At 44.4% G+C, this 69,114-nt stretch overlaps 5 protein-coding genes and 1 pseudogene across 9 annotated transcripts; 5 read left to right on the plus strand and 1 right to left on the minus strand.

The window, feature by feature from the left end:
• Window positions 1-9,024: 9,024 nt before the first annotated feature.
• On the plus strand, window positions 9,025-15,027 carry LOC108927189 (aspartate aminotransferase, mitochondrial-like). Its single transcript, XM_029258386.1, has 10 exons — window positions 9,025-9,301; window positions 10,901-11,057; window positions 11,347-11,475; window positions 11,644-11,703; window positions 11,803-11,964; window positions 12,231-12,335; window positions 12,503-12,653; window positions 13,504-13,669; window positions 13,746-13,896; window positions 13,995-15,027. Exons 1-10 carry the CDS (start codon window positions 9,198-9,200, stop codon window positions 14,115-14,117), a joined length of 1,308 nt encoding a protein of 435 aa, XP_029114219.1. The 5' UTR covers window positions 9,025-9,197; the 3' UTR covers window positions 14,118-15,027.
• A 129-nt stretch (window positions 15,028-15,156) lies between these two features.
• Window positions 15,157-24,654, plus strand: slc38a7 (solute carrier family 38 member 7). The gene is made up of 11 exons (XM_018758172.1): window positions 15,157-15,670; window positions 17,591-18,226; window positions 19,737-19,935; window positions 20,185-20,329; window positions 20,554-20,652; window positions 21,175-21,232; window positions 21,312-21,426; window positions 21,671-21,818; window positions 21,940-22,139; window positions 22,540-22,594; window positions 22,740-24,654. Exons 2-11 carry the CDS (start codon window positions 17,987-17,989, stop codon window positions 22,852-22,854), a joined length of 1,374 nt encoding a protein of 457 aa, XP_018613688.1. The 5' UTR covers window positions 15,157-15,670; window positions 17,591-17,986; the 3' UTR covers window positions 22,855-24,654.
• A 3,333-nt stretch (window positions 24,655-27,987) lies between these two features.
• LOC108937937 (lysosomal protective protein-like) lies at window positions 27,988-31,741 on the plus strand. The gene is made up of 11 exons (XM_018758173.1): window positions 27,988-28,154; window positions 28,431-28,542; window positions 29,255-29,389; window positions 29,603-29,761; window positions 29,908-29,999; window positions 30,094-30,178; window positions 30,346-30,495; window positions 30,631-30,758; window positions 30,845-31,007; window positions 31,310-31,399; window positions 31,661-31,741. Exons 1-11 carry the CDS (start codon window positions 27,988-27,990, stop codon window positions 31,739-31,741), a joined length of 1,362 nt encoding a protein of 453 aa, XP_018613689.1.
• Window positions 31,742-31,900: 159 nt separating this feature from the next.
• On the minus strand, window positions 31,901-39,607 carry LOC108937935 (lysosomal protective protein). Of its 4 annotated transcripts, none has more exons than XM_018758170.2 (11): window positions 39,534-39,607; window positions 38,915-39,026; window positions 38,542-38,679; window positions 37,982-38,140; window positions 37,664-37,755; window positions 34,849-34,933; window positions 34,608-34,760; window positions 33,767-33,924; window positions 33,459-33,621; window positions 33,217-33,327; window positions 31,901-32,788 (listed from the first exon to the last, which is right to left on the minus strand). In XM_018758170.2, exons 2-11 carry the CDS (start codon window positions 39,017-39,019, stop codon window positions 32,705-32,707), a joined length of 1,248 nt encoding a protein of 415 aa, XP_018613686.1. In that variant the 5' UTR covers window positions 39,020-39,026; window positions 39,534-39,607; the 3' UTR covers window positions 31,901-32,704. The 4 variants fall into 4 exon arrangements, with proteins under 4 accessions (XP_018613686.1, XP_018613684.1, XP_018613685.1 ...); XM_018758168.2 differs by having other exon boundaries at window positions 33,217-33,303; window positions 39,243-39,584; XM_018758169.2 differs by having other exon boundaries at window positions 31,901-32,312; window positions 39,243-39,584.
• LOC108937847 (CCR4-NOT transcription complex subunit 1-like) lies at window positions 39,431-60,348 on the plus strand (annotated as a pseudogene).
• A 4,098-nt stretch (window positions 60,349-64,446) lies between these two features.
• On the plus strand, window positions 64,447-67,740 carry LOC108937901 (transcription factor E2F4-like). Of its 2 annotated transcripts, XM_018758117.2 has the most exons (8): window positions 64,447-64,634; window positions 65,511-65,620; window positions 65,740-66,088; window positions 66,430-66,673; window positions 66,845-67,006; window positions 67,096-67,143; window positions 67,262-67,306; window positions 67,474-67,740. In XM_018758117.2, exons 1-8 carry the CDS (start codon window positions 64,521-64,523, stop codon window positions 67,587-67,589), a joined length of 1,188 nt encoding a protein of 395 aa, XP_018613633.1. In that variant the 5' UTR covers window positions 64,447-64,520; the 3' UTR covers window positions 67,590-67,740. The 2 variants fall into 2 exon arrangements, 1 of the variants encoding a protein (XP_018613633.1); XR_003797920.1 differs by lacking the exons at window positions 66,430-66,673; window positions 66,845-67,006; window positions 67,096-67,143; window positions 67,262-67,306; window positions 67,474-67,740 and adding exons at window positions 66,162-66,226; window positions 66,358-66,423.
• Window positions 67,741-69,114: the final 1,374 nt, after the last annotated feature.

Consider the following 69,114-nt stretch of genomic DNA (forward strand, 5'->3'; position numbering starts at 1 on the left):
TTGGTACAGCATATCACAGTCAGTTTTGATTTTTTTTCTGGCTACCCCAATGAAATCACTGGGTCTTACCTGGACACACCTGAAAAAAAGTTCTGGCGACGCCTGAGTAGTAGGCAAGTCCTGCCAAAAAATTGCATTCCTAACAGGATTTTTTAAAAAAATTCTGAAGGTACATATATCCTGCTTCCTGCTTTTATTGGTTCAGAAATGTTTTGGATATATACAGTATATATCCAAAATATTTCTGACCCAATATATAGTAAAAAACAGGTACGCGCCGCTTAACGACGACGGAAATACCGTACGTTCTGTGAAACCAGTCGCAGTACGACTTCGTCGCTGAGCGAACACCATAAAACCGGTTTAACGCCGCTTAATGACGTTTCGATTAACAACTGACCCTGCGACAGTGGTCCCATAGCGGAGCTGAAAAGCGCAAGTTGTGTTACTCGCGTGTTTGTGGTGTAAACAAAGTTTACTCTAAAACAGTATGCTCTGTGTTACGCCTACAGCAGAGTCATAAATTTTGTGTTTACCGCGTCTCTTGACTGCATCGACGTCTATACCATCTAGGTTTGTATAAGAACACTTTTTTTATGTTTGCATAACGACGAAATCGCATATGACACATTTCTCAGAACGGCATCCCCGTCAAGTGACTCTAGTCAAGTGACTATTTTTATGGGACCGTCGACGACGTATGCGGTCAGTCCCTCCCCCGAAACGTCTTAAAGCAGCGCCTACCAGTTTTTATATACTAATATAGTAAGTATCCAGCGGCATGGTGACACAGTAAGTAGTGTTGCTTTGCTGTCTCATAGCACCTGGATAGTGCGAGAGGATAGTGCTTCCATCTGTTCAGTCTGTGTGGAGTTTGCGTTTTCTCCCCGATCTGTAAGAGTTTACTCCCACAGTCCAAAGACATTCTGTTCAGGTTCACTACAGTGTGAGTCATTGAGAGTGTGTGTTCCACTACTAATGTATGTATGAGTAAGCCTTTGTAAGTAGTGTATCTAGCAGTGTAAGTCATCTTGGTAAATAAGGTATGTGAGCTGATAACACTACATAGAGTTCAGTGGAAATTGCTTTGAGAAAAGTGCCTCCTAAATATGTGAATGTGTGTGTCTATATATATATTCTCGCAATTTGTGTCTCCTCCACCAGTCAACTTTTACCTATTGCACTGAACACAAAAGCACTGCGTGCAAAGGCCTCTATTCCCCGGAAATTCAGGGATCACAAGCAGCTCATTCACAGTGTGGCGATAATTTAGCTGGGAGTGGAGCTCTGACAGTCTGGATATTTGAAGATATGGTGAATTCAGTGGCATAAGGAGCACTGAAGCTATCTCCTTCTGGTTAACTTGTAATGGAAGTGAAAATAATCATGCAAAGGTTGGAAAAATTTAAAAATAATCAAACAATTAGAATCAGAACGAGCTTTATTGCCAAGTATGTTCACACATACAAGGAATTTGTCTTGGTGACAGAAACTTCCACAGCACAGACAGAATGACAGTGACAAGACACATATGAGAAGATAGAATATGTGAATGAAGGATAAAAAATATATAAAAATATAAAGTACACAATATACAAAAAATAGTCACTAGGCATATGTATGTACAGGTATGTTCTATACAAATGCAATTATGTTAGTCAAGCAAAAAATATGATATAGGAAACACAGTTCTGTCTTTTTAAATGAATGGAATGTGATTCTTAGCCTTTCAATAATCATAAACATTGTCACCTCTGTTGATGAAAATCTGCATATTTTTTCAACATCAGCTAGGTTTTTGTGCCTTTAAAATCACCTCTATGAATAAACAATTATAGCACATTCCTCTGTAGAATGAACACAAGAAATAAACAACAACAATGGCTCAGCTCAGCTGATGGTGCTGTATTTCATAGACAGTGCTGGTCTGGAACATTGGACATGTTTCTACCTGTCTTTCCTGTGGATGCAGTCAAGTGGCAGCATGTGGCTCCTGTCAAAATCCTGCATTTCCTGCAGGTTCAGCTCCACCCAGAAAAACGGGGAGTTGTGCTTACAGCTGTCAGTCTGAAGGCCCTTTGAGTCTCTACTCTTGTTGCAGTACCCTTGAGCAACACACATACCCTGAATAGATACAGTAAAAAGTATACTGCTCTATAAATGGTAAATTCTGGTAAGGTTATTCTAACATTGGTAGTTGCCTTTAACAAGGGTGTGAGATAGATAAATGTAACTATACAGCTGTGTCATCTTTTACCACAGTCGGTTTGTTCGAAACACTGATGGATTCGTTGAGTCAAAGATGCCATTTTTTACCGGAACACAACTGCGCTGCTCAGGCTGAACAGTTGAAAAATGTCCTGTTTCCGTGTGTTTGCTATTCTCTCCATGAGCTGTGGGGCCATGAACCGGCAGCTGATGAAAACCCTAACCCTAACCATGTTATATAAGAGCCTCGGAGGACCAAGGGGCTGTTGGCACCTATCACCTGTGCAGCACAGTGCCACACACCCCACACACTCACCCTGCACACACACTTAGTCCCTGCTTTACACACATGCACGAAACAGCACACATTAAACACAGGGCAGCGCAGCTCTTTACTCTGCATGTTTTTCGGGTGGGGGGGGGTCTCTTTCCTCTCTCCCTGCAACCTTTGCGTGACGATGCTTTTAACTTTGCTCTTAATAATTCAACAAATTCCCCTCCGTAAATAGGAGGCTGGAGGATGTCCTCATGTATTAGTCAGAAACAACTTAAATCTTTTATTAAAATGCAGTTTTGATAAGAAAAATATAGTGTTTCATGCAGAACACAGAGATATATTGATTTATACATGTTTGCTGGAGGCCTGTTTCCAGGAATCCAAGGTCAACTGTATGAAGACAACGCTACATGGACAGTGGGAGAGAAGGTCAGTGTTATTTGCCAACAGATGTACAGACATTGTCCTGCAGCTCTGTGTGCTCTACTGTATGTCTGTTTTACTGTACTGTACTGTTTAATAAATGACAAAAACTAAAAATATAACTTTATCAACTCTTTCAGCCTGTCTTTTGTTAGATCTTGAAACTTTGAGTAAAGACTGTGAGCTGCTCTGATGAATGAAAGGGACGAACACCACATTTACTCATTCATCTGACACTTTTCTCAAAGGTTAGTTTTAGAGGGTTTGTATGCTGAACCACTTAACACTAATTCACCCATTTATACATCAGGGTAATTTTACCATATCCATTCAGTGTAAGTACCTTGATCAAGGGCACTATAGCAGGAGGTGGGATTCAAACCCAGGATCTTTAAATGCAAGGTGGAAGCTGGAGTAACTGCACCATCTGCTGCCCTAGGAACTCATCTATTCATCTATTAGTGCTGATTCCTCCATATTACATACCCAAAGGAGCAGGAAAGAGACAACAAAACACACAAAAGGACACAAACACAACTGCTCAGTGACAGACTGAAGAAAGTTGAACCACACACAGTGGAAGTAGCTGTGAACGGTGATACACACACAAGCATACAAAAAATTCAGTTAAAACAATGTCACAGAGCTATTCTAAAGTACTCCTGAAAGGAGACATATGAAATAACTCAAACATGATGCTGCACACACAGTACTGAACATGAGATAAAAATTACTAAACCACCACCTCCAGGTGGTCACAGTCTGTCATGGAAACATCAGCACTTATAGTAAGGGTGAGATCAGAGCTCCAGGTGATACCATCCACCCCTTGAGTTTTTCTGCAGAGTTACAATATGTATCTATGTGTGTAATACTTCATGTGAAAGATGGCAGAACATTTGCGACATGTTATTTTTATTATTACATGTTATTTTTATTTTATGATAGTAGCAAAGTGGTTAGAGCTGGTTACCAAAGTGGTAGGTAACAAACTAGATTTGCTTGAGTGGCATGTCTGCAGCTATGTCTCCTTTTCTTAATGTAATACATAAATTGTACTTTTGCTGAGATGTACGTCGCTTTGGACAAAAGCATCTGCTAAATGAATAAATGTAAATGTAAATGTAGAGCTTACTGCCTTTGGGGTGAAAAGCAATAGGCTGAAAACCCACTTACAGCTGTAGTACCTGTCACACCCACGCCAGAGGACCACATCTGCTGCGGCTCAAGGGAAGAGCTACATAAGGACTGTTTCGATGCAATGGTTCGTGGAACCTCGTTGAGCAACCGCAAAAGCCTCAAGAACCACAACTGTGCCCCCTTGACTTCCTGTGTCCCTTCGCCGTGCTTACCCTTTACACCCCTTGTTTCGCTCTCTCGGCTTCTGACCTCCTGCCTCGTTTCTCTGACCTTGTCTTTGGATCTTCCCGGTTATTGACGTACCCACCTCGGCGACCCCATTGCTAGGACCACGACTCTGCCTGCCTTTGCATCACCTGCACTAAATAAATGGCTCCAGCACTTGGGTCTGACTGCCCAATTCCTTGTGGTTGCCATGACAGTACCTTTAAACAAGGTACTTATCCTAAATTTGCTTCTGTAAAATTACCAAGCTGTATACATGAATAAATACACACACACATTGTCTGAAACCGCTTGTCCTGAGCAGGGTCGCAGTGAGCCGGAGCCTAACCTGGCAGCACAGGGCATCAGGCTGGAGGGGGAGGGGACACACCCTGGACAGGACGCCAGTCCATCGCAAGGTGCCCCATGCGGGACTTGAACCCCAGACCCAGCGGAGAGCAGGACCCAGCCAAGCCTGCTGCACCACCGCGCACCCTAACTGAATAAATAATTGTAAGTAACTTAATATTGCAAGGCATTTTGGAGAAACGCATCAGCCAAATGAATAAATGTAATGTAACATCCCTCCATGGAGCTACTACAGTATACAGCTCCCTGCAAGCACAGGTCTCTTTCTGTAGAAGCTTGGCTAGGAAAGCCAGCAGTGCATCCAGCACTGGAATCAATGGAGAGACAAGCAGTAAAGCCAGTAGAGACGCCAGCAGAGAGACCACTGGAGAGACAAACAATGATCAGACATTGTCATGTTAGTTTCCTGCTCTGAATGGCAAGGAGAACAGGAGCTTGGAGGTAAAAGGAAAGAGAAACCCGGCAGAAAGAGGAGTCGCACTTCAGGACCATTTCAGCTCCTATTGTCAGTACAATAGCACCTCTATGTGGCTGTAGAGGTGGCTATCACTGCAGTTTCAGAATGGGTGTTCACTCAAGCTTCACTGCCTGATCCTGTTCATCCTACTGTATTACTACAGTAAGAATGGGTGAAACACCTGTAACTTTATTGTACTTATTTAGGAGATATTTTGCTATAAAGCAACTTCCAACAAACTCTATGCAGTGTCATCAGCCCACACACTTAATTCACCAAAGTGACACAATGTACTGTACACTATTTACAATGAGTCACTCATCCATACATCAGTAGAAACACTCTCTCAGAGATTCACACACTATGGGTGAACCTGAACAGCATGTATTTGGACTGTGGGAAGAAACAGGAGCACCTGGAGGAAACCCACACAGACACAGGGAGAACATGCAGACTCCACACAGAATGAGCAGGGATCAAACCCACATCCTCAAGCACCACCCAGATGCTGTGAGAGAGCAGCGTTACCCTGTAAATTCCCTGGAACGAAACTAATATAATCAGGCATAGATCTAGTTCTGGCATTTGGGTCTCCACAGATCAGTATACTTTCTGGGCCTGGAAGTGGATGGTTTTGCTTGATTTTTTTATGTTGTAGCTATTTAGGACAGAGAAAATCTCTATGTTAGGGGGGTGCGGTGGCGCAGTGGGTTGGACTGCAGTCCTGCTCTTCGGTGGGTCTGGGGTTCAAGTCCCGCTTGGGGTGCCTTGCGGCGGACTGGCGTCCTGTCCTGGGTGTGTCCCCTTCCCCCTCCGGCCTTACGCCCTGTGTTGCCGGGTAGGCTCCGGTTCCCCGTGACCCCGTAAGGGACAAGCGGTTCTGAAAGTGTGTGTGTGTGTGAAAATCTCTATGTTGTAATATGATAATTTGCTTAGGAGGATGTAGAGCACATATGTAAATATGCTTTTCATCAACTGGTAATTTGACTTTTGATTTTAAGCATATGTCACCTGATTTTACATTTGACATATATGTTTGGATTTCTGATTTGTAACATAAGATTATACTTTCAGAGTCTCTTACACGTGTGATTGTGAGGAGGTTCCTATTTGGAATTATGATTTCACTGTTGCTTCTGGAGATGGGGGTGCGGTGGTGGAATGGGTTGGACCAGGTCCTGTTCTCCAGTGGGTCTAGGGTTTGAGTCCCGCTTGGGGTGCCAGATTAGTGTCCCGTCCTGGGTGTGTCTCCTCCCTTCTGTCCTGAGTTGCTGGGTTAGACTCCGGTTCCCCGTGACCCTGTGGGGGACAAGTGGTTCAGAAAGTGTGTGTGTGTGTGTGTGTGTGTTGCTTCTGGGACAAAGAGTGACTGCATCTGTTCTGCATTATATTCCCTGAAACATTACTAAGTTAACATTTTCTGTGTTTGTATGGAATTCTAGGGCTTTGGTTTTCTGACTGAAAAGGGAGGAATTAAATCCCTGGATGATCCACACTGAACTTGTAAATAGTCTCATGTCTATAGAAAACAAATGATATAATATCAGCTTTGAAAAACGACAAGTCTAGAGGGTGTGTGTGTGTGTCTGTGTGTGTGTGTGTGTGTGCGCTTGTGCAACAAATTTAAGGTAAACAGTCTTCTGCAGATGAGAATGAACAAGTCTTTATGTCTCACAGGTCTCAACTATTGCTGTTGGCTGGTTGTCCATTTGGTGTTGAGACATAACTGGGCTGTTTTGCTCTGAATTGGGACAGTTTTGGTGTGTTAGGCTGCTGCCGTCCACCTGCGGTTGAAGTGTTCAACTGGAGCTGCTGTAGATCTGGGGAGATATAGCCTGTAATTGGACAGCTAGTGTAGTGGTTGCAGTTGCTGCCTTTGGACCCAAAGGTTGCAGCTTTGAATCTCACTTTCAACTATAGTAACCTTGAGCAAGGTACTTACCCTAAAATTGCTCCACTAAAAAAATTATCCAGCTATACAAATGGGTAAGGAATTGTAGGTAGATTAACATTGTAAGTTGCTCTGGAAAAAAGCATCAACTAAAAAAACATAAATGGTCACATAATGGGGCATCCACTAGTAATGACTGGACAATCTATGATGGTTCTTCTGCAAGACTATTTCATATCCTGTAGATGTGCTTAGTGGCATGAGATAGGATGATCTTGGATGATGAGGGGTTGGGGGATGTCTGCTGCTCCTTGGTGGTCACATTTGTTTAGTTTTCTGTGAAAATGTTGATAGTATCATTGTGGAGGTGAAAGTAAACCATGGACCCTGTGGAGGTTTAGGGTTGGGTGGTGCGCCAGGTGAACATTTGGCATGAGAGCACATGCATGACAGACTTCTGGAATAATTTCCTGGATGGTATAAGGCTGAATATCAGCTCTCTATAGAATAATGGAGAGTACAACTGTGGATGATGGGAAGGTCACTGTAGAGGATATGGGTTTACAGAGGTTTATGTGAAGACTGACTCTGCTGTTGGACTTGTGGGGGTCTTGGTGGAGGTCACCTGCTGCTGGTCTGTATAAGGGGTTGCTGGCAGATGTTGAATGTTAGGCTCTCTATCTGCTTCCTTAGTGTCTCTACCTCTTTGTCCTTAAGCTGGAGCTCCTCCTTTACCCTCTGAGCTCCTTCAGATGGTCCTTGTTCTCATGCAGCTCTTGTACCTCAAAAGCTCTTCTTTCCAAGATGCATGTTGGCGATCAGCATGGTCTTGGGATGCTGAATGGAACCATCTTTTCAGCTTCCACCAATTCCACTTTCTGTATGGAGAAAGGTCTTTCTTCTCTCGTTGTCTGTCATTTTCGCATTGTTAATGATACAACCTTTATTCAGCCACTACGCCGGCATTGTACTTGCTTATTTGTGTATCTTAGAATATTAAAAATAAAAAAATTGGTGGGAGAGTATCAGGATTTGTCTATCCTGTGTTTTATGCACCTACTCAAAAGATGAACCTCGGTGCAGCAAGTGGTAGGTAACAAACTAGGTTTACTTGAGACTTGTGTCTGCAGCTATGTCTCTTTCTCTTAATGTAATGCATAAATTGTACCTTTGCTGAGATGTATGTCGCTTTGGACAAAAGGGTCTGCTAAATGCATAAATGTAAATGTAAATGTAATATTTTGCAGGGTTTCACATTCTTTTCTTTACTTCGATTGATCCTCTTGTCTTCATTGCTAGTAGCTGCCCACTGTCATGTTTTATTAGCATTTTTCCTTACAAATATGTATTAAAGGTTTCTTGTTTTGGGTGGTGCATCTTGTATATTTCATTTGCTTTATGTGGAATTTCAAAAGTTTTCTTCCTGTTTTTTTATTATTAAACAATTCAAACACACACTAGAAGAACATTAATGCAAAACAAACAAACATAGCCGGGAGAAATAAATAAAGTAACTAAATAAATAACTAAACACAAAAAATACAAAACACTCCAATAACCAGTGACATTACATCAGCACCTTAAAAATATTACAATAATGTACAGTCTTAATAGCCTTCTTATTATTACACTCCTCAATAAAGTTTATACACACACACAGTCAGAAACTGCTTGTCCCAAGCAGGGTCACGACAAACCGGAGCCTATCAATAGTGTTTATGTACTGCTTAAATTGTTTAAGAAAAATTGAAAATATAGGCTTTTTATTAGCAAATTTGGACCTGTGTATATGATATTTGGCTAAAATAAATGATTACTGAATTAACATACACCTGCTTCTCTGTACTTCTATCAAAATGTAAGAATCCAAACAGCACATATTTATAGCGCAAAGCAAAATCCTTACAGAGTTTATCAATAATAAATTTAGAGACATCTCATCACAGCTTTTTGGTATAAAGACAGTGTCAAAAGAGGTACGAATTAACTCTTCTTTCTCCCTCGGTCTCTATCTGCGCATGCGCACCGCAGGCCCGCTGTGCTTGTCGGCGGTTTGTCGCTGAGTGTCGCTGTGAGCAGAAGTGCACAGTTTTTAAAGCCCTTGCGGTGTCTCCTTCTCCTTTTTCGCTGCTCGGACGTGCGTTTCCTCCCCCTCTCTCCGTTCGGCTGTTTCGTTTTCCCTGGTTCCTGCCATTACTCCCGGAGCTCTAGTTTCATCTTGTCCAGCGATGGCTCTGCTCAAGTCCGTCAGATTCTTGTGTCCCACAGGAATGTGGGGTGTGGGCTCGCACTGCCCACCCGTGGGCCTCCGAGTCCTTCCCAGCCGAGCCAGGTACGCGAGCGAACCGAAGAAGGCACGTCCGCGCCACACTCACTCAGCTGAGCTTGTGGACTTGTCTTTATTAACAACATAGAACATCTTACATATTTGACTGGAAATACTGGGGTCCCTGCAACCGCTGAGGACGGCGAGAAGATGCAGTCAATCTTCAAGGATTGGCCTTTTGCATTTTGATTTAGAAAGAAAGCTTGGACTTCACCGGCACCCATAAGGCGTAACGTGTGACTTCATCGTAAAAGAGGCTGTGGTCCTGACACTGAGTTCTCATTGGTCGGTTTCTCAGGCGCGTACGTTGGTGTCAAACAGCGTGTCCTTTTGCGCATCGTGGAGGACATGCTGCCATTTCTAAAATTAAAAAAATATACACAGCAAACCCCTGGCTTGCTGTAAGCATGTTATTTGTACAGGTTTAAGGTTCGTTTCTGACTGCCTTGTCCTGCTGTATGAGCTGCAAATAACTGAGGAAGCGCCCCCTTGCAGAGTGTTTTTCATGATTAACTTTAAGTTCTAAGACTTCCTCATCCAGAGAGCCACGTACGGTAATCTGAATGAGAGGGGGAAGGAAGGCCTTTGGTAACATTTCACTATATTAAGTATGGTGTGTGCAGGCTTTCCAGTAAAAAATCTCAGGACTGAGATGAGATAAAAATTTGGTTTAACTAATACTTGTATGGTACTATGACAGGTAGCAGTAGTGTATTTATTTGGAAGTTCCACCTTGTGTATGAAGGACCCAGGTTCAAATCACTTCTTCTGTACTGTTGATTAAGGGATTTGTCCTTATTGATACAGTAAAAATTACTGAGCCATTTTAAATGAAGTGAAGTCCCTTTGGAGAAAAGTTTCAGCTAAATAAATGAAATCTAAATGGTAGCAGGATGGTGATTGTTCTGTAGAACTGTGGTCAGCAGTCCACTTTTTTTCTCCTTTGTATGCTGTTTAAGCTAGGCATCATCTTCGACAGAAACTTCCAACGAAGAACAGTTTGGGCTTCATGTTGAAGTCATATAAGAGATCAAAGTGCTGAAAACAACCCAATGCTGTTTATAAGCCTCTTGCAATCAGAATCGATGTTGCTGAATAGAGAGCTGTGCTGTTCCTCTTGTACGGGACAGAAGACCAGATTGTCACACGACCCCCTAAGAATGTTACATCAGTGTGCAATAGGGTGGTTTTAGAACTAATTCGAGAGTTGAAAAACTTTCCCTACAAGGTGAAATCTGATCAGTGATTATTGTGCACAAAAGACCAGTTAATTACTTCATTGTTAAGGGTTTCAGAATTCTGGACTTGTATGGACTTTCAACCTTTGTGCTGTATGTCCAGATTCTGACAAACGTTGATTGAAGCTATTGATTTGTGGCAAGGCCCTTGAACCCTGTTGTATAACCGTTAAAACTATATGTATACGTATTTTTCCCTGCCACACCTCCTCCTTCATTATGGAATTTGGTAAACCAAGTCGGTGTTGAATAGAAATGCATGTTTCATGTGTGACTGTTTTGGTTATGGTTGACCTTTTGAATCCCCCATAATGACCTTTGGAATGCCCCACATTCTACCTTTTAATGTTTCTTCTCCAACTTTCAGCTCATGGTGGACTGAAGTGCAGATGGGTCCCCCTGACCCTATCCTTGGTGTCACAGAGGCTTACAAACGTGACACAAACCCCAAGAAAATGAATCTGGGTGTCGGTGCATACCGTAATGACCAGGGAAAGCCCTATGTGCTCAGCTGTGTCCGCAAGGTGGGTTCCTACCTCCTGTTCCTGTGGCAACCAGCGTCTTTTCACAGCTGCCCCCTTCTGTGTGCTTTGTTTGTGGTGCTTTCTTTTCATTTAAGTTAGTATGTTATACTATGAAAAGTCAACTTTAGTTTGCTTTTGTCCAGTCACAAATCAGTGATTGATTACCTGTAATTTTAGCATTTTTCAGTTCAATCTGCACAGCCAGGAAGAACAGTTTTCTGTTTGTAAGAGTTTGTGTTACTGGCATTTACCATGTGTTTGTATTTGTTCACTTTTCCTTCTACCCCAGGCTGAAGCTCTGATTGCTAGCAGGAACCTGGACAAGGAGTACCTTCCCATCGGAGGGCTGGCAGAATTCAACAAAGCCTGTGCAGAGCTAGCACTGGGACCCAGCAACGAGGTGCTCAAGAGCGGCAGGGTAAGCATCTATCTTCATCAATTCCTGTCCAAAAGAAGTAAGCTGCTTTCAGTGTTTTCCTTTCTTTTATTTTGTTACACTTGCTGGTAATATTTTTAACTAGACTTTGTCATTGTAACAGTTGTGAGTGCAGTTTTTCTTGTGTGTTGTCTTGTTTTTCAACCCCAGAGCATCACAGTCCAGACTATCTCAGGAACTGGGTCACTGAGAGTTGGGGCAAACTTTCTGGTATGTCCTTTCCTGCCATTGTTGCGTTCCTGTAAGGGAAGGTTCCCAGCGTACTGATGATTGGTGCTTTCAATGTCAATTCCCTACTCCTTCCCCTAGTCCCGTTTCCATACTGTGGCCCGAGATGTATTCCTGCCTAAGCCCTCCTGGGGGAACCACACCCCCATCTTCAGGGATGCAGGTTTCCAACTGAAGGGCTACTGCTACTATGACCCCAAGACCTGTGGGTTTGACTTCAGGGGAGCTCTGGATGACATTTTGGTAAGATGGGTTAGTGGGGAAATTGGTATGAAAGGAGACTGATGAGGTTTTGTTAGTGGGGGTGTGGCTTGTGGAGTTGGGATCACAGCACCAAACTCATTAGTCTTGAGACTAATGAAGTTCAAATTGAATGTGAAGAGTCTATAGTTCAGCCCTTAAACAGGATGGTTTAATCCATATAGGGTGTATGCTGCCAGCTCTGATGATATTGATAAAGTACATTGTATTATAATATCTGATCTCATGTTGTGCTTTTGTCATCTTAGAAAATCCCTGAGAAGAGCATCATTGTGCTGCATGCTTGTGCCCACAATCCCACAGGAGTGGACCCCAGACAGGAGCAGTGGAGGGAGATTTCAGAGGTGATCAAGGTGAGCTCCTGCTGTAGTTAATGGGACAGGAACTCAACTCGCTGCTGATTAAACTGTTGTGACTTCCCTGTGATTTACTCTTGTCAATGTTTTGTAAACTACTATGAATTACTTACCTTCTGGTTGTGGGCAGCTTGTGTCAATGTCTTTTGTCTTTACTGTCTTAGAAAAGGAACCTGCTAGTTTTCTTCGACATGGCCTACCAGGGCTTCGCCAGCGGAGACATCGACAATGATGCCTGGGCCGTACGCTACTTCATTGAGCAGGGCCACAACATTGTTCTGTCGCAGTCTTTTGCCAAGAACATGGGTCTTTATGGTGAGTCTGCAGTTTTGGGTGCTCAATAGGTGGGCTGAGGTCGCTCAATGACCAGGCTGATAAAAGCTGAATGAACCCACACTTTGAGGGTTGCCTGCTGTATAGATAGACACTAGCTCTAACAGGATTAATTACTCAAATGATGCTGTTAAAATGGGAGTAGAACCCTAGACAGTGTGGTGAATTGAGGACTCCTTTGTTTAACCTACACCCTTCTACCTTGAAGATTGTAGATTGGACTGCACTGACTGTACAGGCACCAGTCTGTGGTTTCTAAGGTTAAACTCAATCAGAATGAGTTGTCTTACTTCTAATCAAGTAGAACTGTATTCTACTGCAGGCACTTATAATAACTTAAGTATATAGTGATCCAGGTGTAGAGGACAGTCAACCTGTATGTTTTACTGAGCAGTTTGGCTTATGCTCCCTGCTGATGACTGAGCAGTTTGCTTCTTCACCTCATCACCTTATATCTGGTGGCACAGTGAGTAGTGCTGCTGTCTCACAGCGCCTGGATGGTGCGAGAGGACGTGGGTTTGATCCCCACTCAGTCTGTATGGAGTTTGCATGTTCTCCTTGTGTCTGTGTGAGTTTCCTCCCACAGTCCAAAGGCATGCTGTTCAGGTTCCCCATAGTGTGTGAGTGAGAGAGTGTGTTCCACTGATGTATGGATGGGTGACCCATTGTAAGTAGTGTATCTAGCAGTGTAAGTCACCTTGGTGAATAAGGTGTGTTGGCTGATAACACTACATAGAGCTTGCTGGAAGTTGCTTTGGAGAAAAGCGTTTGCTAAATAAATACATGTAAATCTGAAAACTGTCATCTTGATGGTCATCCATGTTTTCCCCAGGTGAGCGCGTGGGGGGCTTTACAGTGGTGTGCAAGGATACTGAGGAGGCCAAGCGTGTGGAATCGCAGCTGAAGATCCTGATTAGGCCTATCTACTCTAACCCCCCCATCAATGGCGCCCGCATTGCTGCCACTATTCTCAACACACCAGACCTGCGCAAGGAGTGGTGAGTAACTAGCAGGGCTGTCTTGTCTGTCTATTTATTCATCCCAGGTCATTGATGTATGCATGCATGCATGCAGGCTTGAGGAAGTTAATGGCATGGCCAGTCGGATCATCAGGATGAGGGAACAGCTGGTGGCCAACCTGAAGAAGGAGGGCTCCACCCATAACTGGCAGCATGTCACTGACCAGATCGGCATGTTCTGCTTCACAGGGCTCAAACCAGAGCAGGTACTGTTACTGTTGCCTGCAACATGGCTCTATAAATCAGTCTGATCTTTAACTTGGAAATTTGTGAAAGAGTTTTTAATATGTGTGTGTATGTCAAGGTGGAGCGTCTGACTAAGGAATTCTCCATCTACATGACGAAGGATGGCCGCATCTCTGTGGCTGGGGTCACCTCGGGCAATGTGGCCTACCTGGCACAAGCCATTCATGCCGTCACCAAGTAACATGGGTGAACAGAGGCCACCAACTGCGCTGGAGAGAAAGAAAGAAAAAGCAGTCCTTTATGTATTTGTTTGAACCCACCCCACCTCTGGGATAGAGGCTGAAAATGGCTAACACAGCAATTATGTCTTTAATGATGGGCAGCATTGTGAGTACTTGGTAGGACCCATCATTCCTTTCTCATTAATGGTTAATTTCCTCTTATCTGTACATCAGCCAGATAAATTAGAACTGGTCAAATATTAAGCATGTCCCAGCTGTGAAAACATGAAGTAGATCAGAGGTGTGAAAATGTTAATTGGAATAAGTATCAGCTAATTTCCAAGTAGAAAAATTGGCTGCCTTTAGTTTGTCCTGCTGTTTTACCAATACAGTCAACGAGCCCCTAAATCTACCAGTGACTCACCAACTCCTCCTACTGTCTCTGGCAGGAATCTCCACCCAGACTCAGCCAGTCTCTTTACATGCATTTTACATTACATTCACATTTTCTCTATGAAGTGTGGGATGGGCTCCTGGGAGGGTCTGGAGCATGAGCTTGAAGATGAGTAGTGCAATTTTGATCATTATCTCAAAAGTATTTAACAGCTCTGTCCCTGACTGGAGCACTTTCTTTACACTTACAGTGAAGAGCTGCTGAAATGGAGCAAATTGCTGGATTGTGTGATGGTCCCTTCTGTGCCCAGGTGTGCAAGGCTGTGCTTTTTAAAGCTTTTTTTTTTTTTTTTTTTTTAAAAAAAAAAAGGTGCACATGTAGGGTACTTAAACCCTGCCCCATATCTTGTCATTGTATGGGATCCAGCTGATGTGCTGTATCTGACATCTGTAGTAAAAGCAGAGAAGCTGTTGAATGTCCTCCAGGCTGTCAGTGGTTTCAATGGTTATTGTGAATAAAACTGAGCTATAAACCTGCTTTTGTTTATGGATTAAGTTGTCCATTTATTGACATTTCTCTGAAGCAGCGTAACATTTTTTTTTTGTGTTCCCAAGTATTTGTATTACATTTAGCTAGTTCTTTTTTCCTTAAGCTATTTACAATTATTTACCTATTTATACAGTTGCGTAATTCTCACTGCAACAATTTACGTTAAGTATCTTGCTCAGAGGTACTACAGCTGAAGGTGAGATTCGAATCTGCGACCTTTAGGCCTTAACCAGTACTCAACTGCTCCTTTTTGTAGTGCTGTACCACTTAAAACAGCCTGGTCATTTTGACTAGTACCGAGGACAAGCTCTCTGACACGGGGAAGTTAAGCGGGTCACAAAGTTTTATCAAAAGCTGGGGTTCGAACTAAAATCCCCAACGGGAAGGCTAAAGCATACGTGTATTAAGGTGAATGCAGCTCGTTCTGAGGATTCAGCGGTTTTATGCCAGTATTCACTGTTCCGGGGACACAACTGCACTCTAATCTCACTTCAGCCATTAACAGTTCCTTCCTGGTAGAACGAAACTGGTCACGTGATCGTGGTCATGTGGCTGTTTGGAGATCACGCGGGGGCCCTCCATCGCTTCATAGGAAGGGAAAGGTGCAGTTCTGGGGTCCGGCGGAGCACGGTGAGGAGCTGTGTGTGTGTGTGTGTGTGTGTGTGTGTGTGTGTGTGTGTGTGTGTGTGTGTGTGTGTGTGTGTGTGTGTGTGTGTGTGTGTCTCGTAGCGGGGCTGCCTGTAGAACAGAGCCGGCTCTCGGTCACGTCGGTGTTCGTTAGTATCCCGATTTACAATTCACAGTATGAATCATCATACCATACCGGTCAACTTTACAGTAGTTTTCGACTCGAGTATTTGTTCTGATTCTCTGCCTGCTGCAGTGGCTTGCGCTTCTTCAGTTGTTGCGCTTTGCCGTCTCGCGCCAGACCAGAGTCTGAAGTTTACGGTTCCGATTTGATTTGCTACCCGCCATCTCACCCGGGTCTCTCCCTCCCACCCGCCTGTTCATCTGGCCCTCTTAGGTTTGTGGTAGTGTCTCTAGTGCAGATTGGTACGTTTAAAAAATAGATGTGAAAAGATGCAAGTGGGATGGAGGGCGCGTGTGGATATTGCCTTGCACTCGTTGAACCTGGGTTCGAATCCCACGTCATTCGTAGACCCTTGAATAACTAAAAATAGAAGTAAGATACAGTAACAAATTACCCTCCTGTATAAATGGGTAAACCAGTGTAAGTATCTTAACATTGTATGCCACTTTGGATAAATAGATGTAAGTGTATTGGATGCTGCTGACCACACTTTCCTGGGTCAGGAATGTGGTCCTCTCATGTGAAAATTCCCTACTGGGAAATAGCAGGTTTCTAGACTTTCTGATTGTGTAACTGCAGCACATTGCTGACTGTGTGTGTGTGTGTGTGTGTGTGTGTGTCTTGAGGCTGGGGTATCAACAAAGCAATGACTCAACTATGTGCTTTGCTGCTGCTCCCCTGTCACTTTTTCATGCTTGTTATGGCAATTTTCCCTCTCTGGTGTTTGTCATGAAGCTTTGTGGTTTATGGTGGAGTTGTGACTCTTCCTGAAGACACTGGTTTTACTCTCTTTTCCAGGTACAACCCTAACCATACTGCCCATCACGCTTTCAGGTTCCCACCACTTTGTTCTACCTTACAGGAACTTCATTTTCATCCCGGTAGCCTGTCTGCATGGTGTTGCTTTGAGGAATGCAGTGAAGTTTATAACCTCATCACTTCCTATACCCCAGTGGGAGCACTATACTCCTCCATCTGTAGCTGCTTGGTGGTCGCACTCACAATGGGTCCAAACTCAAAAATCTGGCACTTCTCAGTGTTGTCCCCAATATCGTGGAGTGGGCTCCTTCTGCACCTCAGAGGGGCTACATTCAAAAAGGTCTCAAATCAAACTGTTTCAGAGCTACTTCTCTCCTGATCTCCTAACAGCTACATAAATGAGTCCAACACCATCTGCTATGATTATCTATGAATTTGCTATTTGAATGTTGCTGCAATTAGCAGCTACTTGAAGGATATGAACCAGCAACATGGTGGTATCAGAGAGATGAGCTGTGCTTTCATAGTTCTCCTCTGTCTGTAGCTAAAGTTCATTTGCTGATGGTGCTTTTTTTTTTTTTTTTTTTGTTTACTCTGAGTTGTAAGTCATTGTGGAGAAAAGTCTCTTTTCTGATAAATGAATAAATGCAGATTATATAAATATCTGTCTTGGAATGGTGGGCAATAGACGGTTCACTAGTAAGAAACCGATTTCACACCAGATAGTAGCACTTTCATTTCCTGGGGGTGCTACCTTGTACCCAATAGGTGAGACCTTTAAGTGTCTACATTTATGAAAGTACCTGTTTTCCATGTGGCAACTGTTAGATGATGATGGTGCTATCTGTTTAAATGTGAGTAAATCATTTAGTGACTGCTGAAACACCTTGAGTTCAAAGGGCATACTGGGTGAGTGATGGTAAAGACCTTCTGATGTCGGGGTAGAAATTGGTCAATGAGTATCTCACCTTGGTCTGCAGGAAGAAGAGTCACCTTGAGCCAGAGTCCCAAAGTGCAAGATTAGGATGTCACAAGGACCAGTGGCACTCTGTGACGTGATCACCACAGACCCAGCCCATTATTCCTGCTCCTTTCTGTTCATCCTCACCACACTAAGCATCTCAGAAGAGTTGTACTAAGCCAGCGTGTTGTAGAAAGGTGTGACATGTCACAGCTGTTGCTCATTGGATATTGGAAGTGTTTGGCCTACAGGAACCACTCCACCTTGAGCCTCTCAGGCTGAGTTCAAGCTGTTAGATTAGCAATACGCTGGGGACACAGAAAGGACAAGTGAGTCTGCGTTAGCTTGTCTGGGAAGGGCTAGGGACTGACAAGTACTGACATTGTCAGCCTAGTGAGAGGAGTGACCTGCTAGCATGTCTAGGGAGTGCGTGGCCATCAACAGTGAGGATCCAGGAGAAAGGGCCTGGCTTCTGCAGAGCCCCAGCGTGGAGGCAGAACCCCAGTGCGGGTTGCAAACAGGCACAGAGGGAGGTACCTCTACCTTGGGTGCAGTTTTCATCGTGGTCAATGCTGCACTGGGGGCCGGCCTGCTCAACTTCCCTGCTGCATTCAGCACAGCTGGAGGAGTGACATCCGGGGTGGCACTCCAGATGGTAAGCTCACGTGTTCAGGCCAATCTTGGAGATGGTATTAAGCCCACTGGACTTGTGGGGAAGCCTTGCAATTTCCTGCTCAGATTTTAGCCCACGGCTTTGAGACACATTTTTCAGATTTGAGAACTGAAAGTATTTGAATGTAGCTCTGCAGAATTTATGCTGTGAAAGAAGTTTCAGTTTCACTTTGAGGACACCATTCCTCTTTGTCTTCAAGCCTAGTTTTGGTCCCTGAATTTATTTTCCAAAAGGTGTTTGTGTGTGTGCGGTCCCCCCCCCCCCCCCCCCGGAAACCCTTACGAAAGTCAAAATAGATTCAAATCAGTATTGTTCCCACCCCAGTTAATTACTGCTTATGGGTTATATGTGTACATTTTTTCACTGTTGGTACACGTTTAAAATGTCAGTTTATTTCACATGACATGCTCACATACTTTTGCTAAAGCCTTATCCCGAGTAGTGTTACGGTGGTCTAGAGCCTGTCCCAGCAAGCTGGGATAGGTGCGCCCTGGCTGGGATCCCTGTCCATTGCAGTGTAGCCACACGCACACACTCGGTCACTCATTGAGACACTACGAGCAATTTACCATTGCTAGTTCTTTGGGCTGTAGGGGGGAGCCAGAACACGGAGGAGAAACTCATGGCGACAAGAGGAGAAAATGTAAACTCTACACAGATTGAGCTTGATTCAGACCTACACCCAAACAGCCCAGGCACTGTGATGTGGGAGGGCTGCTGCACCACCACTATGCCACCCAGTCATATGAAGCACACAGAAAATGACTTTTAGTGTTAATGATATACAGTACTATACTGAGTATTTTTGGCATAAAAATGTTTAATTTATAGTAACTAAATAGAAACTTAAGATGTAAATAAGACTACATTACTCTATTCATAAAAAAAAATTTATAATGCTCATACTTTGTTAATCCTTGTGGGTAAATTCACTAAGGCTGCCATTGCTATGAGGCTAGACATATGTCTTTGGACTGTGGGAGGAAGCTGACAAACATGGAGAACATGTGAACTCCACAGAGACTAAGCAGGACACTTTTTCCTTACCATCTACTTGCTGTGACAGCAGCACTCGCTACTGTTTGACAGTCTCAACCCCATATCCATTTAATTCATATTATTAAATCCCCCCCCCCCCATATCTTTGTTTCCTGGTGCTCTTTTTCCGGTCACTGTTGCTATATCATTTATAAAAACAAGAAAATGTTGCAAGATGAAAGACAATTATTGTAGCAACTGACCAGTAGGCAGTGCAAAACAGGCTAAAGCACACCACAGAATGGGTAAGTTGTGGGAGATCACCACAAGGTTGTAGTAGTGTGGGTGTGTAATGCAAAAGTTAGTGTCAAGTAAAAAAATTTTTTACTTCCTGCCTTTGAGAATAATTTACATAATTACTAATTTGTATAAGTGACAATTTCTGTATAGCGGGTGCTGTAGTGCACAATGTATTGCCTTCTTTAAGCAAATGCTCTTTGTCTTCATTCTGTAGGGCATGTTGGTCTTTATCATCAGCGGCCTGGTCATCCTGGGTTACTGCTCTCAGGTCAGTAATGAAACCACCTATCAGGAAGTGGTGCGGGCAGTCTGTGGCAGAATCACAGGGGTCATCTGCGAGGTGGCCATCGCCATCTACACCTTTGGCACCTGCATTGCCTTCCTCATCATTATTGGAGATCAGCAGGATAAGTGTGAGTCCTCCTGGGGTCTGGATGGTTCCCACATCCTGAGTGTTGTTTGCAGTTTCACCTTAAACTGATAAAACTGATATAGTCAGGGGATTCACACACAGATTTGGGTTTTCTGAGGAGTTTGCCAGTAGATTCTTCTTAATGTTTCCTTCCTCTGAATGATTTCTGAGATCCCATCTTGTGAGATGCTTGAATGCTGCAGTGTGATGTAAGGTGTTCATCCTCTTTTTGTGGCTTTTGTCTACTCAGTGATTGCAGCTGTGACCCATGAGACAGACTGGTCAGTCAGTCGTCCCTGGTACACCAACCGCATGTTCACTATCTTCCTGACCTCCGTGCTGATCATTCTGCCTCTCTCCATCCCCAAGGAGATCGGATTCCAGAAATATGCCAGGTGGGTCTCATTTGAGTCTAGAGTGGCTGGCAAGTCCCAAGATGTTTCTGGTGCCTTTACATCCACCATTACTTGAAAGGTGGATTTGGAGCTCTTGGATGCAGCTCATCAAACACAGATAGAATGTCTTTTTTTCCCAAAACATTGTTTCAGATAGCAGGATCTGGTGGCTGCAGTGAGTAATTTCTGCTAACATGGCAGTTTTTGTCCTCTTCCTGTTTTAGTGCTGTGAGTGTCATTGGTACGTGGTACGTCACCATCGTTGTCATTGTGAAGTACATCTGGCCCGATGCAGGCGTGTCCCCGGGGTACATCCCCACAAGGTGAGCTGAATGACCAGAGAAGTGTCTGCTTTTTTTTCAAATATTTTTTGTGCAGAATCGGATGTTTTACTTCAAGACTTCATGTTTCACATGAAGAAATGCAGAGGTTTGCGGATCCCTGTTGGTTGGCATGGTGACAAACAGTGACATCGTGGTAACAGTACAGTCCTAGTGGGACAGTACCTTTCCTGGAGAATATGGGTTTATCTCAATAGGGAAATGCTGATTTCATAAGACTTGAAGTTTCTTGTCCCTTGTCAAAATGGAAAACCTTTCCTTATTTTCATATGATCTGAACTTGCTGCTGAGGTTTTGAGACCTGATGCAACTGAAAGCTGTTCTACAAAATCTGAAGCTTATTTTGAGCTTGAGTATGTCTGTCTTCTGCAGATAAATATTTTATGATTATTCTAAGCATATTTATATCTGAACCTGTACATGAGTCAGTGTGCTTTTTGCTGTACTGACTGACTGTTGCTGTGTTCCTCTGTGTCTCTCCCACAATGTGTCCTTGGCTTGTAGCCCTTCCTCCTGGACAGCAGTGTTCAACGCAATGCCCACCATCTGTTTTGGCTTCCAGGTATCCGCGGTGACCGTCTCTGCGTCTGCATGTCTCTGTGTGACTATGTTAAGACTCACTGAGTTGGTCTCTTCCACAGTGCCATGTGAGCAGTGTGCCCGTGTTCAACAGCATGAGGAGGCGTGAGATACAGCACTGGGGATGGGTTGTCACAATAGGAATGGTCATCTGCCTCTTTGTTTATACTGGCACAGGTGGGTTCAGAGCCCATCTAATGTGTAAGTGATTTTAAACAGGTGGGAGTTGCAAATTTTACACTAAAAGTCACATGAAAAAACCTTTCGTGAATCCCTAACCACAACTGTGAACATTCAGCAGCCCTCAATAGAAACCTGTGGCTGCACTGTTAAAGTGTGTGTTTGTGATCCCACATCTTGAGGTTTCCTCTTCACTGTGATTGGTCTGTTGTGAAATGATGATTGTTTTTGGCTTCCACAGGTGTCTGCGGCTTCCTGTCCTTTGGCTCCAATGTGAGTCAGGATGTGTTGATGTCATATCCCTCCAATGACATTGTCGTGGCCTTTGCCAGGTTCTTCATTATCATCTGTGTTGTAACGTCATACCCCATTCTGCACTTCTGCGGGAGGTAGGGAACTCCTTTCTGCCTGTGTGTGTACACATGTCTATATGTACCTGCATGTGGACATATGTATCCATGTTCTTCACCTACGTACAAACTTGTCTGCCCTTCCCTTTTGGCTTTACAGGGCGGTGTTAGAGGGCCTGTGGCTTCGATTCCATGGCGAGTCTGTGGAGGTGGACGTGACAAAGGAACGCCGGCGCAGGGTAGTGCAGACTGTCGTGTGGTTCTCCCTCACGCTCATCTTGGCACTCTTCACCCCTGACATCGGCCGCATCATCTCCCTCATAGGGGGCCTCGCTGCCTGCTTCATCTTTGTCTTCCCAGGTATCCTCCACATTCCCTCCTTCAGGCCTTCTTTCCTCCTCCTGCTTTCTGTGGGCCAGAAGATCACTTAGTGGTCAAGGAGCTGGTTATTTGACCATAAGATTGCATGTTCAAATCCCAGAATGGAGCCTGTTCTTGCATGCCCAACAAAAAACCTAAATAAGTGTTCAAATCATGCTCTAAAAAACAAATTTTCTTCTCTCAGTTCTGCCATACCTTCATTTTCTTCTGTTTATTCTGAATTTCCTCCCAAATAATTTTTCTTTGTAATTCAGTGTTAATTATTTACATCTCAAAAGGCTTTGTGATCTTGCTCAAGGGTGGTCCTGCATATATCCTCTTGGTCCAGGTGTGTAAATTTCCGGGTCAAGCTGGGTTTAACACTTTTTATTTCTTCTAGGTTTGTGTCTTATTCAGGCTAAATTGTCAGAGATTCAAGAAGTCAAACCAGCAAGGTAGGCACCAACTCCATCCTCTTCCATCTGATCTGAGGTTCTACCATTTTAGTCCTGATGTATCTCACATTGTTTTCCTGCCTTATTTGAAATAATGTGATTTTCTTCTTAATCTCTTCTTCAACTAACTTTGTGTTTTGTGCAGCTGGTGGGGTATGGTGTCATATGGCGTCTTCATGGTCACTGTTGGAGCTTTCATCTTTGGCCAAACGACCACCAACGCTATCTACCATGACACCGTCCGCAACTCTGTAGAATAGACAGTTGGCCTGAACTTTTAGGTGGAGACAAACCACAAACAGCTGGACTTGTCCTTGAACCATTATCTCTGACATCTTTGGGCTGTGTGACAGGTGGTCCCTCCTGCATGCAACCTAATTCCTTATTGAGAAGGGGATTCAAACCTGGAGCAGGACTGACACCCCTGCAGTTAACCCATGTGATGTCCTGTCTTCTGCCTGGATCCTCCTACTACAGGGGACTCTATGGACACCGCAGCCCAGTGAGCACACCCAGGGGCACAGCTGGGGATCAAGTTGCTTCATACCACAAATCACTGTTGGAACATTTTTTTCCTATGTACCATCACTTTTGATTAAGAAACCATGGATTAAGCCTTTATATAATTGCCTTCCATGACAACTGACAAGACAGAACTAATACAGCCAGGATGCTTAAATTGCAGAACCTGTGAAAATGTTTAAGGCATCTAACGGGATGTCTTAAGGATTAGATGGGTTAAATGACAATTGACAAGATGGAGCTAAGGGAGCCCTGTTGCTTAGCTTCTTGAACCTGTGGAAAGGTGTAGGGCATCTAATGTAAGGCTTTAATTTCTTGAGTTTTCTTTTGGTTCAGTCTTTACCTCACATTTTAGTTTCACAGAAAAGATTACAAGGTGGTTGTTGTTGTTCATAACTGACCTCTCATTTAATTTTCGGATGTGTGCGTTTACAGTCCCATATGAGCATGGCCCGAGGTGTGACCTCCACTTGTAGAACAGATGCCAAAGCACTAAGAGACAAAACTGAGAGGGCCACGGGGGTATTAGTATGCTGCCAACACAACATGGTGTCTGTGAGCATGTAGTAGTGAGCTTATGTCAGAACCTGTCAAAATGCTAGTACATAAATTTCCTACATCGAAATGCATTCTGAAAATGTTGTGCAGCATCAAAGATGATTCCTGTCATCCAGAGTGGAGAATTTAACATTTTGTTTGTTTGAAATGACATACTTGAGTTTGTGATGGTGACAGGATTTTAGTCTGTATTTTGAAGTGATAATGAAAAGGGATTGTCATTATAGTTCTTAAAATAGTTTTAAAATATGAGGCCCTGGAAAAATGAAACCTTAATTTTTGTTCAACTTATAGTATAACGGCCATGGTTAAAAATGTCTTTTTCTTAGGATTCACATTCTCTCTTTGATTTTGAAGACTTCGGAAATTAGGAATAACATTGGAAGTACTTAAAAATTATAGATCTGTTGTTGTTGTTGTTGTTGTTAAACATGCTTAAAACATGGTAAATGTGTGACATCAAGTATATGTAACCGAAGCAAAGAAAAGAGTGAAGGTCCACAGCTGATATTTTCAGTCTTTAACATTTTTTTGTGTTTAAGGGAAAAATTTAACTTGACGGGTATTTAATAGTGAAATCACTACATTTCTGTAATTGAACATTACAATTACAAACTACAAATGGACTTGCCCCACATTTCATGCTGCTTGTGCAGAATTAAATTACTGCAGCCACCTGCTGGACAACTGGATGCCACTGAAACCTCACTAAATGAGTTCAGTTCAGGAAATTCCCTCTGTTTGAGCAGCAAAGTGTTCTGGTATAACACATTTTTTCCAGGACCACATAGGTCAGAATGAACCTCAAACATATCTGTACCATTATTGAACTGACTAGTTAATTTCCACACTTGTTTCCCACAGCAGTTTCATGGGGAGATGTTTAAACTGCAGTGTGTTTCCACATGCACTTTTGTAATCCATTTTAACCTTCTTGATTATATTTCCTTGTATGTTTGTAAAAATGTAATAAAGGGACAATGCATCAACGCTATGTTTACTGTTACACTTTTTAAAAATCTGTTTAGGAACCTTTTTTAAACCCTGTTTTTTTATTTTATTTATTTACAGTAATTTTCTCAGCAGGTCACCACAACTTGACTAAGATCTTTGGAAAAAGTACAGAGAGGTAAGCCACAATGTTCTTTCTTGTGCAAAATGTTCATTCAGGCCTCAAATAACGATCCTGTATGGTAAAACATTGCCACAACAGCATTTTTTTTCCTATCACTATCATCAAACTTCCACAAGAAGTGAAAAGCGAATTGATATTAGAAACCAGGGGCATCTCTTTCCAAAGGATCAGTTCAGTTCTAGTGCAGTTGCTGTGTAGCTTTCAGGGTGTGTAAAGTGGTACAGTTCAGCTAGGGATACAATCACACAAAGTGCAGACAAAAATTATTAAAAGAAAACCAGCTGTTCATATTGTATTAATTCAGCCAGTAGTTTTTAGAAAAAACTTTACTCTAGGCAGCGCAGTTGCTGTGCACCTCTAAGGCTGTCTGTAAACTGGATAAAAAGAAAGGTAAGCTGCTGAGGGTTTTTAAAATGTAAAACTTTAAGTACTTCAGTTTCCTCACCTGAGTGTGTTTACAGCGCTTCTATTTAGTTCACAAAAACCACACTCACCTGCTTTGGTAGCAGTGCTTTTCATTCAAAAAGAGTAGGACAGCACAGCAGTGAAGCGCTTCAGAATGAAAATCACAGTTTAGCACAGAAACTGTTGGCAAGAAGTTAAAAATACAGCTTTTTTAAAAGCATTAAAAATACAAACTTTTCGTAAATTTAAAAAAGAGGCTAAAGGACACTGCTTTCCTTTGTATGTATTAAATCAGTGTTAAGCCCCATTTAAAACACTGTATTAGTGGCTAATGATAAGTTCATATTTTTTGCTACAATTATGACTTCATATGAGGAACTGCCAGAAATTATGAATTTGCAACAAATTACTAATAAAATCTTTTGTTTAAATATTGAAGTAAGGAAATGTTTTCTAATAAAATAAATTTGGTTTAAAATGAGGTTTTTAATTTTTAATTTCCTCAACTTTTTTCTGCCACACAAAATTTTGCCACATCTATGACAAAACTTTAATTCCTTCATAAATAAATATGCCATTGATTAATAAATTTAAGAAGGAATTAGAAATTAGTTTTACTTCAACAAATGTAAACATTTAGAAAGTAGGAGAAAAATTCTGTTAAAATTCTGACACAATGTTGGCCTATCAGGGACTCTGAAGCCACTAATTTCAGCTGCTCAATTACCAGTAAAATGCTCAATGTCCTGTATATTTAAGGATACAGTTGTATTTTGGTTTTATCGCTGTTGTCATATCAGATAGTATTTCCATTATGCCTTTTGATGTTTAAATTGCTTTAATATGACTTATGAAAACAGTTTTATCAATGACCCTTTTTGGAGATTGTCCTCTTTTGATTGCACTGCTGTAGAATGATTAACCTGAAGTTATGTTGTTATAAATGATTACATTATGTCACACAGGAAGCATGCAGTTGAATACAGAACATAGATTTGTTAAGGAATAATAAATCCTATAAAAACTGCATATCTGGACTAAAAACTGTTAATTTTAGTAAGCATGACACCTTGCAAAGAGGCTGGAAATGTCACTCCTCTGGTGCAGCCAAAGTCACATGATTATATAGTACATCAGTAGAGCTGAGTGCAAATGTCGTCCATCCAGGTGTCAAATAATATTCACAGATTTTTTAAAATAAGTATTAAAATGAAATGTGGCATGATCCAGATTCTTCAAGAGGCATTAAAATAGAACCATTTGGTATGAATCCAGGCTAGAACACTTCCTTGTTTGCATGATGAGCAGTGCTGGGGACAAGCCAAAGCTCATGAAATGTTCTGTTCAGACAAGATGCACACACATTGTCTGAAGCTGCTTGTCCCAAGTGGGGTTGCAGCAAACCGGAGCCTAACCCGGCAACACAGGGCACAGGGACACACCCAGGAAGGGCCGCCAGTCCATTACAGGGCACCCCAAGCGGGACTCGAACCCCAGACCCACCAGAGAGCAGGCCCTGGCCAAACCTGCTGCGCCACCATGCCCCCTCTCAGGCAGGGTAATTCTTCCTTTTTATTTTTATTAAATCATCTATCTGCCTGAGCAGGATCAGTCTGCAGGCAGAGTAATAAAACAACTAGAGTCAAGGATGAACTCTTGTTGTTCTGGGGGCCCAGCAGTCAGTTCACTCTAGTGTGTAAAGTGTGTTCTCTAACACTTTACTATCTCACCTCTTTGTTCTAGAACCAGTTTAGTAAATATCTGTCTTTCAGGTGAATTGGTAAAATTGCTCACAGTGTGTGAGCAAGGCTACCCTGTGATACACTGGTTTCCTATCTAGGGTTTATCCTGCTTTGCACCCTGAGCTTTGGGAGTGGACTCTGGACCACTGTGATCCAGCACTGGGCAAGCAGTTATTCATAATGGATGGAAGAATGGATTAATGAGTGGGTGGGTGGGTTTGTGGGTGGGTTGATTAAATGATCAAATGTACACTAAGCTCCTTGGTATTTTACTCACGCATCCACTGACTAGACCAGTCTCTCTGTAACCCTTCTGCCCTTTAGTATATTAGATCCTTCAAGGGAAATACAACATACCTTTTTCCAGGAGGCTATGGAAAGTTTACAGTATGAAGGCACACAAACGAGACTGTGCATATGTGTGCATGGGAGTTTATCACGTTTGACAGCCAATGAAACTCGGCTCTTGAAATTTGACACGGTTCAGTGATGTGACGCCTTAGAAATATGTTTCCATTTTATTTCTGCAGGGACCTGAGCTCTATCTCTAACACACAGAGCCAATTCACACAATATTCACAAATAATCAGATGTTTAAACTTCCTTAAAAAGTTTGATAACATGTTTAGCGTGTGTAAAACATCACAGATAGAATTAACAATGAAAACAAGCAAACTGGGGTCAACAGGATTGTGTTCAAAAGCCTCCATTTCCTTCTTAATGAGACTTTGGAAAATACATGATAAGCAGGGCAATGATAGGATAAGGTATTTTACTGCTATTATTAACTTCTGAGGGAGGTCATAAAGTATGAACACACAGACTCACAGTGCCATGGTTTAGCCCCATCTGTGAGTCACCTCTCAGAACACCTGGCACTTGGGCAGTTACCTTGAACTGGGGAAAACATCTGGATTTCAGATACGCTGCTCAGATATTATTCAGCCGCGCTTGAAACACTGCCCACAGTAGATAAGAGCAGCTATAAGAACCCAGAGTGTATGAGTGGAGGAACCATCTGTGAGGCTACCATGATGCTCCAGAGCAGTGCGCTGCTGTTTACCCTATTGTTTGCGGGCTGCTGGGCCCAAGATGAGGCCGACCTGGTCACCTCCGTGCCGGGCCTCATTGGGATCCCCAACTTCAAGCATTACTCTGGCTACCTTCAGGCTGGTCCCGGAAAGTACTTTCATTACTGGTAAGAGGGAACCAGGGGTTCCATTGCTCTCTGTACTGGGAGTTCAAGGCCCAGGTAGTGTACAGATATATTGTCCTTGAGGGAAGAGATAAAATCCACTCAGTGAACCAGGAATCTTTTCATAATAAAGTAAAGAATGTCATAATGAGTGGGAGTTTTGAGTTACTTTTGAAAATGCTCATTTAAACACCTGAACTGATGAATGCGGTTGATGTCTGTAAATAGCACAAAAACAGTGTAGAAGCTGTCAGTGACACATTGCTGACACACTGGCAGGTTTGTGGAGTCCCAGAACAACCCATCTACAGATCCCCTGGTGCTGTGGCTCAGTGGTGGTCCAGGATGTAGCTCCATGGAGGGTCTGCTAGCAGAGAACGGGCCCTTCCACGTGAGTCTGTTTTGTGTGTGTGTATCCACATGCACGAGAGATTTTCAGATTATTACTTCCTCTTGGTGTAAACATATATGGTACGACTGTGGGAGAAGCGGTTTCAGATGATGTGTGTGTGTGTGTTTCCATGCCTAGAACCACAGGCAGTAGAACTGTTGTGATAGGTATGATCACGGGTCTAGTTCATACCAGGAACACTACAGGCTTGTTGAGTTTAAAAAACGGGGATTTTCTGTTTCTCTATGTTCTCACATTTTGTTTGATATCCGTTACATTTCAGAAAGTATATTTACCTCAAATACATATATATATTTATATTTATATATATATATGTTCCCTCATGTTTTTTCTCAACAGTTAAGAAATGGCAATAATTAAGCACCAAAGATACAAAATGAATTCAAAAACAGTGCAGGTTTGGTTGCAGCTGTGGGCATTAACAAATACTTATGGGTGCTGTCCATAAAGTAAGCATTAGTGAACATGGTCCAGCAATGGGTTGGTCATTGACGGGGTGTCACTGTTTGTGAAGAAATTCACTGCCTGCATAATGACTATAGGAAATGCTCATGTGAGCAATAAGAATACATGGAGTTAAGACATCAGGGTGACAGGAAATCAGTTCTATGCACATAACAACCCTGGATCTTTTCAGAGAGCTTCTTCTTCCTGAACCAGCTGACCTGGCTTTCCTCCTCCTCCTCCTCAGCTGAATGATAACGGGACCGTCTACCTCAACCCCTACAGTTGGAACAAATTGGCCAACATGCTCTACCTGGAGTCCCCGGCGGGGGTGGGCTTCTCCTATTCCATCTCCGGCAACTATCAGACCAGTGACCCCCAGGTAGGATGGGTGGGCGGTGTGGATGGGCGGTGCCAGAAACGCAAAACCAAAACATTAAAATCAGCACCATGTTTATTATTTGGATTTACCCCAGTGGCGTTTTAATAGCCCATGCTGCAGTTGCTCAGTGGAACATCCCAGTTTCCTTGTACATTCCAAGTCCTTGTACAATATCCAACACCATGGAGCTTAACACTCTCCCCTGTGTCCCAGGTGGCTGAAGACAACTACAAGGCTCTGCAGCAGTTCTTCTCCAAGTTCCCGTCATTTGCCAGCAACAACTTTTATGTGTTTGCCGAGAGCTACGGTGGAGTTTATGCCCCTTCTTTGTCACAGCTCATCATCAGCAGATCAACCAACATCAACTTCAAGGTGAAAAGAGTTAAAGGAGCATTCTCCCCCACAAATATCATGGTTTGGCAGAAGAGACAACAATGAGGATCAATAGTATTTCAAATAGGGAGGATGATGACTGATGGTGGTGATGGTAAAGAACATGTGGGTTGATATCTCCGCAGGGGATGGGTGTGGGCAATGGGATGACAAGCTACGCGCTCAATGACCAGTCCCTCATCTATTTTGGATACTACCATGGCCTCTTTGGTGATGAGTAAGTGGCTGTCAGGAAACAAACATGGCAGTTTGTGTTCACCTCTAGGCTTGGATTCAATCACTGTGATCTTTGTGTCCGTGTGTGTCCCCAGCCTGTGGAATCAACTGAGCCAGTACTGCTGTTCCAGCATCTCCTGTAAGTTCTACAACAGCAGCAGCACCAATTGCCAGAACGCAGTGAGTCCCACATAGCTGTGCTCTAACAACATTTACTGCTATTTAAGGGGTTCAAGTGCTGCTTTGGTATGCTAGACCAACTAGGTGTGCACTGGGCCTGATTGTCATGGTGGCACTACAGTGTGCAGTTAGCTTCATGGTCACAGTGTCTCTCGTGGTTCCTCCAGGTATACTCAGCACTTTACCAGATTCAGGACACTGGGCTCAACATCTATGACCTGTATGGACAGTGCTACGGCGGTGTGGGCTCCAGTGCTCGCTATGCCGCTGATGTCTCCAACCTCTTCCGTCAGTACAAGTTCACCTTCAAAGCCCCGGTGAGTGCTGTGCCTTCTTCCTGCCCCTCAGTGTGTGTCCTAGCTGGACAGGACTGTTAGTGTTGTAAAACCCAGCAATGATATAATTATTAATTCCACCCAGTTGCTCCTCTCCCATCTCTACCCCCTCAGCAGGAGGACACGTCAATCCCAGGAGTCCCCAGATGCATTAATGGGACCGCCATGTACTACTGGCTGAATGACCCCACCGTGCGTGCAGCTCTACACATCCCTAGGAGCATACAAACCTGGGAGCTTTGCAGGTGGCACACAGACACACACACACCACCACACTTCCCAAAGACGCACTCTTCTGAAGACATGCTGAACCCCTTGTAATCCCTGGCAGTTCCACAGTGGGCTCACTGTACCAGCGTGTCTACATGGATATGAGCCCATTCTACCAAGACCTTCTGCAGAGAAACGTCACCCTCCTGCTATACAGCGGTGATGTGGACATGGCTTGCAACTTCATTGGCAGCAAGTGGTTCGTGGAAGCCCTCAACCAGCAGGTAGCATCTCTTCTTGGACTGATTGCTGTATTCTTACAGCACCCTACCAACATTTACAACAAACAGTGGACATGGTGGTCAAGGACACGGCCCTGTAACCACAAAGTTATTGGCTCAAGCCCCTCTCCCTGCAGCACAGACATTGGAGCTTATGTTGTTTTTTTACATGTCACTCCTATAATAGCACAGTAACTGCTCCTATCTGGCACCCTGCTAATGAGAAGTGTGTTCACTCATTAGTAGCTTTGGAGACAGCAGGTGCACCACATCATGCTAGGCTGTGACTGCTGTATGTCTTCCAGGTTGTGAGCCAGTACAGACCCTGGTTTTACAACAATCAGATTGCTGGCTATGTGGAGCAGTATGAGCATATCACCTTCCTCACAGTAAAGGTAAAGACTGTGTCCCTGAATGAAAAGGTTACATTAGGGACCTCAGGGCTCCTGGGTGGCCATGGGGTATTTGTTTTAAAGACAACGGGTTTAACTGTTTCTCTGACCTGCTACCTATGACTTAAATACTCTCACTCAGTAAAACAGCACATTTACTTTTCAGTAAGAGACATTCTTCGGTCCTGTTGTAGCTCACAGCTTGCAGAACCTCCCGCTCTTCCCCACGTGTGACAATGTCTGGTGTGTGTTGTGTCACTGCAGGGTTCTGGGCATATGGTCCCCCAGTACAAACCTGGGCCAGCACTCCAGATGTTCCAGAACTTCCTGAGCAACTCCTACTGATCCATGTAGCTGCTGTAGAAGAAGCTCCAGGCCAACAGTTTCCACACCCCTCCTTAAACTGTGTACCATAGTAAATATTACAGGCAAAATCAGCACAGTGATTCTGCTGAAGTGTGTTTCTGTTTCGGACCAAGTCAACTCAATGAGCCATGCGCAGGATGATGGTTCATGTCTTTAGTGCAGAAACCACACAGGAGCCGCCTGTCACAGAAATGTTTTTTTTTTTTTAAAAAAAAAAAACATAAAAATTACAAAAGATAAAATTTTGCACTTGTGATGATTGAAGAAATGAAGAACCTGCACTCAGTCATACCAGTGAGAACACACAGAGAGCTGAGAGACAAGGGACAGGAGCCCACACTGGTGGTGAGGGAGGGGGTAGTAGAGTCCTGAAGAACAAGAGTCCAGGTGGTTGCACAGCCCATCAAACAGGTCATCACATCTGCCTGTGGTTCTCACTTGCTCCCAGGCCAATATTCAAGCGGTACCTCTGTGCTGTACCCCGTGATGGGTTCCACAGGCGCTCACTCTAGCATCTGTGAAAGGTTCATCCCTCCAGTGTGAGCAGGACCTAGAAGGCACAGTGTCCTGAAACAATGACATTAGGCTCCAACTGCATTTAGTCTTGTCTCAATGGGGCCCCTTTGCTGAAGGCCTTAGAAATATCCTAAGTGCGGTAAAGCAGAAGTGGGGTAAATTGACGGCTATTTTCCAACTCTGAAAGGTGACAAATTTGAACTGTGTGAACCAGATGGATCACTTTGGGCCTCAGTATGAAAAGATCTTTAATCAATCATGTGAGCAGTACTGAAGACTTGCCCAAACACAGTGGAGCATGCTACAGTGCTGTGATTACAGGGTGGAGGACATAGTAGCACAATCCCCTCAAAAGGATCGTTATAGTGAGCTGGATGTGTAGATCAATACTGGAGGATTGGTGTTTGCAGAGGGACAGGAGTGCCCTCAATATGGACTGCCAGACAGGAAGGCCTGGAACATGTGAAAGGCGGGACCTGGAGCCCACTGTGGGACCATGTGTCCAGCACCCTGCAGAGGGGACAAAAAAAAAAAAAAAAAAAAAAAAAAAACCCAAAATAAAAAGGAATGTCCCTCAGAACATAGCTGAGAAGTCCCAAAAGAGGGGAGGAAAATTTGATTCATTTAACTGACACTCTTCTCCAAAACAGCATATAGGGTCAAGCTACTTATATTGATTAATCAACACACACACACAAAACTGAGTAATTTTTACTATATCAGTTCAGAGTAAGTACCTTGATCAAGGGTATTAGAACAGGAGGTAGAACTTGATCTTGTGACCTTCAGATTTTGCATTGGCAGCTCTAACCACAATGCTGCTACCCATTTCCACACACGCATAAATACATGCAATGGCAGTGGAGGAGGATAGGAACAAGGGAGATGTGGTGAGACAGACTGGAAATGAACCCTGAGAGCTGGTGAATGATGCTCACCTTCACTGTAAGCAGGGTAACGTTGCCGAACTGCTGGTAGAATCCTGCAACCTGGCGCTCGAACAGCCATGGCTGGTAAAGTGTCGTCTGTTGCAGATGGACCGGGGGACACTGGTCAAAGACATGGAGGAGCAGCACCCCCTGTGGTGTCCTTCCATCACAGCACAACACTATCATACTCAAACTACATATTTCAGGGAGGGAATGAGCTGTTCCATCTGTTAGATCACTGCCACACTGACCTTCTGCCCGAGCATCTCCACAAACCACTGGCAGCCCAGGAAGTTGCAGGCCATGTCTGTGTCTCCATTGTAGACCAGAACCCTGAGTCCCAAGCTCAGTAGCTTCAGATACACATCCTTCATGGTCTTGTATGTGGTCTGGTACTGGTGCGCTACCACATCACTACAGAACAGGAGTCAGAGGTCACAGCACCTATGTGGGACCCACAGACTGGGAGAAGGGTGAGGGGAAGAGAGAGAGAAAAAAAAAAAAAAAAAAAAAAAAACACACACCACACACAACAACAACAACCTCTGGATCGACGCACCTGCAGATGTCCCAGGCTGGCAGGATGTCTGGAACGTGCAGGGCTTTGCGCACATCACCACGATTCAGCCAGTTCATCTGGGCTGTGCTGTTGATGCAGAGAGGTACCTCATTCAGGGAGAGCTGGGACTCGTCTGGCAACTCCACAACTCTGGAGAACTAGAACAGGAAAAGGATGAGCATCAGATGCACAAAACACCCACACCTGAACACGTCAGTAAATCACTGAAGGTTCTTTAGCTTACAAACATGGCTGGGATCAGAAGTCAGTTAATCAATCATAGTGCTTCAAACTCTAAAGTCACAAGCAATAAGAGTATAATATACTTCTTATGATTTATTCACTAGGTGGGTGCTACAGAAACTACAGATATTGCAAAGTTTAAACTTCAACCTACTTTAAAATGACTGAAAAATAAAAATTTCAACAAACTAAATTGCTGATTCTTGAGTGATTCATCCCATAAACATGTATGACATTCTTCAGCTTGTTGATCACTGACACTCAGGTACATCAGACACAAGCTGTAAACACTGTGGAAGTGAGGTCAGTTAAGGTGGTCTCACGCTACTATTGTTTGGGTGCGCTTAACTGCCATCCATCAGCTCTAAGGGTAAACACAGGTCACGTTCATCATTTACATGTAAGAAGCAGGTCATTAAAGAAAACACAAAATAAAGGGAAAGACATTCTTATATTTTACATAACCTTTAAGAACTCATAACAGGGGACATTGGTGTATGCGAACAGATTGAGACATGGGATTGTTAGTTCAACATCCACCCTGTGCCACACTGCAGCTGCACTCACATGAGGGCAAGGTGCTGCCACATCTGCTCACCTGCTCCATCGCCCACATCTTCCTATAGTTGCGGAACAGGTGTTGCATAGAGAAGTGGAAGGGGTGCTGGGAGCCGACACCCCCCGCACAATCCAGGTACAGCGCATACACGTTGAGTCCTGAGCTGTAGACGATATTATAGGCCTGGGACACCTGGAATGAGCAGAGGGCGAGCCATAGGTTTGTGGCATGTGCGCACATATGAGGGACGCTGAAGGAACCAGAGACCTGCGTGTCTCACCGTGGTGATGCAGCCTGGTTCTGTGGAGTTGTAGAAGTTGCATGAGCCATTTCTACAGCAGTTGTTGTTCAGATCAGTCCACAGTCTGCAGGAGAAAGAATCATAAGCTCACCCCATGTACCAAGATAAAACTTAACACACAGGAGTTTGTGGGCACTATTGTCAAACTCCAAGCTATCAGCAACACCTGGTCACAGACACACACTTGGGTGGGTTACAGAACATTAACTGAAAATTCTGCAAGTGCCATTACCAAGTGGTCTGGCAGAGCTCCCATTCATCCCCTCAGCCTTTGAGCTGATCTCTCAGGGCTCAGTATTAGGCACCCTACTCTCCTCTATTTACACCTCTTCCCTTGGTCCTGTCATCGCCTCTCATGGATTCAACTACCAGTGGTACGCCGATGACACCCAGCTCTTCCTGTCATTTCAACCTGGAGGAACAGACATTTTGTAGTGTATCTCTGCCTGGATGTCTGATAACTACTAACAACTAAACCACTCCAAAAGAGAGACATTTCACCTACCAGCTGGCCCATCTTTCTGTCATGAACTCGCCATCAAACTGGACAACTCTGATTTTTCCTGTTTCCTTGGCTAAGAGTCAATCATTACTCCTAGACTCAAGTCTCTCAGCATATTGAAGCCACAACTTGGACCTGCAGGTACATACTGCATAACGTTCGCAGGATCCGTCCCTATCTAACAACAGACTCTGCGCAGCCACGTGTCCAAGCTATGGTGATATCTACTATTTAGTCGTTGCAGTAGTCCAGACAGGATATCTGGGAGCTGTTCAAGACCTGATCATCTGCTACACCCCAAAGATACCGCTACGCTCCTCCACCTCTGCCTGCTTGGTGGTCCCATGTACAAAAGGTCCAAAAGCACAAAGGTTTTCGGTTCTGGCTCCAATGTGGTGGAATGACCTCCCCCTCTCACTCAGAACTGCTAACTCTCTATACATTTAAGGAGAATCTTAAAATAGGCTTAGATACAAATATCCAGGTATTTACATTTATTTGAGATAGAGAAAAAAATAATAAAAATTATACTTCCATATATATAATTTAAAAAATTATATATATATATATATATATATATATATGGAAATATTCAGAATCAGGCATGAAAGTTCTGAGATTCAAGTCATTTCAAGTATGTAATAAAACCGTTTTTATGTGTTTGTCAGTCTCATCCTTTCACAGATAACACAATCTTCAAAATAATATCGATATGTATATCGATATTTAGGCATTTTTGAGGATATGTAGAAAATTTTATGGGATATTTAGAGAATTTTTTCTGGAAACACATTTAGGCTAATTTTCAAGATATTTGTATCTAAGCCTACCTTAAAACTCACCTTTTCCAGACTTACTTCTCCATGATCTCTTAAATTCATATAATCACCAGAGACCACTACACAGACCCAGATCTGACACCACTTTCATCCCCTCGGAGATCCTACGCCCCCCAGAGCCCATCAGAATTGCCATCCCACCAGCGAGGCAGTTTAGGTAACAGAGGGAGAGGAAACAGAAGCAGGGACGTGAACCCAGGCCACGTGCTTGACTAAAGGCTAACCCGTACAGACCAGCACTTCAGAGCCTGTTCCTTGCCACCTTCAGGTCCATTACCAACAAGATGGATGAGATCAGAAGTGGATTGGATGAGGGACTCCAAGAAGAGCAGAGGAGGTGAACAACAATTGGTGCAGTAAGCCATACATTCCCCCACAAGCCAAGGCTACATCAGCATTAGAAAAGCTACATGAAAGGACTTCAAAGTTTCAGTCTAATTCTTATTTATTTCCTTAAAGTGTTCTTTCTTTCCGCTGCTGCTGCTCTGAGGGCTGCCACAGAAAATTGTTGTATTGCAAACAATGACAATAAAGTATCTCATCTCATTATGTGTAAATATTCATGTTCTATAAGTTTAAAACCATAATGGTTGAATAACAGATAAACGTTAACACACCTACTTGTGTAATGTGAAAACTTGTTTCCAAAAAAAGAGTGACTAGTAATTGTTGATTATTTGGATAAACTTTTATGTAGCTACTTGTGTGATATACATTACTTCATGCAGTGGAAAGGAAATAAATTAACTGTGCTTTAGAATCATACATATGCATTCAAGTCTTTCTTTCTCCTGATATAATGCACACATTGTTTTTCCTGTGAGATGTACGTCAGTCTGGAGAAAAGAATCTCCTAAATGAATAAAAGTAATTACAGTGAGCCGCTAGTGCTGGCTGTTTCAGATAGTTTGGTAGTGTTTTACTGTCCCCTTCAGGATTTCATTATAACAACGGTTTATTGGCTTGTTGACGTTTCTATTGTTTGTCCATCTTTGGTGACATCACACCGTAGTAAATAGGGTGAATTGGAAAATGTGACTACAGTAATGTCAAAGTTAATTTCTTTAGTGGCTGAACCTTTCCAAACACTGTTGGTATGCAACTGCTTTATATACACATCTTTAAAGAACTGTAAAATTCAATTCGATATGTGAATGAGACTACTATCTACTTATGTTAAATTTTATTTAAACTGTGTTGCTTGATATTTTATCAGAAATTGTGAATAAGTCAAAGGTCATGTGTTAGCCTTAATGTTTAATTATTTACATGTAAAATTTGTGTAAATATTTTCTAAATTTTCTGCTACATTTAATCAGTTAAGAGGAATTCCTTGATGAGATAGTTAACTCATTTTGCATTTGACTTATCACATTATACATGAGGTATAAGGAGGACAGAACACATGTACAAGCACATACAAACCGACAGACAAACAAACAAAAAGACTTACTGTTCTCCGAAGAGCCCGTGGTAATACCCAAAGTAGATGAGGGACTGATCATTGAGAGCAAAACTGGTGATACCATTTCCAACTGCAAACCCCTGTTGACAGTAAGAGAGATGTAGTTAAGGAAATGAAGACTGGCCACAGCACTAGCACCACCTCTCAGAGCAGATGCATTACACACACACACACACACACACACACACACACACACTTTCAGAACCGCTTGTCCCATACGGGGTCGCGGGGAACCGGAGCCTACCCGGTAACACAGGGCGTAAGGCCGGAGGGGGAGGGGACACACCCAGGACGGGACACCATTACCTTCAAGTTAATTTTGGTGCCCCCGGTGGCCACCCTGAGGCTGAGCGTGGGTGCATAGATGCCACCGTAGCTTTCACCAAAAATGTAGAAGTCATTCTGAGTGAAGTTGGGGAACTTGCTGAAGAAGCTCTTCAGTGCCAAGTAGTTGTTGTCAGCCACCTGTGGGGAAGGTATGTCAGACAAGACCATGTCAGATGGACTGGATCGCCATCTACACGCCCACAGTCCAACTGGAGGAAGCTTGGACTGCCTAGCTAACAGCAAGGACTCTGATTTTTAACTACAAATATGGCACCCACTAGAGGGACAATCATGCCATTTACATAGCCCCCAGTCAGAGAGAAAAGACATAACTGAAGTCTTCTCCACATGGATTCAGCACTTTTTCGTGTTGGTACTTTGATTTCTTTATAAAATGTAAAATACAATATAAGAAAATAAACAAGCTGTCACAGTTTTAAAAACCCAAGGTGTCTGCAAGAGCAGAGCATTCTGTTCAATTTTAGCCACAAGTCTGATGTAACACAGTTTCGTCATGAGGAGCTGTCACCCACACCCACCTGGTCGTCATCGGTCTTGTACTGCTGGTCGTCTGAATAGGAGAAGCCCACGCCAGCCGGAGACTCCAGGTACAGCATGTTGGCCACCTTGTTCCAGCTGAACTTGTTGTCGTAAAGGGTGGCACCATCATCGTTCACCTGTGCAAATTGCAGAAGAGGACGAAATGACAGAAGTGTCAGGGAGAGTCTCCTGGCCATGCTCTCCTGAGGTCCCCGCACAGGATAAAGCTGGAAGACCAGAAGCCTCTTGCAATGAGATATTTGGTTTATAATTAAAAAAAAAGAAGAGCACCCTTCTCTCACCCAGGACTGGGCTCCACACCCAGGACAATCACACTGGGGGGTGGAGAGGGGGCACTGGGTGAACACTCACATGAAAGGGCCCGTTCTCCGAGAGGAACCCATCCAGCGAACTGCAGCCCGGCCCGCCGTTCAGCCACAGCACCAGCGGGTCCTTCAGGGGCTCATTCTGAGACATCACAAACCTGAGGAGACACAGAGCAGGTGAAGGCATATCTCCCAACCATCCCCATCTATCCACGTGTAGCATCTGTGGTCCACCTAGGTTCACTTCCTTTTTCATTTCTACCGTAGCACTCGAACTTGCCTGCGCTCGATCACACATGCCTCAACACAGAAAAGAAGCAGTTGGCTTTAATTAAACCCAGATAACTAACTAACAAACCTGATCCCTCCCTCACCAGTAATGGAGGTACCGGCCCGGCCCGGCTTCTAGGTACCCGGACCACTGCCTGTAGGCTGGTTTGAAGGACATGCCGGGTAGGTCGACCACCTCGTCGGGGTCGTAGAAACAGAAAGCGTTTCCGGACACGAGTGCCAGAACAGCGCACACGCCGTACAGTGACATGTCACATGCAGACACACATACAGATTCACACAGAAACCGAGAGTAGTCGAGTATAAGTTGTCACGGTGCCGACAGGTCAACCGAAATTCCAAGTATCAACCACACAACCGCCGAACTAACATGCCTTCATGTGATTGTCATGAGCGCACACACGCAATCAGCTGATGAAACACAGCGCTCGTGATAGGAGTAGCATCTTGGTCACATGATTAAACACGAGTAACCTCTTAGGAGCAGCAGTCCTGACACGTGATCCCGGTTTCTAAGTCATGTGATTGGACACCGCATTTAAACGTCCACTTAGGCATGTGACCGAATTACTTTCATGAAGTCGTTTACAGCTCAGAAAAACCTAAATATTTTCTGATAGTTTGCCGTACCAGGGTTGAGCCCTCGGTTCTATAAAAACTGTACATAAGGTGTTATCACCTCTTAGTGTAACAGTATCCTTGCACAGTACAATAATATTAGCATCAGTTTTACTGTTCAGAATCAGAATCAGAACGAGCTTTATTTCCAAGTATGTTCACACAAGGAATTTGTCTTGGTGACAGAAACTTCCACAGCACAGACAGAATGACAGTGACAAGACACAGATGAGAAGATAGAGTATGTGAATGAAGGATAAAAAATATATAAAAATATAAGTACCCAATATTACAAAAATAGTCACTAGATATGTTTGTACAGATATGTTCTACAAATGCAAGGGAATGTGAGTAAGATGTGATGTGATAAATAGATATAATTATAAATATAAATAGCATTGTGTATTGGACTGGTTTACTCTCTAGGGGGGATTTAACTGTTCATGAGATAGATGGCCTGAGGAAAGAAACTTTTCTTGTGCCTGGCTGTCCTGGTGCTCAGTGCTCTATAGCACTGGCCAGATGGCAAAGGTTCGAAGAGGAAGTGGCCTGGATGTGAGGGGTCTAGAATGATTTTGCTAGCCCTTTCACTGACTCTGGACGAGTGCAGTTCTTGGAGAGCTGGGGGGGATGTGCCGATGATTCTTCCAGCAGTCCGAACTATCTGCTGTATTCTTCTGATGTCTGATTTCATAGCTGAGCCGAACCAGACAGTTATAGAGGTGCAGAGGACAGACTGGATGACTGCGGAGTAGAATTGCATCAGTAGCTCCTGTGGCAGGTTGAACTTCCTCAGCTGGCGAAGGAAGTACAACCTCTGCTGGGCCTTTTTCACAATGGAGTCTATGTGGAACTCCCACTTCAGGTCCTGTGAGATGGTGGTGCCCAGGAACCTGAATGACTCCACTGTTGCCACAGTGCTGTTCATGATGGTGAGTGGGGATAATGCTGAGGTGTTTCTCCTAAAGTCCACAATCATCTCCACTGTTTTGAGCGTGTTCAGCTCCAGGTTGTTATGACTGCACCAGACAGCCAGCTCTTGGACCTCCTGTCTGTAAGCAGACTCATCACCATCTCGGATGTTATGTTGCAATGGCGCCGCAAATGGCCGCCTCGGTGTGGAGCTCCATCAGTTTTACTGTTGTTTATTATTGTATACAATATATGAAATTCAGTAATGGCAACCCCAGAAGAACAGAAGCAGAAAGAACACTTGATACAAAAAACCAAGTAAGTAAGTAAATAAATAGATAAAGAAGGAAAAATTGGAATGGAATGAAGAATTGCACTGAAAAGCTTTACAGTCCTTAGTCCTTAGCAGCTTTGAGGGAGGGGGGGGACTAATGGAGGTGGCAGCTGGCTTTGTGATCAGCTTCCTCTGGTTGGGCAAGGAGGGTGTCATGGAGGCCACAGCTCTGGGAAAGAAGCTTTTCCTTAGTCTGCTGGTGCAGGTTTTTATTGCCTTGAACTGTTTGCCAGTTGGCAGAGGTTCAAACAGGGAGTGACCGGGGTGTGGTGTCCGTGATGATACTGCCAGCCTTCTTTCTCACTTGGCTAGCATAGATGGTGTCTAAGTTGGGGAGCTCCATCCCATTGATGTGCTGGGCTGCCTTTGCCACACGATGCAGATCTTTCTGCTCGGCGGCTGTACAGCTGGCATACCGCACAACGGCGCAGTTGGTCAGGATGCTCTCAGTGGCGGTCCTGTAGAAATGTAGCAGGAGTTCCTGTGGGAGCTGGGCTTGTTTCAGGTTCCTGAGGAAGAAGGGCCTTTGTTGGGCCTTTTTGACCAGGTGTGAGATGTTGTAGGTCCATGTCAGTTGCTTTGACACAGGGACTCCAAGGAACTTCAGGCTTTCCACTGTTTCTTCTGGTATGTGGAAGGGAAGATGGTCTATTGCATTTGCTCTCCTGAAGTCCACAATCATCTCCTTTGTTTTAGAGGTGTTAAGGACCAAGTTGTAATTTAAACACAAACTGAATCGGTTTCATAGATTTCAGTATAGCAGAACGAGAAGTGTGTTTTCTAAAATGAAGTTTAAACCCAATCTCCATATAGAGGAGGCCAGGTTTTATTTCAATCCACATACCAGATTATAATTTATAACCATATAACACCGGTACTTAAATCATTACATTGGCTCCCAATTGCATTTAGATTTGATTGTAAAATCCTACTTTTGACCTATAAAGCAGTACATGGCATTGCTCCATCTTACCTTTGTGAGTTTATTGATTCTTATATCCCAGGACAATATCTTCATTCATTGGATGCAGGTTACCTTAAAGTATCTGTGATTAAAAACACCTCAGTAGGAGGTTGTGCCTTTAGTCAAAGAGCACCTAAACTGTGGAATACTCTACCAGTTACTGTCAGAAATTCCGTCTGATTCTGTCTTCAAATCCGGATTAAAGATTTACATGTTCACCCAGGCATTCCACCTCAAAATGTAATTCCACGTGCCTTTGTTTGTTTTTACCACCTTTATACCAATGCATATTAAATTGACCTGTTTAAATTACAAATTACTAACTCTGTTCTTTCTTCTTGTTGAACATTGTCTCGCTACATAAGACCTGAGGAGGCTGGCCGGTGGTGACAGACAAATTCCAAGCTGTCTGAAAATGATGACCAACTGCCACGATGGGCGAGATGTACCATGCTGAGCTAGGGATTCAAGAGACCATATAGCAACAATATCATTATTACTTGTTAACTGGCTTAGAATTGTCACTTAATCTAGAATGCCCAGGAGGGGTGGGCAGCCACTGGCCCTTGGTCCCTCAGAGGTCCCCCCCCCCCTTTGATTTTCAGTTGGAAGTTTTGTTCCTTTCCACTGTGGCCAGTAGGCATACTTATAGCTCTATAAAAGTACTATATTATGATAGTTAGTAGTCAGCTGTCTTCTTTGTTTCTTATCTGATATATTTGTTTTTCTTGCCTTATGCCTGTGTTAAAGCGCTGTGTCACTGCGTGAGAAGAGTGCTCTATAAAAATAGATTGAATTGAACTTCCATAGGGGGGATGCGGTGGCGCAGTGGGTTGGACCGGTTCCTGTTTTCCAGTGGGTCTGGGGTTCGAGTCCTGCTTGGGGTGCCTTGCGACGGACTGGCGTCCCGTCCTGGGTGTGTCCCCTCCCCCTCCAGCCTTACGCCCTGTGTTGCCGGGTAGGCTCTGGTTCCCCGCGACCCCGTATGGGACAAGCGGTTCTGAAAATGTGTGTGTGTGTGTGTGTGTGAACTTACATAACGTGCGACTTTGTTGTTATTCTTAAGGTGGCGACTTTGTCTAAGCTGATTTTGCACTGTTTTTACACCATCGTGTTGCCACAGCACAAAGTTTCCACCGACTCAGTGCAACCAGCGCCATACGTGCCCGGTTTCCACCTGTTTTACTGTCATGTTTCGGAAGGAAAGTACGGCAATGTGAGCTCCCAAGGAGCGTGAGGAGATGGCATGGTGAGTGCGCAATTTACAGCGACTGGAGATACAAATATTTTTATTCAGGGTTTTTCAGAAAAGAGTGGAGAGTAAAAAACCAAACATCGGAACACAAGCATTAACCTCCTTGGTAACATTGACATAAAAGCTAAATAAGGTCCAAGAGGCAAAATGGTAGCAATTACATACTGCATGAAGGCTGTCAGTCTGGAAAAAGCTTAGATGTGTGAATACTGTTGTGAGAGAACCTGTCTGTAGTGAGCTTCACTTGTACTCCCTATTGTAGGTTATTTTTGGTCTGTCCTTGCTCAACTCTCTAAAGTTTGACTTTAGGTGTTTTGGTAAGAATCTCTTTTTATTGCAGCACTTAATTTACTTAAGGATAAGCAGGTTAGGCTTATTGCCTTTAGTGTGTCTTCAGGCTTATTGCCCTTATTGCAACTGCTTGTCAGATATTTAATTTTGTCTTTAAAGTAAGGTTGGCAGAAAGATACTGAATAGATATTTATTTCTCATCCTTCCAGCAGCCCACTTTCTGAGAGAGAAACTCCTCAACCTCCTGCACTCATATGTGGACACGGACCCTGGAGGACACCAGAAAAGCTGCTTTCAGGACATTACTGTAGAGGTCCTCCATCTGCTGCTCTCCCATCTCTTTAGACAGAGAAGGCTGTATGGGGTCTGGCAAGATCAGACTGATGCTTTTTTCAAGACTTTTTGCAGAGGTGTGCTGCTGAAATTTGCCTGTTTTATTAAGCCATGGATGGTGTAATTTTGAGTACTGATGTTCAGTAACTCTTCCTTTGTTTTTGCATTAAAAAAGCTTCACTCTTAGCACAGTCTTTGTTTGCCACTAAACAGAAGAGCCTTGGGACTAAGCTTTGGCTCTATGTTAAAGTGGTCTGACCTCTGAGAAACAGTTCCAGTATGTCACAGTGAGAGTACAGATACTTCTGATTGGATCATTGTGTTAGGGTGTGTTGGGCTTTGCTTGAGGAATACTAAGGAAAATATTAGATTGTAATCAGAGGAATTCAGAGCTCCCAGCCTGTCATCGATTTCAACTTGCTTTTCAGATTTCTCCCCAGAGCACTGTCCTGTGGTACTGGCACCAATGCTGTACCTTGACAAGTGGGACATCCTGATGGATGGCTTTCTGCCAGACTCCAGAGGGATCACAAAAGTGACCATGGAGAGTTTGCTGGCAGAGTTCATGTGGGAAGTTGGTTATAGATGTTTTGCCAGGTGAGTGTGGGTACTTGGCATGAACATTCTGTGTTGCTCTTCTGTATCCATGTGCTTTGGGCTGATTTTGATGCTGTTCCCATTTCAGTACAGAAGAATCTCGCAGCATAATCCTGCAGTTTGGGGTGCTGGAGTTGACTGCCTCCCAGGTAACGCAAGTTGTTGTAATGATGGCTCGAATTCATTCTGGCTTTTCAGATGGAATTCCCATGCAGGCAGAAAGATCAACCTGTTCCTTTCAGATCCTAGAGTTTAGACTCCAGACATTCTGCAGGCCTTTTGTCTGCTAATATTCAGACACCTGATGGAATGCTTGTTGCACATGAACAGTGGGCACGGTGGTTCATGGAAGGAGAAATGTGAAGGTGGGGACTTTTTTGTGCCTGCTGATGTTGGACTCTTTTTCCCCACCCCCACTCAGTCAGTTTTGGCACCTTGCGGCAGCATATGGAATGATAGAAAGAACAAAAAGGATGGATCTCAGCCTCACACCTGGTACTTTGAAATGTTCATAGATATTGTTTCAGACAGTGCTTTCAGCTGCTGAGACCACCAAAGTCCCTTGCTCTACACTCACTGGATGAATACAGTGGTGTGGCTTGGCTTTTTTACTTTTTCAGAAACCCAATTTAAACTTCAAGGACATGACTTATGAGCTGGATCACTCAAGGTTCATCATTTGTGACAACAAGGGACTCCAGATTGTGGTTTATGCCATCCAGTGGGGCCTTGGCATTGAGGCCTTTCCTGTGGAGCTCATTTACAGACCTTGGAAGTATGCAGAAGGCCAGGTATGGGGTGTTTTTCTCATCACGATGATGAAAGGGGGCAGGTATAAAGTAAGTTCGTTGCCTCCTTCCCTCCAGTTGCCATTCATTCAGCAGTGCTTAATGAACCCAGAGGTCTTCTGTTTGGCCAATTATCCATACCACACTGTGGCCTTTGATGTCCTCAAGGCCCCTGCCAGAAGATAAAAACCAGGAAATGGCAACCTGGTGTGTTACCCAGTATTTTCTCCATGTACTAAGCTTCTTTCCTGAAATATCCCTTTTGGTGCTGCTTCATGAGCTGAGGTTGTTTTGGGATGAGTTACTTGGATCTTCCCTCCTTTCACCCCAGGAAGAGCCTAGACCTGGTAGAGTGCCTGCTGCGCTTGTCTGAGGTGGGCCAGTATGAGCAGTTGAAGCAGCTCTTCAGTTTGCCTGTCAAGCACTGCCCTGACATGCTGGTGTTGGCACCGCTGCAGCTGGGTACCTCCTGGTACACCCTGCATCATGAGCTACTCTGTTCCCTCATGCCCATCTTCTTGGGTAACCACCCCAACGCCATTATCATCTTGCACTATGCCTGGCACGGACTGGTCAGTCATCAGGGGGTAGTAGTGAGAAGATGGAGTCAGGGATGGTCTTTCTGTAGGGTAGGACACTGGCAGTGTGTTGCAAGCACTACTCAAGAGATTGACCAGCACTAACCTCTCATGTGCCTATCCAGGGTCAGTCTCCATCCATCCATCATCTGCTCATGCACACAATGGCTGAGTGGTACACAAGGGGGGCGCAGTGTGACCAGTCCTTGCTCTCTCGCATCCTGGACCTTGCGCATCACCTGAAGATGTGGTGCTGTTCTTATCTAGTTGTGTTGGTAAGAGTGTTAGCAGTACTATTTTGTTTTCCAACTGAAAGTTCAAAACTGGTTGTTCTATGTCCAGCAGAACCTTTTCAGCTGGGACATATGCCAGGCAGTCAGTGGCTTCAATTCCCTCTCTTGTGCATTTCAGGCTCTGTCCATGTTGCTGAACAGTATGCCTTTCACCTTCGTTATTGATCTCGCTGGACTTGCATCACTCTGCGAGTACCTCAAACTGGACAAGTGGCTTATTGACAACATTCGAGAGCATGGGGTGAGTCCACTGGCATGCAGGTGTTTTGGCAGTTATCCCTATTAATCACCTTGAGCAAAGGAATCAGTTAAAGAATAAAAGTAAAAGAGGTAATGATGATTTTACTGTGGTTGAATTGGGGTCTTGAGCATCCTCCTAAACCAATGTGTGTTTCGGAGGGTACTTTTGGGGGTACCTCCACCCCTTTTCTTTACCTTTGTACATATTCCAGTAACTGTTAGAATACAATATGTATGGTGTTGGTACTGAGTTGCTGGCTTTTACAGTAGTCTTTCATTCAGGCAGGTATAACTTTCCTGAAGTGCCAATATCCCTCCATCATGGGTGGCCTTGCCCCAGAGATGGAGCAGGACAAGAGCTCTCAGTTGCCTCCAGAAAAACTGGCTGCCATATTTGCCTGCCTGCAGTCCTGTGTCGGGTAAGACTGGTTTGCTGCCCCTCTACTGTTGGCATAATTCTCCCTGTCAGGGCCTTGAATTTATGAGCAGTAATCAAATAGTGCTTTAAAACTCATTTTCTTAACCTCATCAAAGACATTAAGTGTGTGTCTCCCCCTCTTCAAGAAGTGTAGACCATCCTAACCATAGTGGGCAATCGCAGCAGCATGATGAACAAGGCTTGCCAGCTGCCACCTGTGGTCCTGTCCAAGGCTCATGTTGCCAGTAGCATGGACCCGGTATCCCCCATGCAGGTATTCCCAGCCAGTGGCTAGTAATTGTAAAATTTAAATGAAGCTTGAATTGTCACACTTTCTTACTATGTTTGGGATCTGACATTGCTGATTACTTCATTCATTTTATGTACATTTATTCATTTAGCAATTGCTTTTCTACAAATTGACTTACAATGAACACTATGCAGTATTTAGCTGACACCCCTTCATCCAAGATGACTTACAATGCTACATGCACTACCAGCAGTGAATCACTCATCTGTACATCAGTGGAATACATGCTTTCACACACTATGGGCAGTTTTAGTCACCAGTTCACTTGAAACACATGGACTATGGGAGGAAACGAGAGCACTCAGAGAAAGCACAGGTAGAACATGTAAAGTTCACAACAATTATTACAAGTAATCAAGTAACTTTTTTTCTGAAATATTTGTAAACTTTCGTTCTATTGTTGAAGCAAAGTTTTTTTTTTTTTTTTTTTGCAGTACTATGCTGTTGCACCTTTCTTGGCCATGTGTTTCTGGACTCTGAACCTACCACTCATCTGCATCCCAAACCCAGAGTTTGCCAGGATTTCCCCCATCCTAGGGCTCATCCTTCAGCAGTCTCCAGCCAAGGCTTTCCCTGCACTATCCCCCATCCCTTCTGCCTTCGGGACTATTGGCCCCCTTGGTTCTCAGCTGACAGGTAGGGGGAGTAGTGGGCTCATGTTCTGCTATGGTGCTGTTTAGGGAGTGTTCTGCTGCATTGCTCCACATGTGGGACTGGGGGCAGGGAAGACTCAGAACTCTAGACTTGTGTGTTGTGTTGCTCCATTTCACACTTACATTTATTCATTTAGCAGATGCTTCTGTCCAAAGCGACGTACATCTCAGCAAAAGTACAATTTATGCATTAAATTGAGAGAAGGAGACATAGCTGCAGACATGAAAGTCTCAAGCAAACCTAGTTTGTTCCCTACCACTTGCTTCACCGAGGTTCATTGTTCAAGTAGGTGCGTAAGACACAGACAAATCACGATACCCACACCAATTTTTTTTTTTTTTTTTAAATATTATAAGATACACAAATGAACAGAACAATACCAGAGTAATGGCTGAGTGAAGGTTGTGTCTGGGGATGCTTCCGGAGTTACAATGCGTGAACAGTTACACCATAGACGATCTGAAGAGATCTTGGGCAAAGTGGATCTGGAACAGATGGGTTTTCAGACCCTTCCTGAAAACAGACAGAGTTTCCGCAGTTCTGAGTGACAGGGGAAGGTCCGAGAACCTCCTTTTTCTCTTATGCATTGGCAAGCTCCAGGCGTACCTTTTATATGGATATTCTTGAGTAATACCTTCTTGCCACCCTCCCAAATCAGGAAGTGTTACAGGGAACTCTTGATATTGTGGACTCATTCACATATACCCCAGTTTCAATAACTGACTTCTGTAGTTTCTTCAAAGTGATCGCTGGTGTCTTGTTGCCTCCCTTACCAGTTTATGCCTTAAATTTTGACGGACAGCCTTCTTTACACAACGACTATGTAGTGTAATATATTTTCCACTTCCTGATGATGGATCTAATAGTGCTCACTGGGACATTCAAGCACTTTTGTATTTTATTTATTTGTTTTGTTCTCTTTTCCTGACTTATGCATTTGGATCACTTTATCTCTTAATTCTGTGCTATACTTTTCAGTCTTCATTTTCACAGTGGGCTCACAGCCTGGCTAATGACTCCTACACAAGTGATTTTCATATCCAGAAACTGGGGACAAATAACTCATTTTGACTTTTGAAATTTACTGTGTGAAATAGATCTCCGGTAAAAATGCTGATATGAAGAACATTCATATGCATCTGTATGAATCCAGAAAATGGTGCTATCATTCAAGGAGCTGGAATACTTTTGCAAGCACTGTAGTCCACTTTCTACATATTTTCTAAGAGATGAACACCAGTCCTGTTGAAGTACCAGACAGAGCTCTTTGTGAGACCGGTCTTAGCAATGAAGGTGATTGTGTCACTTTGTCCTGAAAATTCAGTTGCCTGTCTTTTCGTTGTTATCAGTTTGGCATATTCAGGGGCAAACTGTCCCTTTTGTCAGCAAGTTGCCTGGTGTGGTGATGGTAGTTTACTCTTTCAGTTGAGCTTTATACATTCTCCTTTTGCCTGCTGTTCTGAAATGAAAGCTTTAATTTGGTATTTTTACACTGAGTGCTCAACCTTGCTTGTGTCATGGCGGGGATCTGGAAGGAGTAACGGACACAGGTGTGGGCTCATTCGTTTAATAAAAGGACTAGACACAAGAATGGTTGAGAGTCATTCAGGGGTTGATAGACTGACAAACGTTGTACTAAAGGAAAGGCAAACAACCAGAGAACCGCAGTCCGGAAGCTAAGGAGAAACGCATTGAGGTTTTCCATCCAAAGTTCCCCAGTGACTTGCATCCGGGGTGCCCTTTTATGTTGTGCTCTCTTGATTGGACGCAGGTGTCGCCAGTCAGCTGTTTGGTGAGGGTGTGACAGCTTGAATCCTCACCAATATTTTGGTTATATGGAGGTCAGTAATCTCCTCCGTGAACCGCCACCTTATCGTGGTGGAGGGGTTTGAGTGCCTGAATGAGTCCAGGAGCTATGTTGTCTGGGGCTACATGCCCCTGGTAGGGTCTCCCATGGCAGACAGGTCCTGGATGACAGACGAGACAAAGCGCGGTTCAAAAACCCCTTATGACAAAAAAATCAAGGCGTCCGTTTACCCCGCCCGGTATGGGGTCACCGGGGCCCCACCCTGGAGCCAGGCCTGGGGGGGGGGCTCGCATGCGAGCGCCTGGTGGCCAGGTCTATGCCCACGGGGCTTGGCCGGGCTCAGCCCGAAGCCACAACGTGGAGCCGCTCTTCGGTGGGCTCACCACCTGCCGGAGAAACCATAAGGGGCCGGTGCGTTGTGATTTGGGCGGTGGTCAGGGCCGAGTGCCCGGCCGACCCAAACCTCGGGCGCCAACTCTGGTTTTTGGGACTTGGAATGTCACCTCACTGGCGGGGAAGGAGCCTGAGCTGGTGCGGGAAGTTGAGAGATACCGTCTAGATATAGTCGGGCTCACTTCCACTCACAGCTTGGGTTCTGGAACCACTCTACTCGATCGAGGGTGGACTCTCCACTATTCTGGCGTTGCCCAGGGTGAGAGGCGGCGGGCTGGTGTGGGCTTATTAATAGCCCCCCAGTTCAGCCGCCATGTGTTGGAGTCTACCCCGGTGAATGAGAGGGTCATCTCCCTACGCCTTCGGGTCAGGGAACGGTCTCTCACTGTCGTTTGTGCTTATGCGCCTAGCGGCAGTGTAGAGTACCCGGCCTTTTTAGAGTCCCTGGGGGGCGTGCTGGAAAGCGCTCCCACTGGGGACTCTGTCGTTCTACTGGGGGACTTTAACGCCCACGTGGGCAGCGACAGTGATACCTGGAGGGGCGTGATTGGGAGGAACGGCCTCCCTGATCTGAACCCGAGCGGTGAGTTGTTATTGGATTTCTGTGCTAGTCGCGGTTTATCCATAACGAACACCATGTTCATGCATAAGGGTGTCCACCAGTGCACTTGGCACCAGGACACCCTAGGTCGGAGGTCGATGATCGACTTTGTAGTCGTTTCTTCTGACCTTCGGCCATATGTCTTGGACACTCGGGTGAAGAGAGGGGCTGAGCTGTCAACTGATCACCACCTGGTGGTGAGTTGGATTCGATGGCGGGGGAAAAAGCTGGACAGACCTGGCAGGCCCAAACGCATAGTGAGGGTCTGTTGGGAACGTTTGGCGGAGGCCCCTGTCAGAGAGGTCTTCAACTCCCACCTCCGACAGAGCTTCAACCAGGTCCCGAGGGAGGTGGGGGACATCGAGTCCGAATGGACTATGTTCCGCACCTCCATTGTCGGTGCGGCTGTCCGGAGCTGCGGCCATAAGGTCTCCGGTGCCTGTCGCGGCGGCAATCCCCGAACACGGTGGTGGACACCGGAAGTAAGGGATGCCGTCAAGCTGAAGAAGGAGTTCTATCGGGCCTGGCTGGCTCATGGGACTCCTGAAGCAGCTGACAGGTACCGACGGGCCAAACGGAGCGCGGCTCTGGCAGTCGCCGCGGCAAAAACTCGGGCTTGGGAGGAGTTCGGTGAGGCCATGGAGGAAGACTTTCGGTCGGCCTCAAAGAGATTCTGGCAAACCGTCCGGCGACTCAGAGGGGGGAAGCGGTGTTCCACGAACACTGTTTACAGTGGAAGTGGTGCGCTGCTGACCTCAGCTGAGGATGTTCTCGGGCGGTGGAAGGAGTACTTTGAGGATCTCCTCAATCCCTCCGACACGCCTTCCGCAGAGGAAGCTGAGGCTGGGGACTCGGAGGGGGACTCGTCCATTACCCTGGCTGAAGTTGCTGAGGTAGTCAAAAAACTCCTCGGTGGCAAGGCTCCGGGGGTGGATGAGATCCGCCCCGAGTTTCTCAAGTCTCTGGATGTTGTGGGGCTGTCTTGGCTGACACGCCTCTGCAGCATCGCGTGGAGTTCGGGAACGGTGCCTCTGGACTGGCAGACCGGGGTGGTGGTCCCTCTTTTTAAGAAGGGGGACCGGAGATTGTGTTCCAACTACAGGGGGATCACACTCCTTAGCCTCCCTGGGAAAGTCTATGCCAGGGTACTGGAAAGGAGAATCCGACCGATAGTCGAACCTCGGATTCAGGAGGAGCAATGCGGTTTTCGCCCTGGCCGTGGAACACTGGACCAGCTCTATACCCTCACTAGGGTGTTGGAGGGTTCGTGGGAGTTTGCCCAACCAGTCCATATGTGTTTTGTGGACCTGGAGAAGGCATTCGACCGTGTCCCTCGTGGCATCCTGTGGGGGGTGCTTCGGGATTATGGGGTTCGGGGCTCGTTGCTACGGGCTGTTCGTTCCCTGTATGACCGGAGCAAGAGCTTGGTTCGCATTGCCGGCAGTAAGTCAGACCTGTTCCCGGTGCATGTTGGACTCCGCCAGGGCTGCCCTTTGTCACCGATTCTGTTCATTATTTTTATGGACAGAATTTCTAGGCGCAGTCAGGGAACGGAGGGTGTCTGCTTTGGTGGCCGCGAGATCTCGTCTCTGCTTTTTGCGGACGATGTGGTCCTGTTGGCTTCATCAAGTCAAGACTTGCAGCGTGCACTGGGGAGGTTTGCAGCCGAGTGCGAAGCGGCGGGGATGAGAATCAGCACCTCCAAATCCGAGGCCATGGTTCTCAGTCGGAAAAAGGTGGATTGCTCCCTCCGGGTTAGGGGGGAGTTGCTCCCTCAAGTGGAGGAGTTTAAGTATCTTGGGGTCTTGTTCACGAGTGAGGGAAAAATGGAGCGGCAGGTCGACAGACGGATCGGTGCGGCGTCCGCAGTAATGCGGTCATTGTACCGGTCTGTTGTGGTGAAGAGGGAGCTGAGTCGTAAGGCGAAGCTCTCAATTTACCGGTCGATCTACGTTCCTACCCTCACCTATGGTCATGAACTCTGGATCATGACCGAAAGAATGAGATCGCGGATACAAGCGGCAGAAATGAGTTTCCTCCGCAGAGTGGCTGGGCGCACCCTTAGGGATAGGGTGAGGAGCTCAGTCACCCGGGAGGAGCTTGGAGTAGAGCCGCTGCTCCTCCGCATCGAGAGGAGCCAGTTGAGGTGGCTCGGGCATCTGTTCCGGATGCCTCCTGGACGCCTCCCTGGGGAGGTGCTCCGGGCTTGTCCCACTGGGAGGAGGCCTCGGGGCAGACCCAGGACACGTTGGAGAGACTATGTCTCCCGGCTGGCCTGGGAACGCCTTGGGGTTCCCCCAGAGGAACTGGAGGAGGTGTGCGGGGAGAGGGAGGTCTGGAGTACTCTGCTCGGACTGCTGCCCCCGCGACCCGGCCCCGGATAAAAGCGGAGGAAGATGGATGGATGGATGGATGGAGGTCAGTAATACTTGCCTTAACCTTCTTGTGCTCATATTTAGATGTAGTGCTGCTACTTGTTCAGTCATTTGTTTTTAAATGAGCTTTGTGGCATGGTTCTTTCCATTCTCTAGGTGTGTAGTACATAGAGTATGGCCAGCAGTCATGAAAGCCTAGTGTTGAGATACAGGATCCCATCACTTCAGCCAACCAGGTCCTTGATCAAGCTCCTGCACAGTTGCCTGGACAGGCCAGCCACAGGGCACCTATCACCTCTGCCACTGCTCCTGATAACACTGCTCTCACCAAAACTGCCGTTTCCAGGCTTAAAGATGTGCCAGTGAGTTTACTCAGGGGTCAGCAGACTGGATTATGTAGCAACATGGTTATGTTCCAGCTTGTTCCTGCACACATTGACACAGTAAACTAAGTCATTTAAAGTGAATGATTCCTGAGTGTTTTGTCCTTTTGTTATGGTGAAAATTGTAAAATAATGGGCCTTTTTATGATTTGCAGGGCATGTTCACCCCCCCCTTTCCTTTCTAGCCTTCTATAAACACAATCAACACTGATTGTAGCCACAAATTGAGAGAAAAGAACCCCCTGAAACTGCCCAGCAGAAGATTGCATTCATTTTCAAAAACTTGTTGCGATCAAACATGTCCCAGAAGGTGATCTTTAATGTTAATTGTGTGCAAGAAAGTCTGTTTTTGATCATTGAAGTGTGCATTGTTGAGTTACACAATACCCCCATCTCTTTTCAATGCTGTGGAAAGATTCAGAATAGTGTGGTGCCCTTTGAACACTCTACTCCTGTCTCCAAGGTTGAAGAACTGAAGAACACTGTGAAGGAGGAGTTCATGCTGTGGGTGTCACAGTACCTGGTCATGAAGCTGGTCAGCACTGAGCCCAGCTTCCACAGCCTTACTCCAACTTCCTGGCCATACTGAAAAACCAGGAGGTTTGTCAGAATGGTCCTTAATGACACTTACAAAAACATCAAGGTGAGACATGAGACTTATTTTATATGGAGAGCAAAATGTCACCTGGTGGTTGAGGAAATGCACTTGAGAGTTACAGGATAGAACTTGAACAGTTTCTTCAGAAGATATTGTACATATAATAAATATTAGTCATTAACTAGCATAACTTTACTAATCGTGTGATTGCATGTCTAGCAATAGACATTCAGTAGAAACCATACTTCAATTTTTTTTTTTTTCTCCCCCCCCCCCCGGCAAGCAATATGTGGTGCAATACTCTTGCACTGCTGGACAGTGGCAGCATTCTGCATCTCCCAGTCTGTCACATGGTTGTGTGTTGTGCATCCATAATGTCACAGAAACTACCATCTGTGTCTCCTGCTACTGGTAGGAAGAAGAGGGCAATTACTCTTGATACTTTCCATTCAAGATAATTTCCCTGCATGAAGGCGGCAGGCCCCTCTTGGCCATCGCATGTTCGGTAGGTTAGGTGTAATTAAATGCATTTGACTTACAATGGGTTTGTGGGCCCGTGCCCCCCCCCCATTTCAGCTTCCGTGACTTCAATGTGTACTCGCTGTTCGGCTTGGCCCCCCACATTAGTGTCAACCCCACAGTCAGTGTCTTGTGGCTGTTAAGTCCCTTCACACGGTCAAGGATCTACTTAGCGATTTTTAGTTTGTTGCAGTACAGTTGACATTAAATGCCACAATTCTCTTTTACTTGTATTATAGCTGTCTGCCCTAGCAAAACATTTACCCCATAACAATGTGAAAGGTCATTTTTGTTTGAGGAATATAAACTGACTCATGGTGGTGATGAGGATGATACTATGGTAAATGCTTACCTTTCTGTGACATGTACCTTTTTCCATTGAAGATCATGGCCTTTCATCAGGGCTATTTATATGTGGTCCAGGGCGTTACACTGACACCACTTATTACTCACCTCAGAACTAATATAGAATTTTGTCAAGGTGATTCACTAGGACCAAAAAAACTGACCTTAGCATGTCAGGATTGTAGGCTGAACAGCTCTGACTGAAGATCAACCATACATCAGGGCAAGACTGGAAACAATGTTTTCATGGCACGAATAATGGCTGCTTAAACTGCTAGTGACTTTTGCTGCTAACAAGTGCTTGTTTCTGGACTTTAGATTCCATTGCTGCAGGCCCACCCCCAACTGAAGCAATGTGTGAGGCAAACCATTAAGCATGCAGTCCAGGAGCTCATGCACCCTGTGGTAAACCAATCAATCAAGATTACCATGACAACCTGCAAGCAAATCAGGAAGTATTTTGCACTAGACTTGAACAAATCACGCATGCATGTGGCAGCACACCACATGATGCGCAACCTGACAGCTAGCATGGTCATGATCACCTGCAAAGAACCTCTGCTTGTCAGCATTGCTGACAACCTGAAGAGCAGTTTCACCACAGCTCTTCAAGTGTGTTCTGTCTCATAGCCCCCCCCCCCATCTCTCCTCTAGCAGGATAGTGTCTTCTACATTGTGTTTGCTTGAACTCCAGCTGTATCTTCACTCTCTTGCCCAGAATCCAACTCCACAACAGAGTGACATGATGGAGGAGGCAGCCGCTAGGATTGCACAGGACAAGTGCAAGCTGACCTGCTGCTTATTCCAGAGAACTGCTGTGGAGAAGCAGGACCAGAGATGGCCAAGAGACTGGCCACCGTGAGCAACACTTCTACCACCTAGTCAAAGCAGGCCACAAAAATCTGAGTTGCTGCCATTTGCCTCATTATTGCATATGCTTTATGTCCCGCAGGAGTTTGAGTTGAGGAAACATGCGTGACAGGAGGTTCGCCACTGTTGTGGCTCAAGTGTCCTCACTTATTAGGCCGAGTGCATGCCATAGCAGATCCAGCTTTAAGTGGGAGATGCACCGCCATCAGCTCATGTGTCCAAATCCTGTTGAAGCCTGGGGACCTCACGGTATGCGAACAACAAGGGTAACTACTGGTCCTACTCCTTGCCAGCATCCAAAACAAGCTTCAACATATTTATCAGGGTCTGATTAAACCGCTCAACTAGTCCATCAGTCTGTGGGTGGTAAGGAATGGTTCTGATACACCTAATTCCTACAAATTCATAGACCTGTCTGAGGGTTTTACTCATAAAATTATGACCTTGGTCTGTTAAAACCTCCTGGGGAACACCCACTCGCCAAAAAAAAAAAAAAAAGTTGGAGCAGTGCTGTGGCAACCTGTTTGGCACTCGCCTCCCTCATGGGAAAAGCTTCTGGATTTCTAGTTGTATAATCACATGACTAAAATAAACCTGTTTCCAGGCTTGTTTCTCTCCACAGGACCCACTACATCAACACCAATTCTTTAAAAAGGAGTATCGACCGCTGGTAATGGAATCAAAGGAGCACGTGCTCCTGAAAACTGACACTGTGGACAAGATCTACAGAATTTCTTCATGCAATCCTGGCTAAAATGTTTACATATTCTTCCCAGTGTCTTCGTGTAGGCTAGATGTCCAGCCCAGAGTATAGTATGCCCAAGCTGCAATACTTCTTTCTTGAATTTCTTTGGCACCAATTGCAACTTGTCCTCACTCTGCCTATGGAGAAGACCATTCTGTATTAGGTAGCCTCTATTCTCTAATCCAGTAACACAACCTTCCTCTACCTTTTTGAAGCATTGGGTTAAACTGGGATCTAAGCACTATTCTTCTGCTAGATCACCAGAAAAATGCAAGTCAGTTTCAGCTAAACTAAGGGGATCAGCTTCTGACTGTAACTGCATATCAGAACATTATGACCTCCCAACTGTCTGTTTACACCCCGCACACCTCTCTTCCTTAGAGTGGGCTCAGTCTCAACATCAACACCCTGAAAAGGTAATACATCCAAAAGTTCAGATTTATCCTGTTCCTTAACCTTTGCATGAATAATCACACCATACAGTGCTGTTTTACTGACCAAGTCAGGCAACACAGGAAGATCCTGCCCCCATAGCTTAGGATAGGGCAATCTTGGCACTAGTCCTACCCTCAACAAGAAGGTCTGGTCACAAACCCAAGTGTACATATCAGCAGTGGTATGCTCACTTTGGTCACCATGTACACAGCGTACAGTAAGCTTATCCTCCTCATTCCAAAATTCTTGGGGGGACTAAAGATGCCTGTGCTAAAATCTGTGAACACCCAGTATCTGCAAGGCCTACAACAGGCTTCCCATTGAGTTCAACTGTAATAACAGGTTCCCTATTCTGTAAAGCTCCTATAGAGGAGGTGGGCCTGGGAACATAGCACAAATGAGTATATTTAGTCTTTTTAAGTGGACAGAATGGACTTTTATGACCTGGGGCACCACAAAGCATGACACTAAAGTTTTATCTCTGGGCTCAGACTTAACGCTATCAAGACCAGTGGGCAAGGTGTTCTTAGGATAACTGTTTAACATCAGAACCAGCTCCTTTACACACACTATCAGACTTACCCCTGGCTTGACAGTCAAGTCGCTCAGCATAGTGATGCATCTTGGAGCTCTTGTGGGCTGCTACGTAGTTCTCCACCAGTTCAGCTGCTTCTGCTGCTGTTGCAGGACTACATTCTTTAACCCAGCTCTTCACTTTTAGGTAGCAAACTCACAAATATTGTTCTAACACCACTGTCTGCATGACATCCTCTTTGCTGCTTTGTTCAAACTTGACCCACTTACAGAAGAGATCCTTCAGCCGTACATAGAGTTCCACTCAGCGAGTGCAAAATCCCATTTCTGACACCACATGTGAAGATATGGATGACGGATAGAGACAGCAGTGGAGAACTGAAATAGCTGGACCAAAAAGGTTTATTTCCCTTTACTTAAAAGATGTTCTTCAAAATACATTAACCCCAACTAAATACAAAAACAATCATTAAATTACAAAAGAACATAAGGCCTATGAGCCATGGGCTTAACCCCTTACACTAACAGCAATACACAGCTCTCCTAGTTGCTGTGTGAGTGCTTGTCTGCCTGAGTCTACATACATTTGCATCAGTAAGTAACCCCCCACTAGTGCCCTAATACAAACTTATATAGCAGTAACTCCGCCCTTCTGGCAGCACCATACAGCCTCAACTATTCTAAAGTGCATTTCCCCCAGAAATAACATCCAACATAAATACAAAAACATACAAGCCATACAAAACATTTTTCTACTATAAATATTCCTATGTTACAACTTATAAAAACATTTATCCCATTGCACAGTAAAACACCCCTGTCAAGTTGGTTGTGGCCAAGGAGTCCCACCTAGAAATACCCCAAATGGTTCACTCTGGGTAGGCCTTTCCCAGCACCCAATCTAGTTCAAACAAAAAATGTCAAGTGGAATACTGGACCAAAATAAGCAGTGTAGCATCACAAGATGAAATGCATGTGAATAGGCAACAAGAGCAACAAGGTTCAGCACTTCATTGGTATCTTGCCTGCATCTTACTGATTCCTTGCTACCAACATGCCTGTCACAGCTCACTATGTGACAGTAATACTCCATGGCAACATACACTTTTCATGCCGCATTATTTTTACTATTTTTATCATCTCAACCCGGCGTAGGACAAAGTGGTTATTTAAATTGGATGGATGGATCATTTTCACTTTCATTTTTAAGCTTTTTCTTTTCAACCACCAGAACACTCACTTTTTTCTATGCTAACCATTTTAAATAAAATAGGAAATTGCAAATGAAAAGTTTTGTAAAAAAAAATATGTTGCTGCTAGATACCAAAAATGGAGTCAATAAGAAATATGGTGCCTTGAGGCAGTGTGGCAAGCTGATGCTATTGTACAACTGGTGGAATAGTCTTTGTCAGACACGACTTAATATAGGGATTCTAAGATAATGTAAGGTTAAGGCGACAGCTCTTGTCTCACATGGTGCTGCTTGAAAGTAACCTCTATCATCCCTTAGTTTTACCACAGAATTATTTAATCAGAATAAGTCTTTTCATCTCGTATAATAGGTGTGTAGTTACTGTTTCCAAGTGTTGGTTTAGAGGAAATCATGCATGTTGTATGAAAATGGAAGTAGTGCAGATGCAAAAATTAGTTGCATTGGTTAAACCAAGTTAAACCAGGTGTGTAAAAGTCATTTACTCAAGTTCATTTTAAGATTTAGATTTTAAGTTTAATATTTTTATAGAAGAATAATAACCATCCCTTAGGGTTCACAGACTTTGATACAGTGGTATATGCAATAACCTGAGCACTACCTGTATATAAAATGTCAGTTTGTTATAATTCTTTGTCCCACATTTGTTACAGTATTATTTGTGCAGCTGTTCAGGCTCTTGTGACCGTTTGGAGCACATATGCATCAAATCTTTTGTGTGGGGTTTAACCTTTTCCTGAGTCCCCAGGGAGTAGAGGTGTTGCTCGATGTCACCACGATTTGCATCTGGCTCAGGTAATAACCCCCCACAGTGTGGCATTATTGCCACGTGCAGTGGGCTCTGTGTAATCTTTTGATGTAAGTAGTCATTAACTGCGGTTATAGTCACACCACTATCTAGGTCTCTATTGGAATGGTGACCATACTGATTTTATAAAACTCACAAGAGAACACCTGTGCTACACTTAGTGCATTGTCTGCCTACAGAGTGATTTTACTAGGGCAAAGAATCCACTGCTGGTTGCTGAGAGTCTATTGTCAGTCTATTTATGTAAATATTAAACATGTTGCCTGCCCCCTCCTGGCCTCTGTCCATGGAGAATGGGTTGCGCTACATGGCAGCAGCCTTTGCCATGCAGCTGGTTAAAGTGCTGTTGGTGGACAAAGGCAGTGCAAGTTCTGTCACGGAGGCATACCTCTTCAACACTATTGAAATGCTGATGGACACCAGCGCCCACTCCAGGGCCTGTGCTTCTGAGAGGTGGGTATCCAAGCTGAAGCTCATAAAGACAGCGCTGTATGCTCTATTGACAGCATTTGTATGCTAAACCCTGTTTCATTACTAAGAAAGTAGAGCCACAGGTTCATTGAGCAATGGTTTCACCTAATGGTAGATCTGATAAGGTGCTGTATTTGATTTTGATTAATTTTAGCCAAAAAGATCTATTAGATAAACAGTTTTGGATGTTTGTGAAGAAAGGTCTTGCCAAGTTGGTCTGAATGGTCTTTCTGAATCAATGTCTTGCTACCTACTCCAGCCTCCCTCAACTGATGGAGGTGGTCCATGCCAACTACAAGGCCATGATGGACTGTGCTCTAGGAGGACCCAACTTCATGATGCACCCAGGGATCTCTCAGGCATCCAAGTACAGTGACCCACCAGCGAGAGAAGGCTAAGTACTTGTTGCGGGAATGGGTTAACCTGTATCGCTCTTCCACTTGGACTGGAATCTCACCCTTCCCCTGTACAAAAGTCATCACTGTTAAATTTCTGTTGTGTGGAAATTGAGCAGCTGCACAGAGGGAGTTAATTACCTGGCACTATTAAATGTCTTGGTGTACTCGACTAGAAGAAGTTATGCTGTAGTCACACCATTTCTTGCTTTCCTGAAAAGTCAATACTGCTCTGTGTCTGTGGCTGACTGCAGCTGAGACAGAGCTCCTTCCTGTGACAAGTTGCTAAGGATTAAGCAATGTGTTTTGAAGGCAGAGGGGTTTCCAGTTTTAAGTATAGATTTCTGTGTTGTACTCTTCAGTTGGTTTCACTACGAAATAAGTATGTTGTGCAGAATACACACACACACACATTTTCAGAACCGCTTGTCCCATACAGGGTCGTGGGGAACTGGAGCCTACCCGGCAACACAGGGCGTAAGGCCGGAGGGGGAGGGGACACACCCAGGATGGGACGCCAGTCCGTCACAAGGCACCCCAAGCGGGACTCGAACCCCAGACCTACTGAAGAGCAGGACCCCGTCCAACCCACTGCGCCACCGCGTCCCCTGTTGTGCAGAATAAAGAAATACAAAGTCCTTGGCTGTCTTTGCCAAACTTATAATTGTGAAAAAGTAACAATGGATACAATTATTGGGTTTTCTCTTTATTGGTCACCTTGTTTGGCGATCAACAACAGCATGATGAGGCTCTAGAAGATTACACTGACTGAGGGGAGGCATTGGTGCTACAAGTTAAAGGTCGTAGGACTCAATCTAGTTGTCCGCTAAGCATTTACAGTGACTACTGTTGTAATGATTCTTAGGCTATCAGTAACGATTGGTCAAATGCTGATCCTTAGTGTATAATAAATGCAACAATAGCCAGCCTCTGGTTTAACATGTTCTTTTGTTGTTTTGGATTCGACACACTTAACTTTTCTGCCAGCCCACTGGAACACTAGAATCTGAATCAGGCATAAAAGTTCTGAGATTAAAGTGATTTCAAGTATGTAATAAAACCGTTTTTACGCGTTTGTGTTGTCTGAGGATGAGACTGACAATCTTTAAAATAATATAGATATGTATATAGATATTTAGGCATTTCTGACGATATTTACAAAATTTTACGGGATATTTAGAAATTTTTTCGGGAATTTCCGGAAACATATTTATGCTAATTTTTGAGATATTTGCATCTAAACCTTGGGGGCTCCCACACAAAATTTCATTGTGTTGCAGACAATGACAAACTATCTTATTTGCAAGGTGACAAGTTTGTCTACTCAAAAAAAAGGCTGAGAGAGTACATTAAACTTGAATTTTCATGCATCTTAAATTTACAGTGTACTTGGTGCCCTCATTGAGGTCACATGAGGCAGTGTTTGTGTTCATTAGAACAGCCTGTCAAGTTGTTTTTCGTTAATGAATTCCTTCCCTTCACAGCAATACCTTCCACATCCTGAGGTCCACAAAGGTGCCAGGTTTTGTGTACGCCTGACTGGAGCTCATCTCCCACCACATCTTTATTGCCAGAATGTTGGCGCACACCCCACAGCAGAAAGCAAGTCTATCTGCACTGATGTTAGCTTCTTATTCCACTCTGTTTCTGTAAGTTGCTCCTCTTACCTTACTCCTGTGTCTTAGTCTCCTCCCCCTCCTGCTCCCAGGGTTGGCCCATGTACACCCAGCTTCTGATCGACCTCTTCAAGTATCTGACCCCCTTTTTTTTTTAAGGAATGTGGAGCTGAACAAACCTATGCAAGTCCTCTATAGGGTACAAAGCCCGTTTCAGTACCAGCCCTCAGCTGGATCACTGCAAGCTTGGAGGTGTAAAGGGACCTATTTGGCCATTTAACTTGGTCAAAAATGTTCTTTTTGTCTTTGGTTGGTTCCCAAAAGCTCAAGAGTTTTTTTATTCCTATATTCCAATCTAAAGTGAAAATGTTTAGCCGTCTAATTTGTGTTTTTAAGAATGCACACAAACACTTGAGGGTTTTTTTCTGGCTCAGTCAGGGTACTCTTTGGGTCCTTTTGCTGCTTCATGACTTCCCAGAGTTCCTCTGTGATTGTCAGTATGGATTCTGTAATGTAGGGGGATGCGGTAGCACATTGGGTTTGGCCAGGGCCTGCTCTGTGGTGGGTCTGGGATTTAAGTCCTGCTTAAGGTGCCTTGCGGCAGACTGGCGTCCCCTCCCCCCTCAACCTCATGCCCTGCATTGCTGGGCTAGGCTCCGGTTCGCTTTCGACCTCACTTGGGATAAGCAGTTGTAGACTGTGAGTGTGTGAGAGAGTCTGTGATGTCATTCCTCTCAACTGCATCCAGCTGCAGAACCTGATCCTCAGCACCTTCCCTTGCAACATGTATCTTCCTGATCCATTCATACCAACTCTGAAGGCAGCTGAGCAGGCCTCAAAGTGCTGCTGTACTAAGATGTTGTTTTTTGTGAAGTACAGATGTATTCTGAAGATTATTGAATCCAGTGAATAAAGTGCCTGATAGTACCTATTCTATACTTTTCAGCTGTGTGAAACAAAGCTCATGCTGGTCTAGAATAATCTGTTTTGGTTGTTTTTTCTTGGCTTGCCTGACCAGGTGGACATGCTCAGTGAGATTAATGTGGCTCTATGCATCCTCACTGTTGGGTATTGAGTGTTGTATAAACTCAGGGATAAGTGTTAATAAGCCACTCTTAATAGTAATGTGGGTTAGAGTTTGGTTGGCCAGATGATATGTACAGAAAGTGAAGTAGAGTTGTTGCTTGCACGTGGTTCAGTTAAATGGAAGAGAAAGCATAATCCATCATGTCTTATCTTTATCTGTGTTTGAGTGTAATAAACACACCCACAAAACACGATAGTTGGGGAGGAGGATTTTTTGGATATTGCACAGAAGTTTCTCCTAGTTTTTTTGTGGATGGACATTCTCTCCTTGGAGAAGTGTGACGGATCCGCTCAGACAGAGAGGGGGAAGCGCAATACAGAGCAGTAAATGAAATAAGAAGCATGACTGGATATATCAGAGAAATTGGTGCATTTGACAGTGCTACGGATGATTGGACGACATACTGTGAACAAATCAAACAGTATTGCAAAGCCAACACCATTGCCTACGACAAGCGGGTGTCGGTCGGTGCTGTTAAGTGCGATGGGAGGAAAAGCTTATGCGTTGCTGAGGAGTCTCACTGCCCCCACAAAGCCTGCAGACCTCAGTTTTGATAATATTGTGCAAACACTGCAGGACTATTTAGCACCAAAATGAGGGAGAGTGCTGCTTCCCTGAGTTGCTAGCCCACACAGCAGCCCCAGATGGGGTCTGTTCCCTCCTGCCAGCTGTCTTTCCATGCTGTCACATGGTCTTTCCCCTGTTGTCAGCTGCCCTTTTCACAGCAGTAAATAATAAATTAAAATAAATAACACAAGTACAATTAACCAAAATCCAAATGAACAAAAAAATTAAAAACACACTACACAGGAAGTCATTTTCAAAGACTACTTAAAGTGTAATGAAGGTTTAGTGATGAATAGATTTTCCCACCAAAGCTGTATGTTTACCGACACTTCCCATCAGGTGTGAAACACAACTACACAGGTGAGTTTTGACTAACATGGTTGTGTAAGTTTGTGACGCTCCCCTAACTACTCGCAGAATTTTATTAGTTGGCACATGCCGGGTATTCTAGAGCGCAAGAGGAAGTTGTGTTAAAGGGGTGAAATATGCTGCACTTTTATTGGTTAACTGTGGGGGCGGGACTTTCAAACAGTCTTCGGCAAGGTTTTAGCACTATTTTGTTATATTAAACAGACCGTCGACCTACAAGTTTAAAGTACAAAAATTTCAATAAAAATTTCTTTGAACGATCAATCTTTTCAATTCGGCATGCGAGTAGGAATGTGGATGAAATCGCTAATTCAGAAAGAATGCTCAGTGACACTATCCATGTTTTTTGTACCGCACACATGATACTAGCGATGCATCTTTCTTTCCTTTTCAAAATGAGAACTACTTACTTGTAAAACATTATTTTTTACGGTCAATATTTCTTACGTTCACATAGCCTCTATGTACCTTACCGACGGTCCCTGGTTTAATACATCCCAGGATGCATCGCGCCACCAACGGCTTCAGCCAGTCCGCTGCATCGCCGGTGGTGTTAGGTTCTGCCGCAGAACTGAACTGAACCGAACTGAACCGAGGGCCAGTAGAACGGCTCCTAGAAGTGAACGCTAATCCGACTCGGAGGGTATCATGGAGTCGGAGCCGCACACTCCAAGTCGGCACGAGAAGAGCCTGGGGCTGCTCACGAGCAAGTTCGTGTCGCTGCTGCAGGAGGCGCGAGACGGAGTACTGGACCTTAAGGAGGTACCAGGGCGCAGGAAACACAGTAAACACGCTAAATACGCATGCAAAACACACTTAAGTTTACAACACTAACCATGCTCTCCGACTAAGACGCGTCACCGCAAGCCAAGGCTGCATGCAGTGCATCGAATAAGCGCTAATGTCATGAGTACTAGTAGTGTATCTGTGCTGCAGAACTACAGCTCATGAGGGAAAGAAAGTATTGAGGATATGAAGATGGATTGAATTTTTTATGAGTTAGACTGAACTTGACTTTAGGCTAATGTCCATCATTGATGGAATAATAAATACGATGCCTTGAGCAACTTCTTTCCTTGTCAGTAAACTTTACTGTTTACATACATCAGGACTTTCTTCTTGCATTTTCGAAAGTGGAAAGGACAGGTGAGGTGGCGCAACGTGGTTAGAGCTGTTGCTCTTGCATTGCACTCACCTGTTGAACGGCCCCATCGGTCCCCAGGACTACAAATGGAGGAGCACTGGTCTTGAGTGTAATTCCTTAACCAAGACACCATGTGCTGGATGTTTAGTGTATAACAAGTGTCCCACAAATCTTTTTGCGGCACTGGTCTGCTCTGCTTATCTGTCCTCAGGTTGTATTGCAGTAACATTCCATGGTGCCCTATGTCACACGTGGGAAGAACAGGCAGTGGCTCCGGCTCCAGTAACGCATTTCCACCAGGGAAATGTGAACGTCTGACCAAAGTTGTCCAACACTTGCACATCCAGCAGCAAGCTGAAAATGGGAACAGCTCACCATAGTTTTACCTAGTAAAGAGTGACTTTCTTTGTAGTTGGATGGTTGGTGACTCATCAGAATAAAAGAGCAACATTTTACTAAATTATGTGTAAAATTGGCACATCCACATCACACAGGCAGCTGACATCTTGGCAGTTCGGCAGAAGAGGCGCATCTATGACATCACCAACGTTCTGGAGGGAATCGGCCTAATTGAGAAGAAGTCCAAAAACAGCATCCGGTGGAAGTGAGTCTTGGGCCTGCAGGCCTTCGGAACCTGTCTAAACTTTGCATGTGCAAGAGATGTACAGTTCAGTTGCTATTTGCGGGTAGCTAACACTCATACCCACCCTTTGTCTCCCACAGGGGTGTTGGTCCTGGCTGCAACACGCGTGAGATTGCTGATAAGCTGATAGACCTGAAAGGGGAGCTAGAGGATCTGCACCAGCGGGAACAAGAGCTGGACCAGCAGAGGCTCTGGGTCCAGCAGAGCATCAAGAACGTGACAGATGATACTCAGAACAGCCAATATCCTTTAAGCACATTAGTACTCTTCCAAAATCCACCTCGGTGTCAGACCTCTGTGGGGTTTTGTCTGCTGTGTGTCTGTCAGGGGGGAACCAGCACACCTAGGGACGCGTTTGCACACATGGTCCTTAACACAGGCGAACACTGGCTTACGTTACTCACGATGACATCTGCAGCTGCTTCCAAGGTAAACACCCGAGTCACCAGTGGTGTGCATGCCTTGTTTCCCCTGTGTCTGTACTGTCTCTCCTGCCTTCCAGGTGAAACCCTGCTAGCGGTTCGAGCTCCTTCAGGCACACAGCTGGAGGTGCCTGTACCTGAGACAGTAAGTTATATTACTGCTTCAGAGTCCCTCACTTTTAATGATTTCCAGTTCATAAACAGTTCCAATTCCTTTCGCTTACTTGTGCTCACAAACTGAACCCACCTCTCACTTTTCATTCTTTTCCCTTTAAGCTCCTCCAGCTCTGTTTTCAGTTTTTTCTGTTGTTGTCATTGTGGCTCCTCCAACTTCTCTCCTCCCTCCAGGTGTTCAATGGTTGCAGAAAATACCAGATGCACTTGAAGAGCACAGCAGGCTCCATCGAAGTGTTGCTGGTTAACAAGGATGCGCCTGGCTCCACCCCTGTGGTGCTGCCTGTCCCACCTCCCAAGGACACATTCCAAGGGTTTGCCACATCGCCTGCTCCCGCCACCCCTAAAGAAGCGCCACAGAGTGTGGAGGGTCCTACAGTGGCCACCTCCACTGTCAGTATGTCGGAGCAGAGTTCTGGTAAGACCTTACCTACATGTGCATGTACACATTCGTGTCTTCATACACTCTCTCTCTCTCTCACACACACATTCAGCAGGCATATTTGATGTGCCCTTTAAATGATCTGTTTACTCTGTCTGACTTTATTTTTCATTTTTGCCCTTTATTTTTTGTTGGTCTTTCTATCAGTACTTTCCAGTGGCTGCAATGTCTCTCTACTTGCTCCCCCCACTGAAAGTTCACTGCCTTTGGACATCCGGCCACTGCAGAGCTCCTCTACGTTGGACCGCAGCTCCTCAGTCCCACTTCCCTCAGCAGTTTTTGAACCAATCAAATCTGGTCTGTCAGAATGTGAGTTTCTGTGGCTTTGGGGTTATGTTCCGCTGAGGTTCCCAGTTTGTATTCTTTTTCCCAGCCTGAGTCGCTGTTTTGTTTCCTAGTGATGGAGTTTCCTAAGAATCTCTCTGAGGCGTTTGAGTCTTCTAAAGGTGAGTGTCACGTGCGCATGTTGACCTGTGCTTTGACAGCTGCACATAATGGGCAATTTCTCCCTTCATTCCCCTCTCTTGTTCTTTGGCACCTCTCTATTTCCTGTTCTGCTGATAGAGATTACAAGTGCAGATCTCCTGGAGGAGTTAATGGCCTCAGAAGGTTAGTACTCGATGGCACTGTGCAAATTTAAGGGTATTAAAATTACCTGAAAACTTTGTAGAGTGAGAGCAGAGTTTACACTTTTAATTGTTTACAGTTGCCAAGATTTTTTTTTTTTTTTTTTTAAAAAAAAAAAAAAACTTGGCTTTTCTATATTCCACTTGCAGTCTTCTCTCCACTACTGCGACTGTCGCCTCCACCTGGTGACCATGACTACATCTACAACCTGGATGAGAGTGAAGGCCTCTGTGACCTTTTCGATGTGCCAGTCCTTAATGTTTGACTTTTGAACTCTGTTTTGTGGGACTTGTACATAGGTATTTGACTAACAGCAAAAATAATATTTTTGTAACTTTTGACAAAACAGACTTCAAATTTTTTTGGATTCCATTTGACTGCGTGTGTGTGTGTGTGTGTGTGTGTGTGTGTGTCATCTTTGTCTCTCTCTGTTTGTTGTCTCTCTAGTGTCTATGTGGTTTTTAAAGCTTTTTTTTGTATCTGTCAGTTTCTGCCCCAGTCTGGCTCATCCATTTCAGATCTCACCACCATATGCCAAGCAACGATGAGTGGAAGGGAAGTGTCTGGTTATACAGCATAGGAGTGTAACAGGCTCTCAACAGCCTTCAGTTCTTGAAGTTCTGTGTGGGACATCTTGTGCTGTCATTATTAAACCCCAGACAATTTTTTGTCCCCACACCTGTAACATGTTTTGCTGTATTTGTTGGATGATGAGTAATCTATTCAGAGTGACTAAGTGACGTAAAAGCTACAGGTGGTTTTGTTTTGTAAAACAGTATTTTTTTTTTAACTCCTTTTCTTTAACATGTAATTACACCAGCTCCTCAACTTGAACTACAGATTGACTGTGTTTTCATGTGTATAACTCCAAAGTCACCTTTACCAAAAGTCAGTTAGAAAGGGTTAACAACATGAGCATCCCTACATTTATTCACTGGTCAGGGTCTGTAAAATTTTTGGATGTAACTGATAAAACACTTTAAGAATTTTATTTTTGTGAACTTTGAGCTGTATCAATATTAAATCGGTTAAGTACCCGAAATACAAATCCATCCGCAAAGTCTCATTCGGTGTGCACGTTGACTGATTCATCCCATAATATGCTATGGGGAGAGCGCCACCTGAAGGAGTATGCTCCAGGCCACTTGTGAGCAGGGTAATTTTGCAACTGCAGTTATACACACGAATGTGTCTTTCTGTGTTTTAGATGCCACTATTTTTTTTTTTGTTACATTTTCAGATGAACAGTCTAGAAGGATGACAAAGTCTGGCAGCTGTAATACTTGTTTTATCCCTGACATGTGGAGAAACAGTACTATAAAAGTGAGCCTGTACAAAGACAGTGGAGCATCCTTTTCCAGCAGTTACAACATGGGCTTGCTTCCGCTTAACACTAAGATGAAAGGTTGAGGAATGTTGAGGATCCTTAAAGTTTTTTTGTTTTTTGTCCCCACACCTCTAGCATTTTGTTATTAATCACCAACACTCTGGAACCTCAGAGATGAGCTGTAATTCATGTGGAAGTGAGTAGAACAAAGGTGTTTGGGTGTGTAAGTACAGGTTTTGTTTTTTGTGCGGAACTCTTCTAAAATCAGTTTTTTTAATAGGGGGCTGTTTTCACCGAGGGACACAGTGCCGAACAAAAGATCAGAAGGAATAATACAAAGAAAATATTGACTATTCAGTAAATTGCTACAATAAAAAGTGATACAATGCAGGCATTTCTAAAATGAGGAGCACATTTTTCCCATCTTGGAGGTTTTGTCACATGGTAACTTTTTTTTTACTGC

Source organism: Scleropages formosus, chromosome 1 (genome assembly GCF_900964775.1).
Source record: "Scleropages formosus chromosome 1, fSclFor1.1, whole genome shotgun sequence".
NCBI classification, from domain to species: domain Eukaryota; kingdom Metazoa; phylum Chordata; class Actinopteri; order Osteoglossiformes; family Osteoglossidae; genus Scleropages; species Scleropages formosus.

What these genes read in the sequence shown, in the direction of transcription:
- LOC108927189 (XM_029258386.1), top strand. Translation starts at nt 9,198, where the DNA reads ATGGCTCTGCTCAAGTCCGTCAGATTCTTGTGTCCCACAGGAATGTGG. An exon ending in CCAGACCTGCGCAAGGAGTG is followed by an intron (nt 13,670 to 13,745) that starts GTGAGTAACTAG and finishes GCATGCATGCAG; the next exon opens with GCTTGAGGAAGTTAATGGCA. An exon ending in CAGGGCTCAAACCAGAGCAG is followed by an intron (nt 13,897 to 13,994) that starts GTACTGTTACTG and finishes GTGTATGTCAAG; the next exon opens with GTGGAGCGTCTGACTAAGGA.
- slc38a7 (XM_018758172.1), top strand. Translation starts at nt 17,987, where the DNA reads ATGTCTAGGGAGTGCGTGGCCATCAACAGTGAGGATCCAGGAGAAAGG. An exon ending in CCGGGGTGGCACTCCAGATG is followed by an intron (nt 18,227 to 19,736) that starts GTAAGCTCACGT and finishes TTCATTCTGTAG; the next exon opens with GGCATGTTGGTCTTTATCAT. An exon ending in GGATTCCAGAAATATGCCAG is followed by an intron (nt 20,330 to 20,553) that starts GTGGGTCTCATT and finishes TTCCTGTTTTAG; the next exon opens with TGCTGTGAGTGTCATTGGTA.
- LOC108937937 (XM_018758173.1), top strand. Translation starts at nt 27,988, where the DNA reads ATGATGCTCCAGAGCAGTGCGCTGCTGTTTACCCTATTGTTTGCGGGC. An exon ending in CAACCAACATCAACTTCAAG is followed by an intron (nt 29,762 to 29,907) that starts GTGAAAAGAGTT and finishes ATATCTCCGCAG; the next exon opens with GGGATGGGTGTGGGCAATGG. An exon ending in GCACCAATTGCCAGAACGCA is followed by an intron (nt 30,179 to 30,345) that starts GTGAGTCCCACA and finishes TGGTTCCTCCAG; the next exon opens with GTATACTCAGCACTTTACCA.
- LOC108937935 (XM_018758167.2), bottom strand. Translation starts at nt 39,409, where the DNA reads ATGTCACTGTACGGCGTGTGCGCTGTTCTGGCACTCGTGTCCGGAAAC. An exon ending in AACCAGGCTGCATCACCACG is followed by an intron (nt 34,761 to 34,848) that starts GTGAGACACGCA and finishes TGCTCATTCCAG; the next exon opens with GTGTCCCAGGCCTATAATAT. An exon ending in TGGAGATGCTCGGGCAGAAG is followed by an intron (nt 33,328 to 33,458) that starts GTCAGTGTGGCA and finishes GTCTTTGACCAG; the next exon opens with TGTCCCCCGGTCCATCTGCA.
- LOC108937901 (XM_018758117.2), top strand. Translation starts at nt 64,521, where the DNA reads ATGGAGTCGGAGCCGCACACTCCAAGTCGGCACGAGAAGAGCCTGGGG. An exon ending in AAAAACAGCATCCGGTGGAA is followed by an intron (nt 65,621 to 65,739) that starts GTGAGTCTTGGG and finishes TGTCTCCCACAG; the next exon opens with GGGTGTTGGTCCTGGCTGCA. An exon ending in CAAATCTGGTCTGTCAGAAT is followed by an intron (nt 67,007 to 67,095) that starts GTGAGTTTCTGT and finishes TTTGTTTCCTAG; the next exon opens with TGATGGAGTTTCCTAAGAAT.